Genomic DNA, 72,089 nt, shown 5'->3' with positions numbered 1-72,089 from the left:
ACATTGCTTAGATACATAAGAACCATTACAACTTTAGCTTATCATTTTAACACAAAGCAATATTCTTCAATAATTTCCAAGATCGTGAAAAAAAAAAATATCACAAGGCGCAGATTTCGCAATCTGCAGGATGACTGCTGGAGTAGCTGGTCACCTGACAAGATAAAACAGAAGTATAAACAAGGGAAGGATAAAACGGTCACATAGTCTAGAAGATGACCTTTTTCTGATATATCTGGACCTCGGTACAGAAGTAGTTGTGGATAACATCACTGACTATAGTATTAACTAACTAACGTGAACAACAAAACACATGAAATGAGTGAAGAGGAACTTTTTGATGCAATTGTTGTTGGCGCGGGAATATCTGGTTTGACGGCTGCCTATCATTTAAAACAGCGGGATCCCAATATTCGAATTCTTGTCCTAGAAGCTAAAGGTATAACCGCATGGGCTTTTCTAAACATACAAAACAGACATATAAATTACTACTGAAATAGTATATTAAAACGCTGGTAGTTTTTTCTTTCATCTAGGCCTATTTAGCCTCCGCACTGCAATCAATTAGGCCTAATCATTAATTAATGTAATTAGTACATGACATTTTCTGCCTGAATGCATGGTACCTGAGAAACATCCCTGTCCCAGCTATGATAACTTTGCTAAGTTCGGGTATTTAGAGTCAGCTTCCTTTAAACGTTGTCTTCATTCCTTGAACGAGACGTAGCCCAGTGGTAAAGCGCACGCTTGATACGCGGTCGGTTTGGGATCGATTCTCGTCAGTGGGCCCATTGGCTATTTCTCGCTCCAGTCAGTGCACCACGACTGGTACATCAAAGGCCGTGGTATGTGCTATCCTGTCGATGGGGTGGTGCATGTAAAAGATCCTTTGTTGCTAATCGAAAAGAGTAGCCCATGAAGTGGCGACAGCGGGTTTCCTCTTTCAATATCTGTGTGGTCCTTAACCATATGTCTGACGCCATATAACCGTAAATAAAATGTGTTGAGTGCGTCGTTAAATAAAATATTTCCTTCTTCTCTTTTTGTCTATGGGGTGGTGCATATAAAAGATCCTTTGCTGCTAATTGAAAATAGTAGCCCATGAAGTGGCGACAGCGGGTTTCCTCTCTCAATATCTGTGTAGTCCTTAACCATATGTCCGACGCCATATAACCGTGACTAAAATGTGTTGAGTGCGTCGTTAAATAAAAAAAAATTATTTCTTCCTTTCAACCCTTGAACCCCAGCGTGTCCAGTTTCTCATTGTGATATCTGGGTATGGTGATATCATCATTGGTTTCCGTAAGAATGGCTAATACAGTACAATCATACGCATCTACAAGATAAAGTATCTGATTAAAACAGAAACACGGAACAACGGATGACATGAGGCGGGATATAGCCTATAGTCCGTCCCACAGGGAACGCCTTTTTGGTTTTTTTCATTCTATGAGATCTACTAAATTGTACAAGTTATTTATTTCAGAGCCGATTGATTTGTAATTGCACACAAAAACAGTAGGCCTACTTTTTATGTTATTGCCAAAACATTTTACTTTTTTCTCACGTCAAACCAAACTGAAATTATTTTAAAAAAACACAAAAAAAAACCCCACAACAACAAACAAACAAAAACACCATTTTAATAGAATGATGGGGATGGACTATAGTTGTAAAACGCTCGAGGTTAGTCTAGGATCGATCTCCATCAGTGGGCTCATTGGGTTATTTCTCGTTCCAGCCAGTGCACCGCGACTGGTATATAAAAGGTTGTGGAATGTGTTTGTGGGATGGTGTATATAGAAGATCCTTTGTTACTAATGGAAAAATATAGCACGTTTCCTCTCCAAGATTTATATGTCAGAATGACCAAATGTTTGACATCCAATAGCCTATAATTAATAAAATCAATATGCTCTAGTGGTGTCGTTAAACAGAACAAACTTTAACTTTGAATAACCTTTCCCACAAACACTAAATAGTGGGTGTCATCAAAGTTCAGTTTTCAGAAACATTTTGTGATATATCAAATTTAAGCACTCATCAACCCTTTCTAGGTAACCGACAAGAGGAATGCTTCATTGTGGTCGAGAATTATGTCAGTATGTAGTAATAGGCTGACAATAAATTCAGAATTAAATAATTGCCATTAGTTATGATTAGATACTGATTATATTTATTGTAGATCGTGTAGGCGGCAGAACACACACCGTCTCCATCAAGTCGGCTAATGGCGCCGATGTGTGGGACCTGGGAGGCCAGTGGGTCAGCAAGTAAGGATTATTTTGATTTAGCATACCACACATCACACTGAAGAATTAATAGCATATACTCAAATTTTTAATTTATGTTTTATTTTTAAGAGATAGTTTAACATGACGACAATTTATATATATATATATATATATATATTTATATATATATATACATAATGGCGCAAGTAATCGCATTCAAAAGAACATATTCAGCGTTACCTACCACCATCATCTGCACCATCGCAAATGACATTGAACAATTCCACTGTTCAAAAAAAAAAAAATACTTGAACACATGTGACAGATATTGGAAACAGATATCTCGGTGGTTATTAAAGTGATCGTTAAAGCGACCACATTGATTACTAAATTACAGCAAACGTCACCAACAACGGTTAACTAAAATACGGTATAATTTTAACCGAATAATGTAAAAAGCACAGTTAACATCCAGGCGCCTGTGCAGGGGGAGGGTTTTGGGTTCGATATCGCACCTCCCCTGCTCAAGCATTTTTTTTTCAATACATTTTCCAGGGCAACATGTTTCGACCCCCTTATGAACTTCGCTAGCGACAGTGAAAACCCCACCCCTGTTCAGATTCCTGCACACGCGTCTAACATCCTTTTTAAACATAATACCCAAACGAAAACTGAACATACATTTAGCATGTAGTATTACTAGTAAGTATAGTAAAGTGTAAATTATATTTCCAGATCCCAACCACACATCATGTCCCTGTTACACGAGCTGAACCTGGAGACCTACACACAATTCACTGAGGGCATAAAGTTCATGCAACTGGGCGACCACAAGATTCGAACCTACGACGCCGACATTCCGTCTCTGTCGATGTTAGCCTTATTTGATCTCCACAGATTCATGTCACGGGTAAGAAGCTGTTGTTATGTCCCCGAGTGAGTTATTAGCCCCATTGCAATGTAAATATTTAATACAAAACTGTCACACATTGAGAAGTTTTTGTGGATGACCCGATTACCGAGGTTTTAAAGGGATACATACTGGTTTCAACCCGTGAAAATTAACACTAGTTTAGTTAATGTACAAACCTGAAACACATTTGGATAAAGTTACAGCTGAGTGAAACATGAGCCTGTGACTTTGAAATGGTGAAATACCGTCTGAAAATGCACTAAAACTCGACTCCATAACTGTTACTTCTCAGAAGCACGTGCGTTTTTAAAAATATGAGAAATGCCTTTTGTGATATTAAAAACACCAGGATGACCAAAGACATTTCGAATGTATGGACATTGATAATCTAAACCATAAAATCTAAGTAGAGTATGATTTCAGTTATCAAAAACGGCTATAATAGTCCAAAATATACCTTAGTGTTTAAAATCTAGGGTATGTCCATTTAAGGTCGCAGTCTGTCAAATGTCATGTGAATAGGCTCTTTGTGTTTTTAAATATTGTAAAAGACACTTTATATTACACAACCAGTATGGAGAAAAGAACAACTCCAAATATGTAATTTTACACTATACGCATGCATAATATTAATGGCGTAGCCAGCATGAGGCAGTCGAGTCGCTTGCCTCGTCTGGAATTTCCACAGATTTGTTTTTCCCATGACACTGATATTTATTTTACAGGTCTGGGTTTTCCTCGGCGTTTTTTCCTCTTTGGCTACGCCTCAGAATATTGTTTAACTTTTAATTAACAATAATTTGTGTATCAAGGATCATATACTAGTAATTCATTGTATGTCGTATATAAAGTATTCGAAATTCATTCATTTTAAATCATGTTCGTGTAGCACAGGTAACAGTGTTTTTAAAATGTCGTCCCTCTATAAGCGAACTACAGCTAGGTTCTTCACCTGTAATATTTTGATAATCAATGAAAATTCGCAAAGCTTCCCCTTTAATCAATTATTATGGAATATAAACTTAAATGTTCATTTACATTCTTTATATGTTAAGTTTTTATCTTTGTCCTGTTCAACTTTCAATAGAGACAATATGTCCATACTTATCTACTTTTCAATGTTTGTCCACTTTTAATTCCGAACGTAAATATAAACCCTGCCTTTTATCCCATATATCTTTCATGTGAATGGTCAACGGTGATTTTGGGGTTTTTTAATCTTCAGATTTTATAGATAACAAATTACGCATAATTGATATTAAAATGTTTAAACCAGTTATCGTAAATGCTATGTTAATTTGTGATCAGACTGTTTTTATTTCAATAACAGGTGGATAAAATGAGAAAATGTATAACTGCCGAAGATCCGTGGAAATGTAAGAATGCTAAAATATGGGATGCCATGACAGTTGAGACGTACAAAAACACTCTTTGGACTAAAGGTAAACAAGTTTGTATACTACCATTATGACTAACTTAGATTTTGTAACATTATGCTTGTTTTGTTGCGTTAATTTAATTATTATTTTTTGTTTTAATCCACTTGTTGGATAGTATAGGGACTACTATGAAGGAAGGAAATGTTTATTTACCGATGCACTCAACATATTTTATTTACGGTTATATGGCGTCGGACATATGGTTAAGGACCACACTGATATTGATAGAGGAAACCCGCTGTCGCCACTTCATGGGCTACTCTTTTCGATTTGCACCAATATATTTTTATATTCACCATCCCACAGACAGGGTAGTACATACCACTGCCTTTGATATATCAGTCGTGGTACATGGGCTGGAACGAGAAATAGCCCAATGGCCCCATCGACGGGGATCGATCCCAGACCGACTGCGCATCGAGCGAGCACTTTACCACTTGGCTACATCCCGCCCCTGGACTACTATGACTGCAATTTGTGGCTTGTCTGATTTGGTCCCGTACTTTGTACTATTAGGCACCAATATTATTCACAAGTACTACAGATGTGTTTCATCATTTTGAATAATGATATCAGTAGTTGTTGAGGGGCTTTTTAAAGGGTTTTTCTTAATACAAATTTTTTAATACATATTTATTTTAATGTTATTCTACTTTATTTTATCTACCTGTCTGTGTATTTAGGGGCGTCTGACACGATCGATGCCTGTGTGCGATGTTTGTTGGGAGCAGAGCCATCCCAAGTAAACTTCTTGTACTTTCTCACATATCTGAGCGCAGCTGGAGGTTTAAAACAGTTGGTCGAGGCAACAAAAAATACAGCACAGGAAATGAAAGTTAAGGTACAAGCAACATTATCAACGTACTAGTAAATGTTTTAAATATTAACAATCGCAGTAGCCCTTCTGCCCAACCCACCCTCTTATCTGTATATTTAGTCTAAACATATATATAAATTTAAATATGGTGCAGGTAAAAATATAATTGCTGATGGTGGATTTAAAACACTAATGGTATTTTTAATTATTAATTAAGTCTTAATTAATCAGGTTTATTAGTTAAATTATATATTATATGTATTTATCACAAAAACGTTTTTGTTTCAGGGTGGCACTCAACAAATATCACAAAAACTGGCAGCTATTATCGACGAGACTTCTGTTATCCTTAAAAGTCCAGTTGTGAATATTAAACAGGTACGAATAAAAAGCACTGTTGAAGTGTTTGTTGTCGAATTAGTGTCTCTAATACTAAATAGGTGGGGTGGGGATATTGGAGCATGAGGCTAAAAACTAAATATTTAATGTAAAATATGCACTTTACAGAGTAACAGTACTGTTATTGATTCGAAAACTGATTCATGAGTGCACGACACCACAACTCTATATATTTCATTGAGCTCTGTCATGTGCAAGTTTGGGGTTTCTAAACTAGTTTTGGGATGGCAGTCCTCCTACAGGCGGTGCAAGAGGGATGAAACATGTGACGGATCCCTAGAGTAGCGGTCCTCCCAGGGACGAGCACCTGATAGTCAACTACAGAAACAATCACGACCTTGCATAAAACATCCTTTCGACTCTGCCATGTGCAGATACGATTTTGATTATGCTATACAGTTTTGTAATTCAAAATTATATACTTTTGTTATTTAATGTTTTAAAGAGGAAAGCTCAAAGCAAAAAAAAAAGAAAAAGAAAGAAAAATCGGTTTTTTGTTTTGTTTTTTGTTTTATAACAATGCTAAGATGAAGAGAATATATATTCAAAAGGAACACCAAATGAGATCATATTTTTATTATAACAATAATTAAAGTATATAATCATTGTCGTTTTTGTACGATTCATACATATATAAATGGAAATCAATGACTGAACAAAAACTGATTGCAGGAATCTGATCGTGTGATTGTAACAACCACCGCGGGTGGAGTGTATCAGACTAAACGAGTAATCATCACAGTTCCTCCTAGCCTGCTAGGTAAGTATCGACCATGAACAAACCCCACCTCATTCACCAACAAAAATAGAGACCCCCCCCCCCCCCCAAACAAAAAAGAAAGAAAGGAAGAAAGAAAGAAAAAAGTCTTTACCAGAACAAATGAACTAAAAAAAAAGTCTTTACCAGAACATATAATTATCTGATTATTATTATGATGATGCTGATGAATTTAAACAATAGAATGTCATCCGCATTTTGTTTTAAATTTTATTGAGGCTATTTCTCGTTCCAGCCAGTGCACCACTACTGGTATATCAAAGGCCGTGGTATGTACTACCCTGTCTGTGGGATGGTGCATGTAAAAGATCCCTTGCTGCTAATTGAAAAGAGTAGCCCATGAAGTGGCGATAGCGGGTTTCCTTTCTCAATAACTGTGTGGTCCTTAACCATGTCTGACGCCATATAACCGAAAATAAAATGTGTTGAGTGCGTCGTTAAATAAAACGTTTCTTTCTTTCTTTTAAATTTAATTGAATAAACCATAGGTTTACACACTTCATGTTACAAACAAGTATATACTAGTATACTAAACTTCAAAAGAAACGCAACTTATTTTTATGGTTGGCTTGTAATTATACAGTAGCGGATCCGGGGGTGGGGGGTTTGGGGGTGGGGGTCCAGGTCCCCCCCCCCCTCTTGTAAATTCGAGCATGATGAGTTTAACTGTAAGAGGCGCGCTGTGTAAAAGGAGAGATGAGTCATCACATTTGGACGCCCCCCCCCCCCTTTTAGAAATCCTGCATCCGCGCCTGTTATAATATATTTACTTGATTACAAATGCTCAGATCTGTGAACCTGTAATTCTTCTGAATCTCGATACATGTCAATTCTTTCTTAACAAAAAAAAACCAAACTATACACATCCACTGGAAAAAACAGTGTGAGATTTGTGATATTATACAGCGATCAATTTGAATACATTTAACATATTTCTTGGTGATAACCTAGATGTCAAAGTCAAGCTGTCAGATGAAATTAATACCCGTGGTTCAAAAACGTATCCAGTTTAATTTACATACATATCATTCTAAGATAAATGGTATCTAAAAGCCACTCGTGTACTATTCCTTTATTTTCGTAAATTATATATTAATAACAATGACTTATCAAAATTCAGTTTTGATATATCCATCAATGTTTATCTTGAAAATGTATGTAATCTAATTTTGCTTATTTTACATCAGGAAAAATACAGTTTGAACCCCAGCTTCCGGTCTTTAAACAAGACTACGCACGAAGGATGCCACTTGGGAGCACCATCAAAATCATAGTAACATTTCAAACGGTATGTGGCTTAAACTAATAGCTGGGATACAAGTAAATTATATATGATCAAAATGACGATATCTTTTAAGATGTGCAAGTAATTATGTTTTCCCCATCTCTTGTCCAGAAAACGTCCCTTCTTAAAGGTTTAGTGGTGAAACAAACGTAAAATTCACACACACACACACACATACAAATAATAAAAAATAATAATTAATTTAACAAAATATGGGTGGTAAAAAAAAATGTATATCTTAAATTATAAACTATTAAGATCTTTTCATAAAAATTATTTAAGGATGGGTTTTTTTCGCATACATATTAAACGTCTATTTTTAATGCTGAGAATATTTTTTTTTCTTTAAAACAAACAATCCTATACATCCAACTTATTTCACAAAAAATGATGAAACAATTAATTCATTCCTTTCCAAAACCATTCACATCTTTTATCTAGGCATTTTGGCGGTCAAATGGTTGGTCGGGAGAAGTTGTAACAAGTGGTGGATCGAGTACAGTTGAACACTGCGACAGTGGTCCTCTCTGCATTGTCTACGACGCCACCTCTGCGAAAGAACAACCTGCACTAGTTGCCTTCATTTCAGCAAGACAAGCAGTGCAATGGTCACAATTAAACGTAAGTAAAACTCTTATCTTAAAACGTATTAAATTAAGTATAAATTATAATCAAGACACTACCTATGAAAGCAGTTTATTAATATAAAGCTGTTTTGGGGATTTTAACAATACATATATTTTTTAATGACTATCTGAGAACTTTAGCCAAATAATCATGAATATTAATGTGCATATGTAAGTTATTGTATGGTGGGGTGAGACAGTCCAGTGGTAAAAGCACTCGCTTGATGCGCACTCGGTCTGGGATCAATCCCTGTCGGTGGGCCCATTGGGCTATTTCTCGTTCTAGCCAGTGCACCACGATTGGTATATAAATGGTCACGGTATGTGCTATCCTGTCTGTGGGATGGTGCATATAAAAAGATCCCTTGCTACTAATGTAGCAGGTTTCCTCCCTAAGACTGTCAAACTTACCAAATGTTTCACATCCAATAGCCGATGGTTAATAAATCAATGTGCTCTAGTGGTGTCATTAAACAAACTTTATGTTATGGAGTTGGGGCATTTCTTAATTGTCGAGTACAATGGGGTTTTTTTTTGGGGGGGAGGTAATGAAAACCACATAAAACCTTCAATACAAACCAATTATTGTTCATTTTAATTTACAGGCTGATGAACGTAAACGAGGCGTTTTAGAGTCGCTGTCTCGTTTCTTTGGCCCGGAGGTGTTTACATATCTGGACTACATTGAAAAAGACTGGAGTCGGGAACCTTACAGCGAGGGTGGACCAGTCGGGGTGGCCACCACTGGGGCAATGCAGTATTTCTCCAGATCGCTCAGACAACCATTTGGAAAGTAAGTGAAGGAATTCTATGTTAATTTTTTTTTAAATAAAATAATGACATGCGAAACAGATAGAATGAAGAAAACATCATATATATTCCTATACGTATGTGTAAAGTGCATTGTTTGTGGATGCTTTCTGTTTTCTCAGAAATTGATGATGCGCCTATAAAGAGGTCTTTTATTCAGTCATAGTTAGTGGTCGTATCCTCCCATTTCTTTCCCAACCGTGGCACTCTTCCAGGGATCCTCTCTACTCCTGAACTATCAATTAAAATTAATGCTACATCAATGTACATGTCTCATGCTATTCAAAGGAGGAACCTCTCTGTCACTTATTACAGCCTAAGTTATAGCTAAATTATGTGGAAATTTATTGAGTCTTGTTTAGTCAACTAGTACTGTATTCTATTTGCTTCTAGGTTGCACTTCGCTGGAACCGAAACAGCAACAATGTGGTGTGGCTACATGGATGGTGCTGTGCAGTCTGGCATCAGGGCAGCAACTGAAGTTCTCAGATTGATCCGTCCAGATCTGGTCACACCAGAAGACTTGGATATTCTAAATACCCAACAAAAGGGTTGTAACAAGCCAGTGAAACACACAGGACATGGTAAAGTAGCAAAGTGTGTCCTGACCTTTAGCATTGTTGCAGCTGGGTTATTTCTTGTCACAAGGTTTAGCTGCATACACTCAAAACTGAAAAACATATCATAACCATCAGTTTATCCTAAGATTCTAAACATAGTCAAACCTGTCTTAAGCGGTCACACAAGGGAGTAGACAAAAGTGGCCGCTGAGTACAGGTTTCCACATATATAGTCTTTAAAACATTTCTTGTTGTTTCTTGTTTTACCATCTGTACTGCTAATCAACGGATGTGTGCTTCACAGTTGAATATAAATCAACTTTTGACATGTCCTCTCCTTCAGAAATAATGCAAATGGAATGTATTAAATTAACTGTTCTCAACAAGATTGTTTTTTTTCCATTTAATTATTTAATTCTTACTTCATGCAATGTATTGTCATAGTAAGTGGCCGCTTTTCTGGCGATTTGGGATCTGATTTAGGTAGCCGCTGGCCACGTTAGACAGGTGACAGCTTATTACAGGAGCATTTACATTATAAATAGTTTGGGAGGGAAAAAAGTGGCCACTTAAGGCAGCTGACCGCCGAGTACAGGTGGCTGCTAAGACAGGTTTGACTGTACTTTGTGTTGTCACAAGGTTTAGCTGCATCACTCAAAACTGAAAAACAATCAGTCTATCCTAAGGAAGGAAATGTTTTTATTTAACAACGCACTCAACACATTTTAATTACAGTTATATGGCATCGGACATATGGTCAAGGACCACACAAATATTAAGAGGAAACCTGCTGTCGCCACTTCATGGGCTACTCTTTTCAATTAGCAGCAAGGGATCTTTTATATGCACCATCCCACAGACAGGATAGTACATACCACAGCCTTTGATATACCAGTCCTGGTGCACTGGCTGGAGTGAGAATCTGTCCTAAGGATTCTTTAGAGTTTTAACATACTTTGTGCTTTCCAAGTGTGGCTTTTCTGAAGGTCACACACCACAATTACCATTTGTTTACATTTCAATGCAATTTCTAGGTCAGAATATATTCTTTGAAAAATGGGACAATGTGTAGATGGCTACATGACTCAGACTGCTATTTTTAGTAAGTACAATCATTTAATAAATACCATGCGAAAAAACAATATAGATCGACCACAAGGTTGAGATATCTACCCTTAAGCTAGAGCACTGCCTCATTTTATTGTTGTAAATGGCAGCATACCACTTTGACCATAATCAATTAGTACTGTTAAAAGTTTTGTTTTGTTTAGAGACACCACTAGAGGATATTGTTTTATTAATCATCGGCTATTCAATGTCAAACATTTGGTAATTGTAACATATAGTCTTAAAAGAGGAAACCTGCTACATTTTTTCATTGGTAGCTAGAGATCATTTATATGCATCATCCCACAAACAGGATATCACATACCATGGCCTTTGGTATACTAGTTGTGGTGCACTGGCTAGAGCGAGAAATAGCGTAACTGGCCCGCCGATGGGGATCGATCCCAGACTGACTGTGCATCAAGCGAGCACTTTACCACTGGGCTACGTCCCACCCCATTTAGTACTAAAAATAACAAGTAACTTCAACCCAATGGGTTATTTAAATATTACAGAGGTCAAGCTACTTGTAATCATAAGATATCTGAAAAGGCATTTTAATAAAAAAATTAAAATGTTTTTAATGAAGAGCTATTTTCTAAACTGGATTATGTTATCGGTAATGACATGGGGCGGGATTTAGCTCATTTGGTTGAGTGTTCGCATGAGGTGCTTTCATCACAGGATCGAATCACCTCAGTGTATCCATTCAACTGATTGGGTTTTTTCTCATTCCAACCAGTGCACTACAACTGGTTAAAGGCTGTGGTATATGCTTTCCTGTTTGTGGGAAAGTGCATATAAAAGATCCCTGGCTGTAGGAGGTTTCCTCTGATAACTACGAGTCATAATTACGATATGTTTGACATCCAATAGCCGATGATAATTAATCAATGTGCTCTAGTGGTGCAGTTAAACAAAAAACAACTTCTTCGGGAATGGTGGTTTAATGGTACCATGTAGTGGATTTCCTTTATGTCACAATTACCAAATGTCAGACACCCAGTAGCCCATTTCAATAGTTTAAAAATTTTTTTAATGAAGAGCTACATTGCGTATTTTCTAAACTGAATTACATTATTGGTAATGACATGGGGAATGGTGGTTTAATGGTACCTTAATAAATGTGAAAACAAATCATTGTGGATGAAATGTGGAAGATATTCTTTGTATATTATGTAAAAGGTTATGTTATTACAGCTTGAACTGTAGCCAACAATTTATTTACACCAGGTGGAAGAATACATGTAATCAATTTTAGTTGGAGTTTTGTTTTGAAATTTGAAGCAATAAAACCATTTACCATTTTTGAGGTAACTGAAAATTTAACTCAATATCAATAAGAGGTGATAAAATGTGCATTAAACAGTTACTTAGTGTCAGGATGCAAAAGAAGATGGAACTGCTAGATATATTCCTTTCAGTTTATACATTTAATGTTCATACAAACCTTAAAACTGATGACTCAACGTTGCTATTTATTATCCACATGGTTCAACTTCAACATAACTGAGTTAATAATAATCATACGAAACACATATGTAATAACAAGTGTAATGACGTAATTTTGTGAAGGGACGTCATAACATGATGTTGCTTCTCCAGTCTTAGCTCTGACTGTGCATGTGAAATATGTCATTTCGTAGTCTCCTAGTTGTGATTGAAACAATACATTCCTTGTTATTCTTATAAAATAACAACAATAATATGGATAATAAAGAAATTATTACACTCACTTCTGAGTAATACTTATTTTACGAAGCACACATGTAATAACAAGTGTGCATAATTGAAACGTCATAACATGACATTCCATGTGAAATTATTTCGTCCTCTCCTTCAGTTGTGGCTGAAACATTTTGAGACGGCCCTTGTTATTCATAAAACATTTACAATAATAATATGGATAATAAAGAAATTATTACACTTGCGTGTGTGAATCATACTGATTTTACGAAACTCGTGTCAGGATTAATGTATTACCCTCGCTCTTGCTCGGGCAATATAAAAACCTGACACTCGTTTTGTAAAATCAGTACCACACACAAGCTCGTATAATAATCACTACATATGTCATGAAGAAACGATGTTTTACCTAAACGTTTTAGACTTGTTATGTTTAAACTTTTGCTACTATTTAATGTAATTTCAAATCTCTGAATACAATGAAAATATTAAAACATTCTGTGCAGAACATAAACAGATACACTTCATATTAAATTGTAACTTGTTTATTACTACTTACAAACAAATATAAAAAAACAAATTTAACAATCAAATATATATTTTAAGTAAAACTTCTATATGCATATACAAAGATACATGTACAAATAAATCATTAATCAACTTTTTGTAATTATGTTTGACTATCTTACTTTTGAAAATTAGTCCCAGGTTGTGAATGGAATGTAACATAGGGAGTTTAAAAAAAAAAGCAGAATGAAATTATTTGTATGGTAAACATAATTCAAAAAAGCATGTATGTGTGTGTAGGTATTATGGTCACTAGTTTATTTTAAAATTAGCATTGAACACGTTTGGTGAACCTGTTATTTGTTTAATTTCCCTCGTCCTATCATATTCCCACAACTGGTATATCAAAGCCCATGGTATGTGTTGTCCTGTTTATGTGGAAGATGTATATAAAAGATCCCTACTCTAAGCAGATGACAGTACTAGAATATAAACTCATTACCTAACAGCCTTAAAACCAGATAACTGACAGTTACAATGTCAGGGCCATGTATAGATTTTACAGACCAATATGAAACACACTTCAAATGACAAAGAAAAAACTTGAATTGCATTTATTTCCACCTTTTTTTAAAACAAATGTGCAAGTGTCCAGATTTACCAGTTTTATAGTCTTTTAGTCTGAGAGAGAGAGTACGCTTTAACATGCCCCTTTATCACTAAGGTTTCAGGCATGTCCATCCCGGGCTCGGCCTCTGGATAGCCAGGTGTCCAGTCCGGGACTTTTAGTCTGAGCAGGGTTATTCCGTCAAGAAGGACTGGATAAGATCTATAGAAAACAAGTTCAGATCTTGTATTAAAAATTACCCCACAGTGGAATAAAGATGTATGTACCGTAGCACTAACAAATTACATAATATCTAATATTAAAATTACTAGAATAAAAAAAAACCCTGAATATTTCTGTTTTATTTCAGCAGTGATTTTAAAAGTAAGGCATTTAAACGTGAAGGTGAACTGTTTTTACATGCCCCTATACCACTGGGGTTTCAGGCATGTCCGTCACGGCTCTGGTCTCTGATTAGCCAGAGATCTGACCCAGGACAGATGGCACTTAAACAGTATCAGCAGAATTTACAATGCTTGTTTTTATCTTACATGCCTATAACTACATATATTTATTATGCTTACGCACCTGTATTTAAGAAAATCTTCAGTTGCTTTTAATAGTGGGAAATAAAAGTTTAGATGTCTCCACCAACACAACTCCCTTTCTTCTAGCAGTACACTTTTTCCCCCCCAGGACTAGTCCATTCTTCTAAAAGGAGAACCCAATTATATTATTAGGACTGTCCATTTTGTTTTATTAAGATCAGTCATTCTTTTATTAGGACCAGACCCTTTATTTTACTAGGACTTTCCTTCATAAGAAATGTCAGATTCTATCATAAGGACTGGCCAATTATTTATTAGGACTAGCTCATTCTTTTTATTAGGCCACACAAATCCTTTACAAAAAATGGCCCATTCTTTTATCAGAACCAATCGCCCATCCCTTTTTTTTTTTTTTTTTTTTTACAGTGAATACAGAGTGTGAATATTTCTGTTTCAGACAATCAAAATAAGAATACATCTAACAACATGCATATCTCTTTTTTTGTTGGTCAAGTAATGATCACAACAGACCAAACATCCAATTTGTTGTAATGAGGGTAAGGCCCCCCCCCCCCCCCCCCACCAATCCCTCAAAACAAAAAGTCGGTCTGTGGTCAGACCAAAGTTCAAACATTGATGTAGCGATGATGCTTTTTTAATTTTTTTTTTTTTTAAATGCATGGATTGCACAGAAAAGATGGGTATATTTGACACCAAACTAAGGGGCATATTTAAATTGAAATCAGAATGCACGTCCTAGTTCATGCACCATGACATTTTGGCTCTAAATGCAGTTTTAAGTCACAGCAAGAAAAGCCCAGCAAAAATCAACTTCATATTGCAGGAAATTAAAAAAAAAACTAAAATGTTGACGTGCAAAATTTATTTAGTTTGGCCTAACATCCACCAAACTATTCTTATTTGGTTATTTTGATCATCACAAACACAATCAATATCCCTAGTATCAGGGTCCGTACTTATAAAACTTTAGAGTTTAAATTCAAATCTTTAATGTCATATGCACACAGGTTTTATGGTTTTGCCATGTTGTTAAAAGTCTCAAGACTCTTATTTGAGTCTTAAGTCTAGACTTTAAAAGATTTATAAGAACCAGTCCAGGAATGTCCAATTATTTTACTTTCCACTGCTAATTTTGTTTGGTTTTTTACTAAGGTGTGCCCATTATTTTACTAGAAATTGATGAACGGGTTCTCTATTATTGGTACCAGGACTAGCTGATTCTTTTTAAATTATGATTATTATTATTATTACCAAGAGTCATATTAAAGGGAATATAAGACATTTTTTACCAACAGAGGATTTTTTATCACTAAAATTATATGTGAAATGCACTTTCTTGATAAGAATATTAGTGTTTGTATATATAGGGCGTTTCTGACTGCTTGAATGTTTCTAGAAATCAAGACTAGATTTTATCTCCCAATAAATTCATATGTACAAAATATATACATGTATATCGTCGGCGAAATGACAAAACCTTGTAACTAAACTTTTAAAATTTTTACAAGAGAGCAAAAAAACTGAATATTTTTCGAAAAATACATTATTTTGTTATAGTCGTTGTTATGCGAACATATTAACAGTTAATAGTGATAACTACTTAATAGTGGGTGTACCATAGTTATGGCTACATCTGAAATTAGGACGTTTTACCCTATGTGTCAGGTCTACAAATGTACTTACAACATTTTACACCTGAAATTTGTTGAAAATGTCAGTTACGACATTTTGATCTAGAATTTAACACAGGTTCAAGGAATGTGGCAAGATCTATACATGGATTAAATACACATACAATCAGGTGTAATTAACTGGTTTTATTTACATGTAATCCATGTAATGTGTGAACATAATGTAATGCTGAGCGTCACGTCCACACTCTAGCTTCCCGCTTTGTAGATCCGACGTTTTGTCATTTTGGACCGGTTATAATACGACTATTTGTCATTTGACAGTCAACCACTTTCTAATAGGCCAATAGTTACGATCTTTTGACAAAAGCAGAATATGAACATTCTAACTCTGGAAATTCCAAAAAGTAATTTCTCGCCAAAAGCGTAGTTACGACCTTTTGTCATTTCGCCGACAATATCTGAGGAGGTAAAATAAACTTTTAGATAATACAAATACTTGGACAATCGGAAACACGTTATTTTAAACAAGAAAATGTATTTAATGTATAATTTTAGTTGTTAAAAAGGCTTTGTTAGTCGGAAATATGCTATAATGACAGCAAACTCAGGACAATCACTTTAAATGCATTACTGAATCGGCTACTGTTGATCACAGTTATTCATAGCAGCTTCTGTTTGTCAGTTATTAAGGAGTCTATCTCTTCAACGTCTATCCGAGTCTTATCTCTTCCACATCTATCTCTTCAACCTTATGAGTTTCACTGACACAGAGACAACCAGGGAAGCAGCAGCAACAAGAGATAGAATCTTCCACCAGGGATACTCGTAATGAGAGTCAAATCTGTTTGGTACAGACATCTTGCACAGCTTCAGGTCATCTGCTGTGATCGTCTGTGGCCTGAGGTCCATCAGAACCTCCGTGGCTGCCCGCAGTCCAGACTGGATAGCTCCATTAAGAAAACCAAACCAAACAGTGGCACTTTCCGTCCCCGCAAAATGGATCCTGGAATTAGTGAACAATTATTTTAATAATTAATAAATTATGTTTCTTACACACCCGTTGGTGAGAACACCATGCTTCATGTACATGTGTTAACAATTTCAAGACATATGACTGGCTGCTCCTAGGTGATGACCAGGTTGCCAGTGTCATACGTCCAATAAAAAACCATTGCAATGGAAATTGATTAGACTGTGACGTACTGTTAACCTGACAATCGTGTGTCTGTGACGCGTAAGTCAGCTACAAGTGCAATGGCTGTAAATAAATTTTAGTCAAAAAAGACGTTAAAATTTGCTTAAAACCTGGTTTTTGAGGATATGTAAGAAACAGAATAATACGTTCGTGTCTGTTAGATACCATTTATCTCAAAACTTGCTGTTTAAAAAAGTATCAAACTTGCTTTTGCTCGTTAGATACATTTTAAAACAACTTGTTGTGAGATAAGTGGTATCTAACAGCCACTTGTGTATTATTCTTTATTTATTGAGACCTTGCCTCAAATTTAATTAACAATTATTATAATAATTAATAAATTACACTTATTGGCACCTTACTCCAAGCTAATAAAATATTAAGTTTGGAATTTGGGTTCTATACAGTCCAGACATATTAAACTTTTGCAAATGCCAGACACATTGTATGCAGCATTTTAGTGACTTGACTTTATTTTGCATTTTATGAGCATGGAGCCTTATGTATGCATTAAGTACTAATATAAAATATAATAGCTTAAATATTAGAATATAACAGTATTAAACCTTAACCTGTACTTAACAGTGTTCGAGATTAAACTTTTTGGCCAGTATCCCAGTTGGATACTAACATTTCAAAATCTGGTATCCCACCTGAGAATTTAGTATTATATGGAATCCCGGTGGGATACTGGGTTCTTGAAGTCTGGTATCCAAAATTAAATTCTGGTATCCCCGGGATATCGGGATACCGTTAATCTCGAACACTGCTTAACCAAAACAATTTGCAAATACAGTGAAACCCCTCTAAATCAGACACCCTTGGGACCAAGACAAAAGTCAGGTTGTAAGAGGGATCCGGTTTAAAGAGGTTAAGTTCTGTACTGTTTTTTAAAACGTCTGGTATTGAGGGAATTCTGGTTTACAGAGGGTCTGATCTTGAGAGGTTTCACTGTATATTTTGTAATACATGTACATTGGCCAAATAGCAATATTGTACTTTGAAATATGGTAAGACCCCCAACTTTCTGCTAGGATGCACCACCTTCTTAGATAAATCATGCATCAGCCCCAACACTGTCAATGGAAAAATACTATACAGTTCCTGGTATACCGACATTACAGAGAAAGTGGGTTATAAAAAACAAATGCTAAAATGTTAACATTGGTGGTCTGATACTGAGAATGTTAAAAACAAATCCTGAAATGTTAACATCGGTGGTCTGATACTGAGATTGTTAAAAACAAATCCTGAAATGTTAACATCGGTGGTCTGATACTGAGATTGTTAAAAACAAATCCTGAAATGTTAACATTGGTGGTCTGATACTGAGATTGTTAAAAACAAATGCTGAAATCTTAACATTTTGGGTCTGATACTGAGAATGTTAAAAACAAATGATAATATCTTAACATTGGTGGTCTGATACTGAGATTGTTAACAACAAATGCTGAAATGTTAACATTGGTGGTCTGATACTGAGATTGTTAAAAACAAATGCTGAAATCTTAACATTGGTGGTCTGATACTGAGATTGTTAACAACAAATGCTGAAATTTTAACATTGGTGGTCTGATACTGAGATTGTTAAAAACAAATGCTGAAATTTTAACATTGGTGGTCTGATACTGATATTGTTAGGGTTGTAAAATGGCCTAAAATGGTAGCACCCATTCAGAATGTGGGGCGGGATGTAGCCCAGTGGTACAGCGCTAGCTTGATCCGCGGTCAGTGTGGGATCGATCCCCATTGGTGGGCCCATTGGGCTATTTCTTCATTCCAGCCAGTGCACCACATGACTGGTATATCAAAGGCCATGGTATGTGTTATCCTGTCTGTGGGATATTGCATATAAAAGATTCCCTTGCTGCTAATCAAAAAAGAGTAGGCCATAAGTGGCGACAGAGGGTTTCCTCTCAATATCTGTGTCCGACACCATATAACCGTAAATAAAATGTTTTGAGTATGTCGTTAAGTAAAACATTAAAATAAACTTTAAAATAAATAACCATTCAGAATGTATACCAAAACCATATTATAAGTTTTCTATGAACAATAAAAAATATAAAAATTTAAATACCAGAAAATCCAGAAGCACTGTACAGAAGATAAAAAATCCGGAATTCCAGAAAACTTTTCATCTTTGACATCACTACAATAATACATACCTATCAATGGGCTCCCGTAACCCTCTGGAGAAATACTGCATACTCCCTGGCGCCATTGCACACACAGGTCCCCCCTCGCTGTACGGTTCAGTGCTCCAGTCCTTCTCAATGTACTGTAGTGGTTCAAAGACCTCATCTCCCAGGAAGGTAGACAACTGTACCAGCACACACTGTTTCCGCTCTGTCGCCTTGTGAGAAAACAAATATTCATTTATAGGGACAATCCTGAGTTTGCTACATGTTTATGACTAACAGATCCTTTTTGATGACAAAAATTACATATTAAAGATATTTTCTTGTTTAGAATATCAGTATCTGAATAAACAAGGTGTTTGTTGCCATCCTAATGTGTAGAGCTTAAAGGGACATTTCTGAGTTTGCTGCAATTTTTAACATACTTTTTAACGATTGTAATTACATATCAAATATATTTTACTGCATACAATGTTAGTGTCTCTATATTAAACGTGTTTCTGATCGTTCTAATATTTGTACTAGGTTAAATTTCATTTTATTTCCTAAAATAGTGTTTTTTGGTACATATGAAATTATTTGAAGACAAAATCCAGTTTGTGCTTCTTAGAAATATTAAGACGACCAGAAATACATTGAATAGACAGACACTTATATTCTAAACAAAAAAATATATTTAATATGTAAGTTTAATCATAGAAATATTTTATTAGTCAGAAACATCTTACAATGGAGCAAACTCAAGAATGTCCCTTTAAATTGGATTTTACCTGGAAATAATTTCGTATGCACAAACAATTATAAAATACTAAAACACTTTAACAGTAATTGCTACACACATCAGCACATGACCACAAACACATTGGATATACAGACACTGATATTCTAAACAAGAAAATGTATTTATTTAATAGCCATCAGAAAGACTCTTGTTAGTCATAAACATCTTACAATGGCTGCAAACTTGGGATAGTCAATTTTAAAAACACAATTTTACAAAATTCAAGTAAAATATTTCAGAATTAAAATGCTGATAACATTATTAACTGTTATTACTAGTACATTGTTAGACTCATACAAATGATGTCCCCAAAAATATTGAGCTACTTTTCAGATGATTGTTCAGAGGAGGGGTACAATTGATGCATATGTTTCATTTCTTATTCTCAATCCGTGTCACAATTACTGTAATATGTCTGACATGTAATCAGACTGATTAAACAATGGGCTGCAGTGTTACAATTGTATAACTTTATGAAATAAAAATGCATGGAAAACAATTTATTCTGTAGATATTACAGGGTTCATAATCTTAAAGTCCAAACAAATTTCAAAGACTTTCACCAACCATTTTCAATGATTTTTTCATTACACAACAGTCAAAGATAATACAATAGATAAAAAGGGATCTTTTACTGCACCATCCCACTGACAAGATAGCACATACCATGTGCACTGGCTGGAACGAGAAATAGCCCAATGGAAAGACACATCAATGGGGATCAATCCCAGACTGACCAATGCATCAGACGAGCACTTTACCACTGGGCTACGTCCCGCTCCTTAATGTATCTTAAATACATACTGTTCTCTGCATCCACTCCACTGCCTGGTATCCTCCAATGAAGGCCACAAGAGCTGGGTTATCATTGGCTGAGGTGGAATCATATACAACACAGAGGGGGCTACTGGAACAGCCAGACGTTGGTGATGGGCCACCGTTTGTTAGGATCTCTCCAGAAAAACCTTCATGTCGCCAAAAAGCCTATAAATACATTATAATCAAACATGTCACTCTGTCAACCACCAGTCTATAATGGACATTAATAATCTGTTCCATCCTCCTACAAAAAATATTTTTTTGTTTGTAATTTAAAAAACAATCAGCTCAGAAATAAATGTAGTAAACTCCATAGTATGAAAAAAGGCATTCCCTGTGATGACTATAAGACTTGCTTTTATATGTACAAATTTACATATGTCTGTGTGTATTCAAATTTAGATATTTCTCTGCATACAAATTTACATATTTTATAAGCAACAGCCACCTGAATATAATAGATACCTGTTAAAGAGACCAGTAAAGCTTGTGACAATTAAAAATTATTTTACTCGGAAAATAAACGTTATAAAATGGAAGCTCGTTTAATATCCTATATGTACAATATTCTCAATGAAGGAAATGTTTTATTTAACAACACATGCAACACATTTTATTTACGGTTATATGGCGTCAGACATATGGTAAAAGACCACACAGATATTGAGAGGAAACCCGCTGTTGCCACTTCATGGGCTACTCTTTTCGATTAGCAACAAGGATCTTTTATATGCACCATCTCACGGACAGGACAGTACATACCATGGCCTGTTACACCAGATGTGGAGCACTGGCTGGAACGAGAAATAGCTCAATGGGCCCACTGACAGGGATCGATCTACTTGCGCACCACTGAGCTACGTCCCAACCCTATTCTCAATGAGTTACTTCACATGAAAATATCTGTCCGAGTCTCACATGTTTAATATTGTAATACCTTCTGATATGTGATGATCACTTTGACTACGCTACCAGGCTGCATATGTCTGATCACTTCACGTTTGAATGCTGGCAGATCGGGGCGGAATGATATTTTACCTGGAATATAAGCACTTTCAGCAGTAATATAAAATAAATTCTGTTTACATTACAACAGAGAGAGAGAGAAAGAGACAAAATGTGAGAGAGAGAGAGAGAGAGAGAGAGAGAGAGAGAGAGAGAGAGAGAGAGAGAGAGACAGAGACAGAGAGACAGAGAGAGAGAGAGATTGAGAAAGATTGAGAGAGATTAAGGAGCATATAGGGTTAGAGTATGGGGAGAGGGATGGAAGGAGAAACTCTGAAAAAGATAGAAAAAGAAATAAATTCTGTTTACATTACGAGAGAGAGAGAGAGAGAGAGAGAGAGAGAGAGAGAGAGAGAGAGAGAGAGAGAGAGAGAGAGAGAGATTGAGAAAGATTGAGAGAGATTAAGGAGCATATAGGGTTAGAGTATGGGGAGAGGGATGGAAGGAGAAACTCTGAAAAAGACAGAAAAAGAAATAAATTCTGTTTACATTACGAGAGAGAGAGAGAGAGAGAGAGAGACAGAGAGACAGACAGACAGAGACAGAGAGATAAAGGAGCATATAGGGTTAGAGTATGGGGAGAGGGATGGAAGAAGAAATTAAGAAAATGATAGAAAAAGGGAAAAGAAATAGGGAAGAGAGAGAGACAAGAGAGAGAGCGAGAGAGAGAGAGAGAGAGAGAGAGAGGAGAGGAGAGAGAGAGAGAGAGAGAGAGAGAGAGAGAGATAAGGAGCATATAGGGTTAGAGTATGGGGGAGGGATGGAAGGAGAAACTCTGAAAAAGATAGAAAAATAAATAAATTCTGTTTACATTACGAGAGAGAGAGAGAGAGAGAGAGAGAGAGAGAGAGAGAGAGAGAGAGAGAGAGAGACAAAATGAGCATATAGGGTTAGAGTATGGGGAGAGGGATGGAAGGAGAAATTAAGAAAAAGATAGAAAAAGAAATAAATTCTGTTTACATTACAATAGAGAGAGAGAGAGAGAGAGAGAGAGAGAGAGAGAGAGAGAGAGAGAGAGAGAGAGAGAGGATAGAGATATATAGAGATATATATATATATATATATAGATATATATATATATATATAGGAGCATATAGGGTTAGAGTATGGGGAGAGGGATGGAAGGAGAAACAAAGAAAAAGATAAAAAAAAGTAGAGAGGTGGATTGAGAAGAAATAAATGGACAATTAATAAAAATAGATTAAAACCAACAAAATCATGTACCAATAACAGTCGGAGGAACTGCCATGATCAGCTTCTGACAGTGATACTTGACTCCCGATACAGTTGTCACCGATACATTATCACCGGTCTGAAATAAAACCTCAAGTTTAGTCGGTTTGTTATGTCACCTGTTAGTATAAATCATTCATCTACCCATAAAAGTTTGTTCTTTTGTATATATTAACAAGTAACCTTCGTAGGCAGATGTTAATTTGAAATTAATTTTTAGTACAAAAATAATGAAAACTTTTGGATTAAAAAAAAAAAATCTTATTTTTAAATTATGTACTTCAAATGTTTCTTTATGATACAATCAAACCTAATTACATGAACACATTTTTAAAACAAACACTTATCCTACTATTTAACAAAACAAATTTTCAACTGTACTTCACCATTTAGCCTAGACAGATTCACAAAAGAATGATCAAAGATAGTTTTTTTTTATGAAAACCAATCAACAAAATATAATTTCATTCTCCATGGGGCAAACAACATTTTTTACTCTGAATAAATGTTGCTGTTTTATTTATAAAGCTCTTAACTAAAAACTAAAAATTATTATTAAACAAAACAAATTTTCCTCTGTCGTATTGCTCTTAACTAAAAATTATTATTGCACATAAAAATAGAACATGTTTTTGATATTTCAAAACCATTTTCAAAAACATCGACAAAATATAATTTTATTCTCCATGGAGCAAACAACAGTTTTTACTCTGAATAAATGTTGCCGTTTTATTTATAAAGCTCTTAACTAATTTTTTTTTTATTATTGCACATAAAAATAGAACATTTCAAAAACATTTTTTATTTTAATTCAAGCCAAATTGTTTTGAAAACACAATCAGTGGAAGGAAATGTTTTGTTTAACGACACACTCGTCACATTTTATTTACGGTTGTGTGGCGTCAGACATATGGTTAAGGACCACACAGATATTGAGAGAGGAAACCCACTGTCACCACTTCATGGGCTACTCTTTTCGATTAGCAGCAAGGGATCTCTTACATGCACCATCCCACAGACAGGATAGTACATACCACAGTTGTGGAGCACTGGCTGGAACGAGAAATAGCCCAATGGGCCAACCGACGGGAATCGATCCTAGATTGATCACGCATCAGGCGCGCGCTGTACCACTGAGCTACATCCCGCCCCTCACAATCAGTGGATTCTGGGATTCAAGTGTTAAATACCTGAGCAACTGACAACACGGGTTCACCTAGCCTGATGTTCTCACCACCAATGTTGACAACTAGTTTTCTGGAAACTTGCTGCAAACCACCCTTAAAAACAAAACAAAATCACCAAAATATTTATGTGCTTAAAATGAGTGAAAACATAAAAAGAGTAACAATAATGGCATGATAATAATATGATAACAGAAATGTAAACGAAGATGTTTTCAGGATATATGTAATAAAAATATTTGCTGAAATAATTAATAATAACTATAGTTTGACTACACATGGAGCTCTAAATATACAGTAAGGTCTTCTATGAAATTAGTAAACAAAATATATAAAAATTGTGTTATGATATGAGTAAATTTGTACCTTTATTTTCATCTCTTGCCCAGTGTAGTCGCCAGCTTCTGTGAGGTTTTTTAATCCGCCAGCACCACTGACATAGGTCAAGTAAAACAGGAGTGATATCTGTGAACTCTCCATTCCCAGTATGGTTCTGCCAGCAGCATCAATGAGATCTGACACAGCTGAAACAGAGAACAAAACAAAGATTCTTTCTAAAATAATATCATAAAAAACCCCACAAATTAAATCGCAATCAACGAACCATTAATTCATGAAACATGAATCTGGACTCTTCTAATAAAACTTTAAATATAAAATTTATTTTGCTTTATGATCATACCACAGACACTTGAGCACATTGATTAATTAATCATTGGTTACTGATTGTCATTTTGACATGAAATCTTCAGAGAAAATATTTTTCCATTAGCAGCAAGTTTTTTTTTAATATATATACTTTCCTTGCCCTAGGGAACATTTTATTTTTATAATTTTGATTAGCAACAATGCTAATAAATGTGAAAATGTATTACCCACTACTATTTCACTGGCGTAGGAAGTTGGGGGGTGCAGGGGCAGGGAGGCATGTGCACCCCCATTTCTTGATCCAGTTGCAGCAGCAATGGTTTATTTATGTATTTATATTTATATTTTTATGTGTGTGTGTGTCATGTCATGTCATAGGGTTTTACGTGCACATTCAGAACAAGCTGTTGTAGCACACGCCTGTCGTGGGCACAACTCCGTCCATAACAGGAAAGCTGGGGGAGGGGAGAGGAGGGACCGCCTGCACTGGCAGGTGCAAGGGAGCACCAGCAGCCCGATCAAATCGGTAGCAGGCGGGTGGGGATGGTGGTGGTGCTATGGAATTTGAATGGAGCAGTTAAATGCCAAAGAGAAAAGGGTGCGCAATTTTGATCGAGGGAATTTGGTGCAATTTTTAACGGTCGGTCGAAAGGTAAATGGCCGAGCTAATATAGGTTTTGATATTAGTGAATCGAGAGTAGCTCGTTAATTTTAGACCTCCCCACACCACTGTATTTAATGTTTTAGAATTGTGTAATGATCTCCAAAATTTACATATTGAATGACAATACAATACTGGACAAAATGTCCCCTGTAAGTACATTGCTCAGTGACAGTAAACATTTTAACAGCAATAATAGTGATTAAATTAATTAATTACCTTTTGTCCAGATTGTTTTCTTCTTATAAGTTTCTAATGTCATGGCATCCCACTCTGCTGCATGTGGACAGCTCCATGGATCCTCCACAGACACCAAGGAAGCCATTTTGTTTATCTGAAAACCACATCGTGTATATATATATATATATATATATGTTTATAAAAGTAAATAAATATGAACAACATTCTTAGTGTCTTTTCTATAGTTACTTTTGTTATTATGTTTGCAATCGTGAAGAATTGGTCATGAGTTATCTCCCTTGAGGAAAAAACACTGTTAAATTGGTATTTGTTGAGGATATGTCGAGACAAATACCGATTAACTAGACTAAGTCCTTTTGGCTTGTAAACAAAAGACCCATTAATTGACAGCAATATGTATATTCAGGCACGAATCAAAAATATTACATGGTAGTCGGTCTTAAGGCAGAGATGAATGTTACTTGTATAATGCAGGAAATTGCATTTCAGGATATTTAGTTTTCAAAATTTTATGGGGAGCATAGGTCTCAACCCCCTACAAACTTTGCATTGCGCCCTCAATCTCAGTCAGCCCCCCCCCCCCCCCACCAATGTCTACTTGCTTCCACCGTGTTTGATATTAACTGGGTCAATATACCAAAATATCAAATGGGTTTATAACATCGATATTATGGATAAGTTAAATGATAAATATTTATTACCTTGTTGGCAAAATTAAAGAGGTCCAGAAGACCACACAGAGAAAACGTCGGAATGTTGGAAATGTAAGTACGGATCTTCTCATCTCCAAGCTGCATGAACTTTTTCCCCTCGGTATACTGCAGGTACGTGTTCAGCTGTAATTCCTCCAGTAGCCACATGATGTGAGGCTGCGACCTATTCAAATATAATTTATGGGAAAATTAAAGTTCTAGCTTTAGATTATTTAAGGAAGGAAGGAAGATAATGTTTTATTTAAAGATGCACTCAAAACATTTCATTTACGGTTAGATGGCGTCAGATATATGGTTACGGACCACACAGATATTGAGAGGAAACCCACTGTCACCACTTTATGGGCTATTCTTTTCGATTAGCAGCAAGGGATCTTTTATATGCACCATCCCACGGCCTTTGTTACACCAGTTGTGGAACACTGACTGGAAGGAGAAATAGCCCAATGGGTCTACCGACAGGGATCGATCCTAGACCAACCGCGCATCAAGCGAATGCTGTACCACTGGGCTACGTCCCGCCCCTTAGATTATTTAAAGACAATTACTCGTACAGCTGTTGATGGGATTAAATACTATACAAATGAGAGCTTAAAAATCAATCACTTCTGTATCTGCACAACTTTTTGTTGAAATTATTTTCTTGTTCTTCAAGCCTATGAGGATTAAAAATTATGCAAAAATAAGGAAGGAACGAATGAAATATTTTATTTAATGATGTACTGAATACATTTTTATTTTATATGCAAAAATATATTGAGGTAACCCATTTCCTTCTGTCTAATGTTTATAGCGATGGTATCCTACATTTTAAAAAAAATTCTGCAATTTTTTAAATGACAGTGAATAAACAGATAAAACGTTACCAAAGAAATAAGATTATTACTTTTCCAGGTTATGCCATACTGTACTTTTAATTCCTGATCACAGAACTGATTGAAATGTTTCAAGTGAAAGTCAGGCATAAATATCTGTAATTTTGGTTTATGACTCATATATAACAAAACAAAATGCAATGTCATAAATCTATAACAATTTCATAATACAATTTAGAGTTTAGAAAATAAATATAATGCTCTTATTAAAGTTATGGTGGTGTTTTCTCAGTCGTACATAGTTACGCTCGCTGGATTGTTATCGACCTGCTAATTATTAGTATATCTCCAAACTGTATCCTTATCACACTTCAATATTTCACTCTAAAACTGTACAATGTAGGGGTGCAGAAAGTACTCGCCCACTCACCAAATGTGAGTAAAATTCCTGACAGACAAGTTAAAAAATGTAACTACCAGTCCAACTGGCAAGTCTATTTTTTTTTAACCGACTAATAGACAACAGAAACAGAGCCGGTCAAAGGTCAATACTTCCTAAAAACGTCTTGTTTACATTGAACATATGATGCTGGTGTTTTTTTAATAGCCTGTTCTGTTAAAATACTTGTGGGATGTCACTTGAAATTTGTAAATCTATATGAAAGAAATGTAAAACATTTTTTATTAGAATATGTTTGGGTTTTTTTATAGATTTTTCAATCAAGGTATGGGGCTTGATTTCGTTTGCCATGTGATGTTCAGGACTAGCTCTGCCACTCTTCAAATTCACCAACTGCGAATGTTAAGCACAACTGGCGAATTTAATTTTAATTTTGTGAAATAATTTTATATAATGGTTGAAAGTTTTTTTTAAATAATGGTAGGTTTCAGCAATTTTTTTTAACTAGCCCTGGATGTTGATAATTACCATGAGTCTTAATGATATATCATTTGACGTGTAAACAGTGTATATTATAATATTGTTCTATTATTTATAGGCTGGCATATATACTAGTAGAAATTCTAGCGGGCTAGTAAATTTTAATTGGTTCTGGTCCAGCATGCTAGTGAAATATTTGTTTATCCTGCAACCACTGTTTCCATTGACAGAATATGATATCGGATAAAGCAAAGGCAATCCTGCTACTAGGCTAACAGGATATGTCACACACATAGCCTACATTACAAAATCACTCATTTCACCTCTAGGCCATCATCCAATGTAACTGAAATAACAGCAATAACAGCTTTTCCCTTTAATTTTTATGGTTTGCAGAATAAAGATAATAACTAGTTAATGATGTCGGATATATCGGCTTTATCCTGTTCAGGCCGAATGAGAAATTTCCCATTCTTACATTCAAAGAATAAAGCAGATATCCAACATCATTAACTAATTATTCTCAATCTATTTCTGCACCCCTGCCATGCACAGCCTTTGATATACCAGTTGTGGGTCACTAAACAGAGTGGGATCCTATAGCCAATGTACCTCAGGTGAGTGTAGGTTTCATACTTAACGATGGCATCGACGGCAATTACCATAACTCTGATATGAATTGCTATAGGTTAGAGCTTTTACTGATGGTAGTTCTTTGCCACTGGATAAAAATTATTGTTGTTGGTTTAAGGGATAATTTTTGGTTTTTAATTTTGTGTTTATTTAAAATTGCTTTTGGAAGGCTCAAAATTGCTAGTCCTGGGCATAGGTTCTGGCCACCAATAGCTCCTCTGTCTAGGACAGAAAAAACTATTGGGTGTGGGAGAAGGTAGCAGTCCGAACAGACATAGAACGTAATTTGTGTTTTGCACTAACATTGGCAGGTGCAAGGGAGCACAGGCAGCCCAACCAAGGGTCGTAAGCATGGGAAAAGGAAGTAAAATAATACACATTTAATTTCTTACGGAGACTGTATGCTTAATTTGGAATGGTTTGATCGACCTAGTCCGAACGGACGTAGAAAGTGGGAAATGTGGCATGCTCCTGTAATCCAGCTACTTGGAGGCTAAGAAAAGTATTGACTTAATGTGTATCCTGCATTACGATCGACCTAAATCCTATGTCTTTTATGTTTTAGGTATCTACATTATAGTGTTCTATAACTTTCTTATCTACCAACCCACTCCCCATCCCCTTTATCCCAGTAGTCCATTCCATCAACCGACTTATCACTAGCAAAGCCAGTTGGGGAGGGGGAAAGGAAGAGGAGGACTTTGACCTCTTCCAATAACACCTCTTTTTTCTTTTCAACCATCTTTTATATTTGCCTGTCACTCCATAATTAACGTGTAAACCAGTGTGGATGCCCCCCCTCCCCACTCAATATAAAAGACTGGCTAAGCCTATGCCAAATGACTTACCTACCAACCCACTGACCCCCCAGATCCCAGTAGTCTGTTCCATCAGCTGACTTGAGTGGAACTGTCACTGTCCTACCTCCAACTCGATCTACAAATTACAACAAAAAAAAGATTGGTTTTTGAAGAAAAAAAGTGTATGTTCATAAAAACTAATTTTTAAACACTGATATATTTTCGAACTCATTTCTTATGCCCACCGAAGCTGATATCAATGTGATTTTTACCAATATAGTAGCGTGTTCAGAAGGCCCAGCGCTCGCAAATAATTTGACTAGCACCACCGTCATCTTCTATCACTTAACATGTATTTAATGGCAGGTGCAAAAACCAGTCTGCCCCTTCTGAACATGCCTCAAGTAGTAGACTAGCATTATTAATATGAACCTTTCGCCTCTAATACTAGCAAATGTAAATTAGGATCCTTCTTCTTCAGATGATAGGCGGCGGTGAGTCCAGAAAGTCCAGCCCCTATAACTATTACGTCACATTCATTACTGGTCATTCTGTTTGATATATGCCGCTTTTCCAATTTCGTAAGTTTTATATTTCTTGCGCCGACCTAGTAGCAAGGGAGATAATTAGCATGGTCCTCTGGAATACCATGTGTTCAGGAAGGAGACGCTCGCGGACGTTCGCAATAGGTAAAACGCGTTATCAGTGTCTAGTTTCGTAATTATAATAAATTAAAATAATAATTCAGAGGCGCTGGGTGTGTGGTGATGGGGGGGGGGGTGGTCGTGGGTTTTTTTACATTGGGGGTGGGGATAGACAAAACAGAAGGCACGAAGTACACTGTGCACGAGTGCGCAATATGTGCTATATTTGTGTAATTTTTTCTATTATTATAGTACAACAAATATAGTTTGAAATAGACATATTAAATTTTCTTTTGTCCTTACAATACGCCAACTTCCGTAATGATGTAATTTTCTGCGTGAAATAGACACCAAACACGTAAATGCACGACCGGTAAAAGTTATACCATAACTGCTAGTAGCAGACGTAAACTTACGATGTTTAGTAAAATGGGCCCCAGTTTAATAAGTTTAATTAAGTTATTGGTTGGGTCTGGCGATGGTATCACGAGATGTTTCCTGGGCCGGTTAACGAGTTGAAGTGGGACCCGAGTCTGCGGTTAGCATTTTGCCTGCGCAAAATGATAGCCCGTGCATATTTCATACAAGAATGTTCTATCAAACATAGGTTTAAAACGCTATACATTTCTTCGTACCTCAAACATTTATTTATTTCGGGGCGGGGCGTAGCCCAGTGGTAAAAGCGCTTGCCTGATGCGTAGTCGGTCTATGATCTACCCCCGTCGGTTGTCCCATTGGGCCGTTTCTCGTTCCAGCCAGTGCACCACGACTGGTATATCAAAGGCCGTTTTTCAATTTTACTTTTTCCAACCTTTTTTTCTTTACCAATTATTTTCGGCAAAACTAAAGAAGGTGCTTGTTGTTTTGTTTTTCTTTTCACATTCTGAGGTGCATATAGGCAATATTGTACAAAAATAGGCTACTGACGGGTTGAAATAAACACTTTGTTGTAGCTGTCACGGAATGCATGCATTTGCATGCATTTCTCCAGACAGTGGTACCGTACATATTATTGTTTGATGCAATGGGTATCAAGGTTACCGCCCCTTTCAAGAATATCGACAGATACCAGTAAAGGGCTAAGAACAATAGCAAAAATAGTTACCATGCTATAAAGCTAAAATGTTGCTCTAAAAGGACCAGAAGGAACGTAACACCACCTTAATTGCTCCAAGTAGTTTGCGGCCTTTTCGTGTGGTGGGTAAACCGTAAAATAAACATTTTCATATATCGAATATACATTCTAGATTATGCATGTGACGGGATGGGTGACGGGGACTTTCCTTTGGCACTGTCACTAAATCGATATAACTATTTATATATACTGACACACAATAAAAACGCAAAAACAACTTTTCATTGCAAATAACGACAAACTATTAATGAATTGATGGATAATGTAATATGACTATAATGACTGGTATTCATGAGATACATTCACATGGAAACATGGCCAGTTATCATCAGTAATCGAGTTGCATTCGTAATCGAAAAGTTCAACCACCATCCCCCCCCCCCCCCCCCCCACCCCCCATATTAAAGTCAGTATCTGGTGTGTCCACCATTGGCCAGTGAGCATGCGTGAAGACGACCGGGAACGGACTGGCACAAACATCTCAACGTTACGCGGTGGTGGCTGGCGGTGACGTACACGACGTCCTAACTCATCCCACATGTGTTCAATTGGGTTCAAATCCAGTGAAACGGCGGGCCAGTTCACAACGGTGATACCGGCTTGTTGCAGGAATGCCTGGGTAATTATTGCAGTATGTGGACGGGCATCGTCTTGTTGAAACAGAAGGGGACCTCCTGGTCTTCAGTGACGGCGCAAAAGTGGCTGGAGAACTGGTCTTAGAATAACGTCAACATAACGCTGGGCTGTAAGGGCATCGTGGACAATGATGAGATCACTCCTGAAATCACAGCTGATTGCCCCCCATACCACCAGACAACCGCCGCCAAATCGATCACGTTCTCTCATACATCCGTCATCGTACCGTTCATGGAGTCTCCTGTACACACGTGCTCTTCCATCGGCAAAGGAGACAGAGAAACGGGACTCATCTTAGAACACAATGCTCCGGTAAAAGGCTGGTGGATGATTACCATTCTGGAGAGCAAACTGTAGTCTCGCAGCACGATGTCGCGGTGTCATGATGTTACCGTTGTACGGGCGTCTGCATCTGAGTCCAGCCGTTCTGAGTCGACGGATGACCGTCATTGGATGAATATGCCTTCCATGACGTCCTATCGTGTTGCTTGCTGTCATCGTCGCAGTTCTGAACCGGTCACGGAGGTGGTGTCGTCGAATCTGTCGATCTTGGCGTGGGGTCGTAACGGGACGTTGACCAGGTCGAGGTCAATCACGGACACTCCCGGTCTGTTGATGACGTTCAACAAGTCGTCTAATAGTTGATGGATGGACTCTGAAGGTCCTAGTAACTTGGCTTTGCGAAGTGCCCCCTTGAACCATGCCCAACGCTCACTCCCTTTGTTCTTCTCCGAGTCGTGGCATTCTTAATGTGACGAGGAATATGACACCGTTACGTGACTTTTATGTGTCCACATACTGGCATTTCACGTGCATTGCATGCAGCATGATTGATCATGTAGTGAACGCATTTCACACCATTTTGTGTGTTTCTGCTATTGCATGTGTAACGAGAACAAAACCAGGATTAAAATCCAGACAAAAGTAGGCCCTACCAATCAATGGCTTCCTCGCATAAATTGTTATTTTAAGTCCAATAAATATATTTAAAAATATCTGTTTTGCGTTTTCATTGTGTGACAGTATAAGTATGGAAAGACTTAAGTATAATGTTCTTTAATCTTTGATTGGACATACAGACGCGGATCCAGGGGGGTGGGGGTGGGGGTCGAGGGGGTCTGGACCCCCACCCCCCCCCCCTGCTCGTGACCAACGATTTTTCTATTATGAGTTTTGATGCGCGACTGGCGTGGCGATGTACTGGCAGGGTAAGCCAGCTGTAATCTTGTTAAGTAACAGATACCCCAATAATACTCAGTAACTATAATTATATTATTTTTAGTGGTTTAAAATACATTTTGGGCGTTTTCTATAAGCAAGGGAGATAACGCTTACTGCTATGAAATATCAAAGTTAATAGAGGAGAAATGGAACTGGGATGACGACACAAAATCACGTGCTCAAGGCATCTTGGCAAATTTCGGTAATTTCGAGATTATCGTGTCTCTAGTCGTCCTGCGAAACGTCCTGCACCCGCTCCATGAAATCACCATAAGATTGCAAAAGAGAGACATTGACATCAGGTCTGCCTATACATCACTGACAGACGTCAAAAACAATATTGCAGCACTCAGAACTCACATTGATGCCAGGTTCCGCCTTTGGTACCAAGATGTCCTGGATCTAGCCAAGGAACTTGATACGGACGAGCGTGTGCCCCGTGCGAAAAGTAGGAATTATTACCGTGCCACGCACCCGGCAGAATCCCCAATCGATTACTTCAAGCGGTCTATTGCAATTCCTTTCACTGATGATGTCAACTCACAGATGCAAGAACGCTTTTCCCCTTCCGCAAGCATAATGTCGGCATTGTTCAACCTCATCCCGGCAATAATCGTAAAGATGGATGTATCAGAACTTCCAAAGCTTGTAGAAGATCTAGGGACATACAGAGATGATTTGCCCCGGTTTAAAAGCCTCCGCACAGAATTAGAAGTATGGCAGGCCAAATGCATGAATATGCAAGCTCCACCCGATTCGCTATTACAAGCGCTAAACTTATGTAGCAAAGACCTCTTCCCGAACTTGGTCGTACTCTTACAGATTGCATGCATCATTCCAGTGACAAGCTGTGAAGCAGAGAGGTCATTTTCTGCAGTGAGGAGACACAAAACTTCACTTCGATCAACATTGAGCGAGGAGCGTCTCACTTCACTAGTGCTCATGAACATGTACTATGACACTCCGATTGAGACTGACAAAGTGGTCCGAATGTTCATACAGAAACATCCGCGGCGTTTGTTTGCTCCTATATATGAAACATAAGACCCGAAGACTGAAAATGGCTTAAGGTACATGTATCCAGGTGTAATAGGAATAGAAGTCCGTAGGAATATAGGTCCGACACACTGTAAAATGCTATATGACTTACATACCTAGGAATCCTTGTCCAAACCAGACTTTTATAAAACACATGGTTTTATTGCACTTTTTCTTACCTTAACTATAGGACTTGGAGGTAATATCTAGTTTTATGGATCAGACTATTTGTTTCATTCCGTAAAGATTTATTTTATAATTAATCCAGTTTGTTGTGATATAACCGTACTTGCATTCCGGTCGGACTTGGGTTCCTTTTACACCTGTAGACACAAAATCAATTTCATTAAAAAGAATAAAGAAAATAAACAGTTATGTTCGATCCTGAGACATTTCAGACACTGGGTGTTTGAACAAGCAGGATTTTGATAACGGGAATATACTTCAAATCCATCTAAAGCTATCTTCAAATATGAAAATTTCCTATCGGGGGGGGGGGGACCTTCAAAGGCTTAAGACTGGACCCCCCCCCCCGCTAAAATTCCTGGATCCACCCCTGAGTCATAACATTGAAATTTCATAAATTTATAATAATTAAAAAAAACCAAAAAACACAAGAGGAATAATTCTTGTTAAAAAATAGCTCTTTAGTTAAAACAAGAGTTCTTCCCCGTATGCCATAAAATGTACGTCCTCCGATTGGCTTCATGCGTTATAACCACGTGATTCATCTCAGACACGCAAAGACAGGAGTGGTTCCATGTGGTAGCGGACTGGTGGACTCGGTGGGTCAGTATAAGCATGGAGGCGTTCGAAGTGGATGTCGTGGTTGTTGGAGGCGGCTTGTCTGGTCTTGCTTCCGCTTACTACTTGCTGAAAAAAGACCGGGGGTTGCGTGTACTCGTGCTTGAAGCGAAAGGTCAGATTTTTAATTTTTAACATGTAACACATTCAACATTATTACATTGTCATGCGTTGCATCACGTAGATACGATAACGTAGCACTGACATGGACAAGGTCTTCTGTTTAGCGCTACGAGATGAGGCATATACCCCATGACAGATATTAGAGCATGCAGGGGCAGGTGTATGATTTTTTTTAGCGAGGGAGTGCAACAACAACAACAAAATATTCCTGGTTGTAGCGTGTATCTTGAAAGGGCCTCAGGGGGGTCGGATTTTTGCAAGTGGAGAGAGGAAATGGGGGGGGGGGGGGGGGGGGTAGAATAGTGGGTATTTTCGCGCCCAAAACTTGTTATCAGTAACCCCAGTTCAGACTTTATAAATAATAGTGTAATGCATCAACTAGATCAAGTCATTGTGATTTTTAAGTTAATAAATATTTTGGGTGAGGGGGATTATCAGTAAACATAAATAGGCTACACACAGTAGCAAGCAGGGCTTCTAGATTATGGTAGCCCCACTCCCATGGCTAGTGATATTTAATGTTGGGCTAGTGAAAAACATTTGTAAAATGTTGCAGTTAAGTCTATTTTGTAATTATGAATATCTTGCCCACATCCCAACCCCTAAATGTTTGTGTTTTTAAGCTCTCTATCTACCTCTTAAAGCCGCACACCCTAGTTCCATCCAGCGAAAATAAATTATAATTTAGTTAATCTACAAACCTGTAACACACTTAGATCACGTTTTTATCAAATGGAGTGAAAAGGCATGTTTTATATCGATAAATACCATGAGAATCCCCATGTCCCAATTGCTTGAAATAATTTTGAAAGTTAGTATTCTGATGTCACCGGTAGAAGCACAACAATGCCTACATCATGACAAATTTCACAGACTTGGGGTGCGTTCTTTTCACCTCTCCTGGACATGTTCCAACTGTTCTGTCCTGGTTGTATCCCCTCTCCAGATATCGTAAGACTTAGCAAAATTATTGGTTTTAAGGGTTTGTAACCTTTTGTATTGAGACACTTACTTGTCTGAACTTTATTGTTACTGAAAATGTTCACGAACTGTGAAGAAAAATCTCACAAATGAACAACAACAAATCGGATGTTTATTGCGCGAACCGTGCATGAGAAAACAAACCGAACCAAAATGATAACGGTCACGTGATATACCAACGTCTGTGACATTAAAAATAGATTGGACCTCGCTTGCTTAACGGTTTTTTCTCGACAACACGTTTTGTGAAAAAATGCAAAAAATGCATTTCGTGGTTTTACAAACAGGATTACCAAAAAGCACTTCAGGTGAATGGAAATGTGTATTCTAAATAATAAAATGTAAGTAAAGTGCAATTTTATTTGTGTAAAATGGGGTTTAATAGCGAAAAACAACCGTAATGGTTAACAAATAAACGTAACTAGGGTGTGTCCCTTTAAGGTGACACATCTGATTATTATTGGGCAATTCCGTGGTCAAGTAAACCAATAGGTCATTTTTAGAAACTCATTCAAGTGACACAAGTTCGTTATCATTTGAAAGGTTATTATCTCTAGTGTCAAATGTTACATTAATCCTTTTTCAGTAGATGTGTTTTAGTCATTGATAATGCAACCAATGTATCAACCATGAATGCAGCAATATTTTACGAAATATTCTATTAACACATTTATCAGCATATTTTTTATACATAAGTGAGTAGAAGTAAAACAAATTATACAGAAATAATCCCCGATGTGTCCTTTGTTAATTGACATAATATATAAAAGACAAATTTATATTTCAAGGAGACTTTTATCCATAATATTTATATATATGTTACTCGTGTGTACTTCTGACACCAAAATATAACATTTTTTAATCTCCACTTCTGCTAACTGGTTGTAAAATGTTACTGAGATGCAATGTTAATTTTATATGGTTGATTAAAAAATATAAAAACAATTGCTGAATATGTAACAACTGCCATGCTACTGTGGTGCTGTTATAGTGTACGTCCGACACCATGTATGTCCAACGCCATAAAGCATGTTTATTTTTTCCAATTTTGAAGCAAAGTATTGATATTTGTGCAATGCCAGTGTGATTTTAGGAGACATTTTTTATAACCTGAGCCAATTATGAATATCGGTATTCGATTGTTATCCATATAAGTGGATTAAAAGAATTTATCAAAGTATGCAAAAGTGTTGATTATGTTTTAAAAGGTAAAAATTATACTTGCAGCTAGTAACTGTTCATCTCCATAACAAAATAACAAAGCCAGTAATTGCATTTAGTACCAGAATTATACAAATTGGAACATTCGTAGAGGATCACAACTAACATGGTAAATATGACGTCACATTTGAGGAAACCACTTTACATTCATTGGCAGCACTTTACTATTTTGAAAATTTCTAGTTAATTTTACAGAGATTATGTGTGGAATCAATAAATATAGTTACTTATCACAAATAAATGCAAAAATATTAAAATATGTCTCTTGCACCTTGTTCAGGTCCCTAGTCACTGGGGGCTGCCACAGCTACAGTTACCCCCATCTTATATGCCTTTAATTTTAGAATAATGAAATTTGTTTGCGGTGCTGTTATCTCATACTCGTACATGTAGATAGTGGCAATTTGTCTTGTCACCCCACCCCATGTAGTCATAGGTGTTACCTTGAATTTTTTAATGGTGTTTATCTTAATTTGCACTGAACTAGTTACGGTTATGGCTAAGGGCCATCCATAATTTTCAATATTTTCACAAGTGTACAAAGAGTACACTTTTGACCCTCTATCCCCCCCCCCCCCCCAAAAAAAAAGTGTACATCCCCAAATGAAAAATGTTAATCAACATTTTTAATTTTTAAAGAAAGTGTACGCTGGCCCCTTAACATAACCATGTGTGGGTGAAAAATTGCAGTTTGTGTGCACATGTCTGACACCATGCATATTTCCCCCTGTACACCTAAAGCCACATACGGGTGAAATAAAGTTTATATGTAACAATGGTGCCCTAGTTGGTTCTTACAATGTATAACAATAAAAAGTTGTCAGACTTTTTGTACATTTATGTAATGCTTGGCAGAAGTGTCTGAAATATATGTCCGACACCACGGAATTGCCCTACTATTATTTAGTAAAATTGTATTAACTTGGAAGTAAAGTAGGGCTAGTGAATTTTTAATCATGGCTAGTACATTTTTTTAAAATCACTGATCCCATGGCTAGTGGATTTTATAAAAATTCTAGAAGCCCTGAGCAAGGCAAAAAAAAAAGTAGATATATATATCTAAATATTAATTTTTATGGGGTGATTTTTCTTTGAAAAGACACAGCAAGCATAACTGAATTTAAAAAAAAATGTAAATAAAAATTTATAAAATTAATCAAAATGATGTAGGGCCTACCTCAGTACCTGTCATATCTCCCATGCAATCAATTTTTTTTTTAAAATAGTATTTTTCTGCATCTCGTGACGACTTCATTTTAAACCTTTTAGACATCATATTAATATCAAACATATATAATTTGTGAGCATTTTGCTTGCAAATTCAGTGGGTGCTATTCACCAGTAATTTAAAATGTATATTATAAATGCAAGAATGGACCTTTAAATTAATGGCAAGAAAGAAAGTGGCCACAATATATACTCTTCAAAAAAAGAAACGCAAAAGGGTACAAATGGGTTATAACTCCGATTTTATGTTTCCTACCGGTTCATGCTTTGTGAATATAAGGTCATTGCATGTCCCAAACACATTCCCACGGTTACATTCGATAAAACGCAGCTACTGTACAATAAAGTTCCAAAATGTGAATATTCGCAAAAACGCAGCCACGTGCAAACCATATCACCACTGCACGTGCGTTGTCTGCACGTGCAACATGAACACCGACAGTATAAAAGTGCAGGGTGTTCGCTTGCCTGGCCTCTGTATCTGGCCGACAGTTGACAATCCAGGACATGCCACGTCTCAGTGAACCGCAGAGAAACAATGCCATCGGCCGACTAGACGCAGGCGAATCCAGAACGGCCGTTGCCAGTGCATTCCATGTGTCCCCAAGCACCACTCCAGACTGTGGGGACCGTTACAGCAACATGGATCAACACGTGACCTCCCTAGATCCGGTCGACCACGGGTCACTACCCCCGGGCAGGACCGCTACATCCGGGTACGCCACCTTCGGGAACGATTGACTACTGCCACCTTCACAGCCGCAGCAATACCAGGTTTGCGCAGGATATCCGACCAGACCGTACGGAACCGCCTACGTGAGGTAGGAATTCGTGCCAGACGTCCAGTTCGAGGTGTCATCTTAACACCACAGCACCGTCGACTCCGACTGCAGTGGTGCCAGATTCATCGACAATGGGCTCAACTGCGATGGAGACAGGTGTGGTTCAGTGACGAGTCCCGATTTCTGCTCCGACGTCATGATGGAAGATGTCGCGTGTATAGGCGTCGTGGTGAACGTTATGCGGCAAACTGCGTGCAGGAATGGACAGATTCGGCGGGGGGGTATGTCATGGTGTGGGCAGCCATCTCACACACTGGCAGAACTGACCTGGTCCACGTGCAGGGCAACCTGAATGCACAGGGCTACATTGACCAGATCCTCCGGCCACACATCGTTCCAGTTATGGGTGCATGACAACGCCAGGCCTCACAACGGCTTTCCTACAGAACAACAACATTAATGTCCTTCCTTGCCATCGATATCACCGGATTTGAACCCAATTGAGCATCTATGGGACGAGTTGGACCGACGCCTCCGACAGCGACAACCACAGCCCCAGACCCTGCCCGAGCTGGCAGCAGCCTTGCAGGCCGAGTGGGTCACCATCCCCCGGGACGTCATCCGTACTCTGGTTGCTTCAATGGGCAGGCGGTGCCAGGCAGTTGTCAACACAGGCGGAGGCCACACCCGGTATTGACTCCAGATGACCTTGACCTTGGTGGTGTGTCCTATCACTTACTCACAATGGACTAGAGTGAATTGTGAACAATCCTGCAACATTTGGTAATTATCGGACTCACCATTCAATAATTAAATCAATTCTCCAAATGTTACGACAATGTGGTTTTGCGTTTCTTCTTTTGAAGAGTATATTATTTGATTGTTTGTAATTCAGGGTTTCTGCCAGAGGGTAAAATGGATATGGTGACATACCCAAATATTTTAGCAATTTTTTTTTTAAAGTTAACTTTTTGACAAAATTAATTATTCTTATTACTGTATGCTTTTTTTTAACCCTAACCCCAAAGTTAACCCATTTTATTTCTGCGGGAGGCCCCATGCTCCCTGTTCACTGTGGTTGTATTCAATTCCATAGCGCCATACCTAAAATCTTCTTTCTGGCAGAAACACTAATTATAACTACATTTTTCGATTGTGTACATAGTGATCTCTGAAACTTGCATAGCAATTTGCGACAGTACTGAGCAAGATGTTCCCTACAGCATTATATCTAGCTGGGGGGGGGGGGGGGGGGCAGGCAGTCAAAAAGGGAATTGGCAGGGTGAGCTGTAAATTAATTGGAGCATAGTAATATCAATAGGATCTTCTCTAGATAAAATTTACAGGCTACTTTGGCAAAAATATTTCACCCACCCACAAGGTACAGCCTTAGTTGTATAAATTGTTGCAGCCAAATCTGGATATGAAGAATTTGTCCAGATTTGTCTTAGTAGTGTGATTTTCCTTCAACTTAAGTTAGACTGGTCATTATTTTTACTTGCACCAAGAAATATCACCAATCCACTGATCGTGTGCCATTGCAATTTTGCAGTAGACACTGTAAGTCTTGCTAAAGATAAGAAATCTTTCATTCTGCTAACACCATATTGCTTTCCATACATAATAATTGTCTTTTTTTTTCTTTCTTTTTATTCCATTGTCTTGTATGGTAACAAGGCCAGGCATGAGTTCGACCTGTATCCCCTTTCAATGTTTAGGGTTAGTTTTAAGGTTAGGCTTAGTCTTAGAGACTTTGATATAGGGGGGTACGGGTTGAACTCTTTCCGGAGCCTTGCCATTTCGAGTAATACACATAAGGTAGTGGGCACTTATAGACAGAGTTCGACAAATCCGCTAGCCCGACGCCCGTGGCTAGTGGTTTTTAAGTTCGGGCTAGTGAGAACCGCAAAACCACTAGCCCGCAGGGCTAGTGATTTCCACCCCCCTCCTTATCGCTCGATGGTGGGTTTTTTGTGGGTTTTTGTTTTTCTCTCGGTTGAAATTTCATTTAATAAATTTGATTGTGACGTTTGTCATCGAATAATATCAACAACGCAATCAGTATATAATGATAATCCACTTGAACTAGGTCTGCAAACTGCAGTAACATGCTATCTCTACATCGCCACAGTTACAGAATGCATTCTTTACTTTTCCCTTTCAAGTTAATGACATGCGTGTTTTGATTGGTTGGACACGTCACGTGGTAGTTAATCTCGCACTTAAGAACTTGGAAATCACCAATTGCGACGACAGGTTAATCTCAATCAAGTAAACTCCGGTCATGCTTTGAATTTCAGTGTTTGTTTTATTTACCTGTTGTTTTCTAATTTTACACTTCGCTGACATGTGGTTATCGGCAATCAGGAAAACAATTTACTTTAATGGTAACGCACATGCAATGACTCTGCTTGACCTATTTGTGTATCGGTCTGGATAATGCGTCACAGCTGCCGATACAAGATGATACCTTTTTTGTTCATCAATTAACAAGGGATTAGATGTCGCCGTTATATTCTTTTGATATCGGTCTTGACACGGGATAATGCCCTGTATTTGAGCAATTGGCATCACCGTTCCTGGCGACATAAATAGTAGGGTCCTAAATGTATAACCCACTACCGAATACACTGAACCATCTATTACTGTGTGTCACACTGTCGTACCCTCATTTAAATCTAATTATTTGATAGTTTGCTCAATTATTTTTACCCTGGGGGAGGGCAAACGCGAAAATGCGAATGACGATGGATCACACTTGACAAAAAAACAAACGTATAACACAACAAAAAAATGAAAGTTACAACATGATTTAAGTGTTTGTTTTATTTTACTGTTATACTCGTAAATGTGTAATGTTAAATTTTTTTTTATAAAAATCCAGTTATAATTGATCAGGAATTTGGGCTAGTGCTTTATCTTGGTGGGCTAGTGGTTTTCACAAACCCACTAGCCCTGTGGCTAGTGACTTTTCAAAATATTTGTCATACTCTGTTATAGAGCTATTTTGCTACATGGCATTTAGTGTTTTCCCGAGCTTGTTTTAGCATGGTGCAGCACCATGCTGCCCTGAGATTAAACAAGCTTTTTTCAGTAATTAATTCTAAAATTGCCTTTATAAAACACCAAAAAAGGTATTATTAATGAATAAAATATGCATTTTATATTTTTTGCCATTCATTTATTAAAGCAAGTACATAAATTACATTAATATGTGCTTGTATCTTTTGTTACCTTTCATTTTCATTTCAACTTAGTTTCGTGCTTATATCCAATTATGGTTCAAGCACACTGTCCTGGGCACAAACACTTTGGCCATCTGGGTTGTCTGTCCAGGACAGTGGGTTAGTGGTTAGTGGTCTTACACCTGCCCATTGAGTCGTTAAAATCGCTCTGGGTGGAAGTCTGTACCGAGCTGCGAATCCTGTACCTACCAGCCTTATGTCCGATGACTTTTTCCACGACACCACCGAGGCTGGGTTTTTTGTTACCCATATTCAGTAATGATTGATTTAAATTGTGTAACTCCATTGTATACTTAACAATGTTTGAGGTTTTATTTGGTGGTTAAAGATTTGGTTCATGTTAAAATTCCAAGTGAAAAGAATAATATTGGGGTTATATTGAGCTGCTGGCATGATTTCCTTTTGAAAGTTTTCAATCCATACACTTTAACTTTGAATTAACGTCTGTATAGTAAACGAAAGAGTATAAAAGACTTCTTGTGGGCAGGCTTGGATTTCAAACCACATGGTTTCTATAGTACTAATTTTAAATTCTGTTCTTTCAAGAGGTAAAGTTCCATTGATATAAATAATCCATTCACCCCATTGTCAGTTATTCGGTCCTTCTGTAATGTATATTCAGGGATTTCTATATTTTTATGAAGTACATGCACTTCATTTGTAAAAGTTTCGCAACATCCAATAAAGTCTGGGGAATTCTTTGTAGTCTATTGAGAACCTGTTTTTAATCATTTTGATTCAGATTTGTATACATTAAAATTTAAATAGACTACCAGTCTGTGGATTTAACAGATATATATACTTGTCAGTATTAGCATGCATACAGAAGCTAAATGTAATTATTTATCATTGATTATATATATCATGTTTTCCATAGAAATTTATCACGGCATAGCAGAATAAACAATTTTGAAGCATTTTCAGCATTTTAAGGGATTTTTTAAATAAAAATAAATGTAATTAATGTACTTTAATAAATCAATGGCAAAATATATAGCATGGTTATTTTGTTAATTAAAATGCTGGGTGTTTTATAAAGGCAATTTTAGAATTATTAAAAAAGGCTTGCAGCTTTTATCTCTGGTAGCATGCATGGCTCTGATTAATTATGGCAAGGTGCCACTAGACTATTGAGGCATGGTGGCACGCCATTCTAAAACAAGAGCTAGGAAAACACTATTGGTACTATTTACAAAGGAGATGAATGATACTATTTACATATGAGATGTCTACACATATGAGATGTATGTAGACATTTCATTTCAACTTATTTCATGCTTATATTCAATTAATGTTCAAGCACGCTGTCCTGGGCACACACACCTCAGCTATCTGGGCTGTCTAACTAGGTTAGTGGTTAGTGAAAGAGAAGTCGGTGTAGTGGCCTTGCACCTACCCACTGAGTTGTTTTATCTTGGTTTTGCTCTCTGCACTTTGTACATGCCTTAATTTGTCTTACAGATTTAAGAATTTCTGTTACATTGTTAACATTTCTCAGGTATCTGGATGTCCCTTTTCTTTTGTTCATATAAAGAATGAGAGATCTGTGGTAGCTAAAGTGAAGCATACTGTGGGTAAACATTAATCCAAAAAAATTGCATACATTTTCAAGCATAATACTTGCATTCGGTAAACATGCAACTAGTCTCGGAAAAAGTTCTGAAATCGGCCTCGGTGGTGTTGTGTTTAAGCCACAGGGTTCACAGTCAGGTACCTGCTCCCTCTTAGAGCTAGTTTGAACGACTTGATGGGTAGGTGTAAGACCACTACACCCTCTTCTCTCTCACTAACCACTAACAACTAAACCCACTGTCCTGGAGACAACTCAGGTTGCTGAGGTGTGTGCCCAGGACAGTGTGCTGGAATCTTAAAGGGACATTCCTGAGTTGGCTGCATTGTAAGATGTTTTCGACTAATAAAATATTTCTACGATTAAACATATATATTTATTTTCTTGTTTACAATATCAGTGTCTGTATATTCAATGTGTTTCTGGTCGTCTTAATATTTGTAAGAAGCCCAAACTGGATTTTGTCTTCAAATAATTTCATACATATGAGAAAAAAATTAATTAACCTAGTACAAATATTAGAATGATCAGAAATATGTTTAATATACAGCTACTAATATTTTATGCAGGAAAAAAAATTGATATGTAATAGACCTCTTTCACATTCCCATTGCACATGTGCGCGAAGAGTACCCCTAAAAAAACAACAAAACCCCTAACTCACATAGACCTTTATCACAGCTCTGTTTTTCCCTTATCGTTTCATTAAAAAAAGACAGTCATATAACTAATCAATGTTACTTGTCTATCCACAAATTATTTATTTATGTATTTGTTTATTTACTTATTTATTTTATTTTATAAACATATGTCTGTATGTACAATAGTGTTTGGTTACTATTTTGTATTTTGTACCTGAGAACATTGGTCGAGATCGTTAGCGATACCATCAGCACTTTGATACACATTTACAAGTATAGGGAGAAGTCCTATATATCGATATGGTATGCAAGTATCACACGTTTTTATAACATACATGATTATACATAACATAAAGTGCAGCAATTTTTCCAGAGTGGCAGACCCATGCAACCCGATAACTTATGAATAGTGTATATAACTTCAGGCCTGTAGCCAGCATAATTGGGGGGGGGTGTCAACATTTCATGTAAACGGAACTCATCGTATGCGAGCGCCAAATGCGCGGAGCCGTAGACAGGGGTAGGGGGGGGGTCCCCCAGATATATATAGATATAGAACCCCTTGCCAAACAATGAGATGACGCCGGTTACACTCGCGAATAATACACGAACTTTTGTTGCGAAATATTGTGGTATGCGTGTAAAATGGCCTGGTCACAGAGCCACGACAAGAAACCATTTGTTTTCAGTCGTACCAGTGTATTTATAATAAATGATACATGGCATACTTCTCACATCCCACAAACAGGATAGCATACACGACGTTCTTTGATAGATCATTGGTTGGGATGGGAAATAATCAAACGGCCCCACTGAGGAGGATCGAACTTTCAGCAAATGGAACCCTCAGACAGACTTTCTTGTTACGTTATCCCGGTCATTTAGGGACAAGGACTTTCATATGTAAAATCAGATTTTGTTTTTCATTTAAGCAGAACTCTCAATCCTGCATGGGGGGGATTGACCAATCACCCCACCCCACCCCTCCCCCGATCCCACCTGGCTACGGGCCTGACATGGTACTTGATATGTTTGAAGCAAACATTCAAACGAAGTACATTATGACTGTGCATAATAAACCCTCATGAGTTTATAAGAAAGAGACCATCCTGAGTTTGTAGCTATACAAGGTTCGCACAGGCTTGAAAAGGCCTTGAATTTGAGGTGCAGTTTTGAAAAGGTCTTGAAACTGAAAATAGCCATGAAAAGGCCTTGAATATTGTAGTTTGGTCTTGAAAAGCCCTTGAATTTAGTAGATAATCATATGTAGTGAATTATATATTTTAATAAACTTATTATTAGTATTTGATATATTTAAAAATAATAATCCACAAATAAACATTACTTTAACCTTTAGACTACTGGATTAATTTTTAACAAAAACCACGTTGAGTGGGTACAAGTTTATAATTTTTACTCACATATATTCACTTAAATGTTTTATAAATACATGAAATAAAGTTCATATATGAATCGGTAAGTATTATTTTCGTGTCTTTTATTGTAATTTTTATTATTTTAGATTGGCTAATGGTGATTAAAATTAGGCAAAAAATCGAAAAAGTTGCGTTTACTTACGGGCATTTGTGGCCAGCTGTCCAGTATTTATGTCCTTTATTCCCGATAACAGTGGTTTTCTGACCAGAATTTTTTTTTAAACCCGAACTAAGATTCATATTGCAATATTTGGTAATTTTCGTTGTTGGTAAAACGATCAAATTTATTATCAAATTAGCTGTCACAATCAGCTATCGATCCCTGAAAATGACCGCGACGTGCCGCCATTGTTGTTAAGTGAAAATACTTGCCGAAAACCACTTTTTGAACTCAAAATTTCAAGGTATTTTCAATTGAAAAAATCAAAACAAAAGCCACCATTTTGAAAAAAAAATTCTTTAATTATATTTCCATTTCCGGTGAGTGTCGTGCGCAAAACGGCGGGAAATATGAATTGGGGAATGCACTGTATACAGTGTACAGTTTATCGACTGATGTGACGTCGGGCGAGATATCTCGCCTGCAGTAGTCAGAAGTCGATGACGAAATTGTTTTGCACGGTATGAAATAGAGTTATTTCCCTTTGACAGTCGGTAATTTCCGTGCCGTAACATGCCGAAAGCATGTATGCAAATGGAGACAACAGAAGCCAGTTTTTCCTGTTTTAAAAAATAGGTATTACTTGTAAATGATGGGGAAAACTATTTTTAACCGCAAATGGTTATCCGAATATGACTTGCTGACTTGAAAAAGCCTTTAAAAGGCCTTGAATTTTAGTGGTGAGTGGCTGTATGAACCATGCAAGTATATTATCAAGTTATCGGCTAGTCTAATCTGTTATAAATAAAACTTACACCTTTCTTAGGTTAAATAATCTTGCTTCGAATTTAAATAGCTGTTTATGCAATACAGTTACATTTCTGACCATTCTCAGGTCGGTAGCAACCAAAAAGTCGGAGGGGGGGGGGGGGCTATAGCCCCACTTTTATAAACCCAGTTTAAAATATGGCTTTTGCCCCCCCTCCCCCCACCACCACCAACTAGACTATGTCCCTCCACTACAGATTGTGCCCCCTGCCCTCCCCCAACACCAGATATCATTCCGTATACGGGCCTGATTCTAATGTTTTATATACCATGGCTCAAATTTCATATGTATCATTTAATTTTATTCCAAATCCCAAACAAAATTTTAAATAACTTGGTGAAAAGAAATCCTGACAAGAATCCTGAATGTATCTGTATAATGCTTTATAAATATTTTAATTATGTTAAATACAATAAATATCTGCATACATACTCGCGCGCACACATTAATATTATTTCAGCCCATATCCGATATTTATTGCATACGAATCCGAACCGATGGTTTGTCGGGCATTAACAACAAAATATTTTTTATTTCGTGATAAGCAATAATTCACAAATGTCTCCAATAAGTCTTGTTGGATGTCGACAGAATTTTTGGGTTCCCTACTGATAGAATAATTAATCATGGAGATATTCACATTCCTATTGCATGGCCTCCCTTTGTTTATGCTCCCCAACTTGTCCACAGATCTATTTTTGCGTGAGTTCGCGGTTTACGTCCTCGAGTTACCCCGCAATGGGCACATGCGCAGTGGAATGTGAAAGAGGTCTATTACAATCGTTAAAAAGTCTGTTAGTCAATAACATCTTAAAAATCTCAGCAAACTCAGGAATGTCCCTTTAATTGGATATAAGCACAAAAATAAGTTGAGATGAGATGAAACAATATGGTCTGAACATCAGTCTCATGTAGCCCTTTGTTTTGATTAATGATCAAACACTTTTCCCTTTTTGAGAATGAGAGTGAACTGTATCCACATCCTCAGGATGTACCGTATCAATTTCAACAACAGTTCGAATGTTTTGGTATTATGATTACTGGACTGGACTGTTTCAAAGCATTTGCATAGGAAATGGGTAATTTGCTGATGTGTTTGGGGTTTTGGGGCTGTTTTGTTGGGTAGAACTTTCTTTTGGCACTTGTCACATATAAAGAACATTATAAATATTTACAATAGTTAGGATTAGGGTTAGTGAAAGTGCCAAAGGAAAGTCCTTCCTGTTGTTGTTGTTGTGCTGGGGTGTTCATTTCATTGTTTTAGTTAAGTTTTATTTCTTTTCAGACAGAATTGGTGGCCGCACTGAAACCAATCAGTTGTTAGCTGCAGATGGAACAAAAGATTTCTGGGATTTGGGAGGGGAATGGGTCGGACGGTAAGTGTTAGAAATAATTACTAACAGAAGTAAATTAAAATTATAGTACATGTGTATAAACTATGTATAAACTACTTGCTACCTAGGTGTTGATAAACAAGATTGAGATGAAAGTTTTCTGAATTTTTAATCATAGATGTTCCGCTGTTTGTCAAACCAATTTTCACATTTTCCATTTATTTTTATTAAAATTTTTACGATTGTTTTAACCCAAATTTATTTGTGAAAGATAAGTTAATTTTAGATTTTTTGAATAAATTGATCTTTTTTAATTAGAAGTAGAACAAGCATTTGGATATATTCTAAAAAAATTAAAGATTTAAACATTACAGACGTCATTGTTTACGGGGAGCGATCAATTAATCACTCCCCTCAGTGTTTTTGCACATTGATGTCTGAGTGTATGTGGTTTGAATCCCATCAGTGGAGGTTGATTTGTGTATTGCAGGCCACAGATCCATCTGCAGTTCTTGCTGAGGAAGTTTCACATGGACACGTTTAACCCAGTGGCCCCTCACACCAAGGCCCGCACACTGACCGGCCCTAAAATAGCCTGGAGGACTCGACTCGACATCCTCCAGTTCTCTTGGAAGGTACAGTGTACGGGTTACGCATTGTTTTTCACATGATACTTTTTTGTTTTTGATTTTTCAGTGTTTTGACAAATATCTGAGAAAATCACTTAGTGACTAGCTTTCTCGGAAGCTGTGGTTAGTGTCCTATGTATTATAATAATACAGTTGATAAATTCCAGAAGGCCGTATTAAAAAAAACCTCGCTAGCCAGGACCAAGGGTTAGAGGATTTGTCGAACCATGGTTTTTGTTCTTTTATAAGCAGGGCTTTAGATCACACTAATTTGAGCACACACGGCTTCTAGAGTTTTTGTAAAATCCACTAGCCATGGGATCAGTTATTTTAAAAATGTACTAACCCAGAGCCCTCAAAAGTACCCGGTCTCCGGCGGCAAATCGCCGCCTGAAACAGCTGTTGCCGCCGCCTACTTTTCGTTGATGGTAAAAAAAAAGTGCTTTCTCTTCTTTAATTTCTTCGATTTTTCAAATGTTTCTCAGGGAGGGCACCCTAGACCCCCCCCGCTTTGCCCCCTGCTATCATCACTGTTGTAGCCTGCTACTTCTTAAACTATTGAGGGCGCTGCTAACCATGATTAAAAATTCACTAGCCCTACTTTACTTTAAGTTAATACAATTTTACTAAATAATAGTAATAATCAGATATGTCACCTAAAGGGGAAACAAAGCTTATAAACACTAACATTGGGGGTTGGGGTGGGGACAGGATAATCATATTTACAAAATAGACTTAACTGCAACATTTGACTTCTTTTGTTTTCACTAGCCGTCGGGCATGACAATAGTAGTTATTTGCTAGCCCAACATTGAATATCACTAGCCATGGGAGTGGGGCTACCATAATCTAGAAGCTCTGTCTGGCATGACAATAGTAGTTATTTGCTAGCCCAACATTGAATATCACTAGCCATGGGAGTGGGGCTACCATAATCTAGAAGCTCTGTCTGGCATGGCAATAGTAGTTATTTACTAGCCCAACATTGAATATCACTAGCCATGGGAGTGGGGCTACCATAATCTAGAAGCCCTGTCTGGCATGGCAATAGTAGTTATTTACTAGCCCAACATTGAATATCACTAGCCATGGGAGTGGGGCTACCATAATCTAGAAGCCCTGTCTGGTATGGCAATAGTAGTTATTTACTAGCCCAACATTGAATATCACTAGCCATGGGAGTGGGGCTACCATAATCTAGAAGCCCTGTCTGGCATGGCAATAGTAGTTATTTACTAGCCCAACATTGAATATCACTAGCCATGGGAGTGGGGCTACCATAATCTAGAAGCCCTGTCTGGCATGGCAATAGTAGTTATTTACTAGCCCAACATTGAATATCACTAGCCATGGGAGTGGGGCTACCATAATCTAGAAGCCCTGTCTGGCATGGCAATAGTAGTTATTTACTAGCCCAACGTTGAATATCACTAGCCATGGGAGTGGGGCTACCATAATCTAGAAGCCCTGTCTGGCATGGCAATAGTAGTTATTTACTAGCCCAACGTTGAATATCACTAGCCATGGGAGTGGGGCTACCATAATCTAGAAGCCCTGTCTGGCATGGCAATAGTAGTTATTTACTAGCCCAACGTTGAATATCACTAGCCATGGGAGTGGGGCTACCATAATCTAGAAGCCCTGTCTGGCATGGCAATAGTAGTTATTTACTAGCCCAACGTTGAATATCACTAGCCATGGGAGTGGGGCTACCATAATCTAGAAGCCCTGTCTGGCATGGCAATAGTAGTTATTTACTAGCCCAACGTTGAATATCACTAGCCATGGGAGTGGGGCTACCATAATCTAGAAGCCCTGTCTGGCATGGCAATAGTAGTTATTTACTAGCCCAACGTTGAATATCACTAGCCATGGGAGTGGGGCTACCATAATCTAGAAGCCCTGTCTGGCATGGCAATAGTAGTTATTTACTAGCCCAACGTTGAATATCACTAGCCATGGGAGTGGGGCTACCATAATCTAGAAGCCCTGTCTGGCATGGCAATAGTAGTTATTTACTAGCCCAACGTTGAATATCACTAGCCATGGGAGTGGGGCTACCATAATCTAGAAGCCCTGTCTGGCATGGCAATAGTAGTTATTTACTAGCCCAACGTTGAATATCACTAGCCATGGGAGTGGGGCTACCATAATCTAGAAGCCCTGTCTGGCATGGCAATAGTAGTTATTTACTAGCCCAACGTTGAATATCACTAGCCATGGGAGTGGGGCTACCATAATCTAGAAGCCCTGTCTGGCATGGCAATAGTAGTTATTTACTAGCCCAACGTTGAATATCACTAGCCATGGGAGTGGGGCTACCATAATCTAGAAGCCCTGTCTGGCATGGCAATAGTAGTTATTTACTAGCCCAACGTTGAATATCACTAGCCATGGGAGTGGGGCTACCATAATCTAGAAGCCCTGTCTGGCATGGCAATAGTAGTTATTTACTAGCCCAACGTTGAATATCACTAGCCATGGGAGTGGGGCTACCATAATCTAGAAGCCCTGTCTGGCATGGCAATAGTAGTTATTTACTAGCCCAACGTTGAATATCACTAGCCATGGGAGTGGGGATACCATAATCTAGAAGCCCTGTCTGGCATGGCAATAGTAGTTATTTACTAGCCCAACATTGAATATCACTAGCCATGGGAGTGGGGCTACCATAATCTAGAAGCTCTGTCTGGCATGGCAATAGTAGTTATTTACTAGCCCAACATTGAATATCACTAGCCATGGGAGTGGGGCTACCATAATCTAGAAGCTCTGTCTGGCATGGCAATAGTAGTTATTTACTAGCCCAACATTGAATATCACTAGCCATGGGAGTGGGGCTACCATAATCTAGAAGCTCTGTCTGGCATGACAATAGTAGTTATTTACTAGCCCAACGTTGAATATCACTAGCCATGGGAGTGGGGCTACCATAATCTAGAAGCCCTGTCTGGCATGGCAATAGTAGTTATTTACTTGCCCAACGTTGAATATCACTAGCCATGGGAGTGGGGCTACCATAATCTAGAAGCCCTGTCTGGCATGGCAATAGTAGTTATTTACTAGCCCAACGTTGAATATCACTAGCCATGGGAGTGGGGCTACCATAATCTAGAATCCCTGTCTGGCATGGCAATAGTAGTTATTTACTAGCCCAACATTGAATATCACTAGCCATGGGAGTGGGGCTACCATAATCTAGAAGCCCTGTCTGGCATGGCAATAGTAGTTATTTGCTAGCCCAACGTTGAATATCACTAGCCATGGGAGTGGGGATACCATAATCTAGAAGCCCTGTCTGGCATGACAATAGTAGTTATTTGCTAGCCCAACATTGAATATCACTAGCCATGGGAGTGGGGCTACCATAATCTAGAAGCCCTGTCTGGCATGACAATAGTAGTTATTTACTAGCCCAACATTGAATATCACTAGCCATGGGAGTGGGGCTACCATAATCTAGAAGCCCTGTCTGGCATGGCAATAGTAGTTATTTACTAGCCCAACATTGAATATCACTAGCCATGGGAGTGGGGCTACCATAATCTAGAAGCTCTGTCAGGCATGGCAATAGTAGTTATTTACTAGCCCAACATTGAATATCACTAGCCATGGGAGTGGGGCTACCATAATCTAGAAGCCCTGTCTGGCATGGCAATAGTAGTTATTTACTAGCCCAACATTGAATATTGAATATCATCTAGAAGCCATGGGAGTAGGGGCTACCATAATCTAGAAGCCCTGTCTGGCATGGCAATAGTAGTTATTTACTAGCCCAACGTTGAATATCACTAGCCATGGGAGTGGGGCTACCATAATCTAGAAGCCTGTCTGTCTGGCACGGCAATAGTAGTTAGAATTTGGCACGGCTAGCCCAACATTGAATATCACTAGCCATGGGAGTGGGGATACCATAATCTAGAAGCTCTGTCTGGCATGGCAATAGTAGTTATTTACTAGCCCAACATTGAATATCACTAGCCACGGGAGTGGGGATACCATAATCTAGAAGCTCTGTCTGGCATGGCAATAGTAGTTATTTACTAGCCCAACATTGAATATCACTAGCCACGGGAGTGGGGCTACCATAATCTAGAAGCCCTGTCTGGCATGGCAATAGTAGTTATTTACTAGCCCAACATTGAATATCACTAGCCACGGGAGTGGGGATACCATAATCTAGAAGCTCTGTCTGGCATGGCAATAGTAGTTATTTACTAGCCCAACATTGAATATCACTAGCCATGGGAGTGGGGATACCATAATCTAGAAGCTCTGTCTGGCATGGCAATAGTAGTTATTTACTAGCCCAACATTGAATATCACTAGCCACGGGAGTGGGGCTACCATAATCTAGAAGCCCTGTCTGGCATGGCAATAGTAGTTATTTACTAGCCCAACATTGAATATCACTAGCCACGGGAGTGGGGCTACCATAATCTAGAAGCTCTGTCAGGCATGGCAATAGTAGTTATTTACTAGCCCAACATTGAATATCACTAGCCACGGGAGTGGGGCTACCATAATGTAGAAGCCCTGTCTGGCATGGCAATAGTAGTTATTTACTAGCCCAACATTGAATATCACTAGCCACGGGAGTGGGGCTACCATAATCTAGAAGCTCTGTCAGGCATGGCAATAGTAGTTATTTACTAGCCCAACATTGAATATCACTAGCCACGGGAGTGGGGCTACCATAATCTAGAAGCTCTGTCAGGCATGGCAATAGTAGTTATTTACTAGCCCAACGTTGAATATCACTAGCCATGGGAGTGGGGCTACCCTGATCTAGAAGCCCTGTCTGGCATGGCAATAGTAGTTATTTACTAGCCCAACATTGAATATCACTAGCCATGGGAGCGGGGCTACCATAATCTAGAAGCTCTGTCAGGCATGGCAATAGTAGTTATTTACTAGCCCAACATTGAATATCACTAGCCATGGGAGTGGGGCTACCATAATCTAGAAGCTCTGTCAGGCATGGCAATAGTAGTTATTTACTAGCCCAACATTGAATATCACTAGCCATGGGAGTGGGGCTACCCTGATCTAGAAGCCCTGTCTGGCATGGCAATAGTAGTTATTTACTAGCCCAACATTGAATATCACTAGCCACGGGAGTGGGGCTACCATAATCTAGAAGCTCTGTCTGACATGGCAATAGTAGTTATTTACTAGCCCAACATTGAATATCACTAGCCACGGGAGCGGGGCTACCATAATCTAGAAGCCCTGGCACAATAGGTTCTTTTTGTCTACAGGAGTTCATTTTAGTGCAGTATTAATGTTATTGATGGCTTGTAAAAAGAGTTAGATATTCAGAAATGCGTTTTAAGATATTTTAATCCAATTACAGCTGAGCATTGCACTGGTTTTGAGGTGAAATGTTTTGAAATTATCAAACTAATTTGGGCTTAATTATTGTGGACGTAATGTCCATTTAAACACAGCATTTATCGCCTTGAGGTTGATGCAATCTAAAGCCCTGACATGATTTAATTTTTGCAAATTGAGTATCAGAATGGTGCAAGAATGTTTGGGGACCCAGGTTTTACCCCCTGGTTTTCACCTGGAAAAAAGGTTTGGAAATGGCATTCATATGTAGGGAAAGTCCCTTGAAAAATACATATACAGTCAAACCTGTATATAACGTCCACCAAAGGAACCTGACAAAAGTGGCCGTTATAGACAGGTGACCCTTATATACAGGTTCAAAAAATTTAGAACCCATATATTAAAACGCTGACATTGACTTGCAGAAGATATTTAGTTTAATTGAAGGTTATTACCCATGTGGCATGTTTAACTCGTTTGTTTCATGTCACGGCTAATTGTTCAGTGGAACATGACCATTGATTACAGCTGAATAAGATCATGAGTCATTAAATAATCCTAACATGGGGTATCTTTAATGACTGCCAACTTCAGCAATTCATGTTAATTACCAATCATGTTTGGCTAGAAACCATCAGACACCTGACATCACACCTCAATAGTGACCATACATACAGCCAGTGGGAGGTCGTCTACTGTTCTGTGAGGACGCTGAGAACCAATTGAATTACACCACCAGTGACGGACGTTATTGAGTGCCTGTTTGTTTTTCAATTACAACCGGCGAATCACCATGGAACTTTACTTTGACGGGAAATAAACCCAAAGCTACAGACATGGCCATATAAACACATTTAATTTATACTTTTTAAGATGATTGAAAAAGTAAAGACATAACCAGGGAGAAAAAATAAACCAAAAAATGTCTTCTTGTGATCGTTACAGCAGGTTCAACCTGTGATTTTGGGTGAAAAATAGTGACCGCTGGCCGTTATGGACAGGTGACCGTTATGTACAGGTCAAATAAGGAAGGAAATGCATTGGGGGATTTATAGTGGTCGTTATAGACAGGTGACCGTTAGACCAGGTTTGACTATATATTTTTTAAAGTATGCCATTTTCTTTCAGTATTACTTGTATTGTAAATCTCTCCCATTGGTTCAATGAGGACTATCAAAATATAGCACTTATTTTGTTGTCTGTAGCCAAATCTGTAGTTCACACCAACAGAGATGTGGGGGGTGTTTTCAAATTTGATTCATTGCATTTCTTTTTTGAGTAGTACCATACCATACAGAAACGGCTCTGATGTGTTTTGGGCCTAACGTAGCATAAAATAAGAACGATGACCCCTAACACTGTTTATGACTGACAATTATATATTCAGTAACTGTTTTCTTATATTGTATTTACAGCTGGAAAAGTTCAAGAAGACACTTGTTGGAATTGATATTTCAGGCTCAGTGGAAGCGCTCAAGTGGGACGGCATAACTTTTGAGAAGTACCGGGACGAGAACCTTTGGACTGTAGGTATGATTAAAGCTCAGGATTTAAGCTGTCGCTTGTCAAACGCGAAATATGAATTAAAGTTAATTTAGCAAATATTTTTTATTATTAATTCACCAAAAAGCTAAGTAATAAATAGTTTGTAGTTCATGGATCTATCTCCATTTTTGCTTTGGCTAAATGAAACTTAAATTATGCGACATATTTTCTTAGCAAATTTGCCAAATTGCTAATGTTTTATGGGCCTAAACCTTGAATGCTCATCAGATATTTAATGACCGATGTGTTTTGGTATTGTTAATATAAAGCTTTGTCATGAGAATTTTTTAATATGGAAAAAAATAGCTGTCTGTATTATCAATTAACTAGTCGAAGTTGATATTTTACAAAATAAAAAACACAAGTAGAAAATCATATTTATTCTGCGGCACTTCTAAATTAATATTAAGTAAAACAAAAGTTGCTTTGGGCATGATGTAGCCCAGTGGTAAATCCCTGTCAGTGAGCCTTTTGGGCAATTTGTTGTACCAGCTAGTGCTTCACAACTGGTAGGCCATGGTATGTGCTGTCCTCTTTATGGGATGGTGCATATAAAAGATTCATTTCTACTTATGGGTTTCTTCTCTAAAACTGTCAGAATTGGCAAATGTATGATTTTCTTAACCCTAACCCTAAACCTAACCAATTTTCTTTCTGTGGGAGGCTGCCCATACCTCCTATTAAGTGCGGTTGTATTGAGCACAGTCATTGTAAATATTCAATTTCATAGCACCATACCCAAACATTTCTTTCTGTGGGAGGCTGCCCATACCTCCTATTGAGTGCGGTTGCATTGAGCACAGTCATTGTAAATATTCAGTTTCATAGCACCATACCCAAACATTTCTTTCTGTGGGAGGCTGCCCATACCTCCTATTGAGTGCGGTTGTATTGAGCACAGTCATTGTAAATATTCAATTTCATAGCACCATACCCAAACATTTCTTTCTGTGGAAGGCTGCCCATACCTCCTATTGAGTGCGGTTGTATTGAGCACAGTCGTTTTAAATATTCAGTTTCATAGCACCATACCCAAACATTTCTTTCTGTGGGAGGCTGCCCATACCTCCTATTGAGTGCGTTTGTATTGAGCACAGTCATTGTAAATATTCAATTTCATCGCACCATACCCAAACATTTCTTTCTGTGGGAGGCTGCCCATACCTCCTATTGAGTGCGGTTGCATTGAGCACAGTCATTTTAAATATTCAGTTTCATCGCACCATACCCAAACATTTCTTTCTGTGGGAGGCTGCCCATACCTCCTATTGAGTGTGGTTGCATTGAGCACAGTCATTGTAAATATTCAATTTCATCGCACCATACCCAAACATTTCTTTCTGTGGGAGGCTGCCCATACCTCCTATTGAGTGCGGTTGCATTGAGCACAGTCATTTTAAATATTCAGTTTCATCGCACCATACCCAAACATTTCTTTCTGTGGGAGGCTGCCCATACCTCCTATTGAGTGCGGTTGTAATATTCAGTTTCATAGCACCATACCCAAACATTTCTTTCTGTGGGGACAAATGATTGTGCTCTAGTGGTATCATTAAACGAAAAGAACCAATCATCAGTACCATATTTTACATACTTTTTCTTTCAAAATACAGGTTAAAAATGGAGGTGAACATCATACATAACAATTTTTTTAATTATTATTCTATCTCTCCAGATGGAATGTCAAGTTACCTGTAGTTGGAAATCTGAAAACAATGTGCTGGGTGTCATTATATGAACATTCCTTTCTTTGCCTTCCGTTACAGATGGTAAAGATCTTGTGGATGCTGCGTGTCGCTGTATGTTTGGTCTGTCGCCGTCGGAAATGACCCTGCTGTACTTCCTCAAGTACATCAACTCTGCAGGGGGTCTGAACATTTTCTTTCAACCAGCAGAATACACCGGTCGAGAGTGTCGCGTAAAGGTACACTGAGCTTGTAAACATTTATTGCCAAATTCTCAACTTAAAAGAATACAGAATAAACAGTCAAAATTGGCTGAAATTCCTGGCAGACATTCGGTTCGGCTGGGTATAGATTATTCCGGGGTGAATTGAAACTTGCCGGATAAAATTTGATCATAAAGTATAATCGCAAAATAATTGCCGGTCTCCCAGCACACGGTGATGTTGACCGGCAAAACCCAGTCTGGACCACTGATAAAGATTTCTGTGTTTTCTATAATCTGATCTTCTCATAAACCTTTATCTCGAGTTACTTTTCTAAGCAATAATTTATTTTCTACTTTTTCATCCTTTTTTTAAAAATTTAAATAAAAGAAAATTAAATCCTATTTGTTCAATTTTTATTAATATCTGCTTATGATATAAAATGCACTCCATATATTAATATTAATACCTTCTCTATCATGTCATGCACACATCATGCCACAAGGGAGTACATTTTAGGCTCGATAAAAAATGTAACAAAATAGATAACATTTCCACATTAGTGAAACATTCAGTTATGTAGTACACACACTACAGCTATTGTTTTTGTTGGGTGTTTTGGGGTTTATATTTTTTTGTTTGGGTCGTGCAGGGGTGGGGGGGCTCCAACAAAATCAGGGCAAACAAAGGTTTTTGGGCAATCTCTAAAATTCTTTAAATTATCTTTAGGCTATTAAAATATATAAGCGAATCTTTTCATATGATTTTATCATTGTTTTAATTATTGTTGTTGTTGTTTTGTTTTTCCTTAAGGGAGGTGTACAGCAGCTAGCAACTCATCTAATGAATAAAATAGGAAAGAGGAATGTCAGAATGAACCAGCCAGTCACACACATAGTTCAGGTGGGTATATATGATTGTCTCCCCTTGCCTTTCACATGTGTAGGCTGGTATATATGATTGTCTTCCCTTGCCTTTCCCATGTGTAGGCTGGTATATATGATAGTCTCCCCTTGCCTTTCCCATGTGTAGGCAGTTATATATGATTGTCTCCCCTTGTCTTTCCCATGTGTAGGCTGGTATATATGATAGTCTCCCCTTGCCTTTACCATGTGTAGGCTGGTATATATGATAGTCTCCCCTTGCCTTTCCCATGTGTAGGCGGGTATATGTGATTCTCTCATTTTCTTTACCATAAACAAAAATTTCAAGCAAACAGTAATTCAGTCAGACCTGTTAAACCTTGGACCCCAGTATGAAAGGAGCATTGGACCATGTGTTAAAAACAAAAGTTAAGATTTAAGAGAATTCTGTGCTATGAAAATATGCTTTTATATTTTTTTTAAATTCATAAGATAAAATAGGACTTACACCTTGTATTGAATCAAATACAAACATTTATTATTATGTTACATATTACAAAATACAAATTTAATATAACCTTTCACATAAATTTTCCAATTGTCTGTTCACTATTTACACAGCCGTGTTGACTAAATTTACACTGGTGGTTCTTCTATGACCTTATTATGATTTGGTTGCTGTTTTAGCACAGGCCAGTACTTGTGAATATTGTCTTTCTGTTTTTTTCTTTCTTTTTTTATTCCACTGCCTCCTTTCCTTTCTCTCCTTTGAATTCCATCTCATTTCTTCCCGATCTGGCAAATCCTATCTTTCAATTTCTTTCACTATCCACCTCCACATCCCAGTCCTTGTTTCCAACTGCGACAGGTGCTTGTCTCTGGTGGCTATCTGTACCACACACCTGCCATTCCCCATTAGCTTTGAGCTGTGGGCTTAGTGTGACCACTTCGGGGAGTGTTCAGTAGTTACTTCTGGCATTGTTAATGTTGAATTCACGTGCTCTAACGGAAAATTGTCTTGTTTGTGTTCACTACACATAGTTCAGCAGAGAGTTGAATTATCCAATTCTGACCATACTTCTGTTTTAATTTTCATGAAAGTTGAAAAATATTTGTTTGATATACTGCATTGAATTCAGTATTATGACCAACATGACTGCCAGAGTTGATACCTATTGAAATCATACTGAGCCATCCATCAGTGTCATTTTACCCTCGGTACAACCAGTACTGATATTACCGCGGAGAGTTCAATGACAATTCCTCAGTTGGTGATGGAGATGTCTCAAAACTCATCTCTTAATTTGGGCAGGATGTAGCCCAGTGGTAAAGCGTCCGCTTGATGCACGGTCTGTCTAGGATCGATCCCCATCGGTGGACCGATTCAGCCAGTGCTCCACAACTGGTGTAACAAAGGCTGTGGTATGTACTATCCTGTCTGTGGGATGGTGCATATAAACGATCCCTTGCTGCTAATCGAAAAGAGTAGCCCATCAAGTTTTGACGGCAGGTTTCTTCTCAATATCTGTGTGGTCCTTACCCATATGTCCGACAACATATAACCGTAAATAAAATGTGTTGAGTGTGTCGTTAAATAAAACATTTCCTTCCTTCATCTTTTAATTAGAGTGGGACTGATGTGTCATTGGAAAGAGGTCTTGCACTGTGTTATACTTGTTTGTTGTAGACTGGCAGTACTGTGACGGTGATCACAGATAACAGACTACAGGTCCAGTGTCAGAGAGTTGTAATGGCTATACCACCTCACCATGCTGGTAAGTTGAAGCTATAACATAAAATTGTATATATTTGTTCATCTCTAAAAATAATGTTTCATTTTTTATTTAAAAAAAAATTAATTTCATTTTAGATGTCTTTAAAAATTCACCATAACCTGTTTTCAAGAGTCATTTTGGTTTCAAATGGCTCAGGAAGTTCGGTTTTAGTACTCTTTGTAGTCCTGTCTTTTTGTATATTCGTCTGAAAACTTTTCATTTCCGGAGCATATTTTTCTTATCAGTTCAAATAGGATAATCAAATCATGCATGCAAGTACAACTTGGGATGGTGTTGTGTACCATAACTAGGACACTGCAACCAACTTTTGACGAGCATATCATGTTCCTCGCTAAAAAAAAAAAAAATTGGTTGTAGTTGTGTTTAGCTACATTGTTAGATATTTTTTTTAAATGTTCCAGATGGTAAATGGGGATTATTACTGGATGGTAATTGGTGATTATCACTGGATGGTAAATGGTGATTATCACTGGATGGTAAATGGTGATTATCACTGGATGGTAAATGGTGATTATTACTGGAACATACACTGAGTAGCTGACTAAATAAAGTGAATCGAGATAACTAATCTTACAAATAAAAGAAAAAAGCATAATAATGTTTCGTTTTTCTTATTTGTAGCGGCAATTAAATATACTCCACCTCTCCCATCCACAAAGCTGAATCTTTTACGGTCGGTGCCCATTGCATTTCTTGTCAAGTTCGCGATTACGTTTGACGAGGCATTTTGGATGAACAATGGCCCAAACTGGAGAACGTTTGGATTTCAGTCTGTGTTAGACGACGTTGAACTAGGACCTGTGGGCATTGTGTATGATGCTACGTCTGCTCGCGGAAATCCTGCTCTGGCTGGATTTCTTTCTTCAGCTGTTTGTCTTGAGGAAGATGTGAGTATCGTCTAGTTATATATTCAGAATCAAAGTGGAACTGACGCATTGAAAGTGGGCAATAGTGATGCAGGCCTCTAAGAATTGAAAATCTGCGTGACTCATTTATCAGTTACGTAGAAATAAATCCAGGTAACTCATTTCATTTTTCCATAACCAGTTATATCTAAATAAATGGTTCTCGTGAACAAAAAAATAGATTACACAAATTTAGATTTGTGTGAACAGGGTGGGAACGAAACAAGCATTCTTGCAATTTTCAGAGGCCTGTGGTGGGAGCTTTGTCCATTCGAAGACCATCATATTAACATTTTTGTCCGACAATATGTATACATAAAATATGTAAAATGGCAGGCAATTGTCGTCCAAAACATTGCTTTTTTTACCTTCTTATTTTTATTTATTTTGACAAAAGCAAGTTTAAGTAGTACAAGTTAATCACTTTTGTTAATATATTTTGACATACAGTTACTAAATTCTTAAAACAATATAGGTGTATGCTTTAGTAGGGAATTGGGTTGAAAGCAGCAACTCTAAATGACAGATGAAAAATTATCTTACTTGAAACATAAACTTAATATAAATGGAGGTTTGTTTAACATCCTTATATTATGAATCCATGGTACATTTTCTTTTGTAACAGTTAACGAGGAGGCAGAACAGTATTTTAGATTTACTGGAGAGTGTGTTAGGACCGAATGTTCGAAAGTTCATAGACTTCTCGCAGAAAGATTGGAGTAAGGAGCCCTTCAATGGAGGATGTTTTCTGAAATCTCTGATTCCCGGGACAACGAAGTACTTCAACCAAGACCTCAGAGAACCATTTGAAAGGTTTGCTTCAATCTCATTTAATCAACCAGGGCCCCGTTCCACGAAGCGATCTTAGCACTAAGATCACATTATCGTATTTTTCAGCATATAAGCCGCTACATTTTTTACTGTGAATTGCAAAGTGCTGTTTATAAAACGGTGCGTCTTATTTATGAATTTTATGGTAACCGCTGTGCATATAAACCAGAACGCTTTTTTTTTCATTCTCCATGGTTCACACGGTCTTGAAAAGTGCTTGAATTTAGGAGTTTGAAATGAAAAGTGCTTATTTTCACTTTTTTGGGAAAAAGTGCTTGAAAAGTGCTTGAATTTCATGTCAGTGTGACTAGCGCGTCATTTTAACCAGAAATTACGGAACAATCTCGAAAGAAATTTAGCATTTTTACTTCCGTGTTCGCAGTTTCATTCCAGCACTTGCGACGTTCCGCGACCCGAATGTACTGGGCCCATTCCGGGACAAATGCTATGTTCCGAATGCCTCAGCTGAGATTTACTGATTATTGACGAGCGTACTAGCCTCGTTTTGAGAACTGCAAACAATAGTCGGGCGAGACAACATGGAATCACGTAGATTTTGAAGTTTTTGCAAGCACATGTTCAAATTTAAACATGCCTAGTGGAAAGTGTGTTTTTAACAAAACGTGGTGTCGAAAATATGCGTGGATCAGAGAGAGTAAGGACATGTCAAAGGCCGGTTGTTCCTGTTGTCGCAAGGATATTAACATTGGCACCATGGGCGAGAGCGCACTCAAATCAGATGTTCTGAAATGAAGTAGCTTTCCTCATATTATACAAAGTAGTAGTGTTATACTTTGTAGTAAACACACCCAACTTGCATGTTCGATATTGCAGATAAAAAGCCAGTGGCAGCCTAAACAATGTCATGTGATACAATTACAATGTCATGGCCATGCAAAAGCCGGACCTTAACAAGGACATCAAAACAGTTTCTTGATATCTTTAATGCCACTGTTTCTAACTTGTTTGTAATGTTTTTAATTAATATATCAGTGTTCTCGCTGAGTGAAAATTAAAGGAGGGCGGCCGCTCGGCACCACACCCTTCAAAAAACCCAAACCCACATCAATAAATGAAAAGCAAAAAAAAAAAAAAAAAAGGGAGGGTGGGGGGAGTAGTTTGGTTACCATATTGTTGTGTGTTGGTAGACTGAGAAAAGACATACTTCTTTATTTGCCTATAAAAAAAGTGCAAAGGGGTTTATAAAAAAAACTCGTCTTTTAATAGAACCGAAGATGATAACCGTCTGACATTCATGGGCAGTTCCGGTTTTGCTGGACCGATCAAAGTTTTAATATTATTATTTTTAATAAAGATTTCAAGATATATGAAAAACAATAAAGATGTTTGTAAAGTGATCTCCTAATGTCAGATACATTTTTGTTATTTCCATCTTCATCGAAGGAATCAATCGTTGTGATAAAATATTATCGCCAGCTGATAAAAAGTAGTTTCGTTTTTGTAAATATATTATTTGGCACTCAAGATAAATGATTTTAATGGTAAACACTACCACTTCCGTTGTTTTTATAAGCGTTCATGTCCCCTCAAAATATTTTATAAAGAACTGCTGAATAAACAGAATAACAGAAAGTAAAAATCATCAGTTTCAACCAATTATATCTGCAACTGAGGACAAAATATCAAACGATAGTTAGTGGAAACAAAAGACAGAATGACCGTTCTGATCACGTGACAAATTTGGCGCCAAATAAGAGGGGTTTTTTCAATCGGAGATTGCTGAATCCGTAAAAAATAAAATGTTTTCATTGCTTACATAAAATATAACTTTTATTGTGTCTATCAAACATACAAATGAATACAGATATTGGACAAAATAGAGGCTGTTAAAAATACTGTTAAATTACGTTACGGTAACTGTCGTAAATGTTTCGTCAATTGCTTTTTCGTACACAACGCAGCTTGTTTCCTTTGATGTCCAGTGTGCAGACTGATCGTTGTTTTTTGTGTGGAAAAAAGTGCATTTGGAAATAGCAGAGATAGGTGTTGGAAAATAAAGAGGGGCTCTCAAAAATAAAGGAGGGCGGGGAACGTGAAAGGAGGGCGGCAAAATGGAATAGCGGGGTGGGGCGCCCCGCTTAAATGGAGCAGCGAGAACACTGTATATCAAAATTTAAGTTTAGTATGAAACTTGCGAATTAAAATCACATAATCAGAGTACCTGTAATGTTTGTATTAAATGTCGACATTTCCAATCTAATTAGCCTGCTAATTTATACAGAGCATAACATTGTTATAATGTATTTTGTTATATTACATGTAATTATACATATATAATTCTCGGCAACTAAATATATATTTTAAAGGCCGTCATTTAAAAGTTATATAACAATGTTGAAACTAAACGATCGATAGGACTGTGCTTAGTTTCGGTTCACTGCCACATATCCAGCTTGACCCGACCTTGTTTGAATATGTAATTTTTGCACATGGCACGCTAGTTGGGTTACAGAGAAACGCGTGTTTTGCAATCGAGTGAGTAGATCTACTAGTAATTTTCACTTGTGCCCCTTTTTTTTGGTTCACGCTTTGTAATCATACTGGGACAAATAAAATATTATCATGGATTTTTTTTTTCTTTGCAACTAATGCAAGATTACGAAATTAGCATTATCAAGTTCTTGTTCATATTTTCGTAAAAATAGCGGGGTTTGTCAACAGTGTTTTGTTTACGAAACTTTCCCATTAGGTGAAATGAAACTGAAAGCAACACAATCAACAATTATTTAAAGGTGCGGTTTATGTACGAACAAAGGTCGGAACTTGGTCTAAAAACAAGGGGTGCGGTTTATACACCAGTGCGTGTAATAAGCCGGAAAATACGGTAAGTGCATAGCTACCTTATGTACTAAGGTGATCTTAGTGCTAAGATCGCTTCGTGGAACGGGGCCCAGGACTTTAGATCTCAATAATTTGGGCACAACAGGAACTTTTCTCTTTTCTGAACACAGGAAGGTTGCTTTATTAGTTTAGTACTGTCATTAACAGTTGCTGTGGAGTTGTCAATATTAAGAAGTGAATTTCTAGTTATTTTAATCTAATTAAACTTAATATTTCAGTGGTTTTGAGGTGAAATATATTTAGGTCAGCATGTTTGTACTTAATTTAGGCTGATTATTATTTAGGCACAATGTTTATTGCCTGGACTTTGATGCAATCTAAAGCCCTGACAGATTTGTTGTTTGTCCAAATTCAGTCAGTGGTGTATTGTTCATTTTCATACTGATCTTGTTAACATTGGCCCCGTGTTCAACAACAGTGACCAACGCTAACATTCACAAACTATTGATTGGTTGTCATTTGGTTTAATGTAAAGCATGTGACTCAGTCTGACAGATTTATATTTCTGGCTGAACTCAATTTCTGGTTTTACTTGTAATTGATTCTGTTCTAAGAGTTAACTGGAGATTAAATAAAATGTTAATTCATAACCAGACAATCATACTTTTACTGCATTCTTCAAAAAAGAATTTTAGTCAGGATGGCAACACCCCTATATTTTTCACTCTAGATGATCCAATAAATAAACTAATACAGGATATAGAATATTTATTTTTATATTATTTATGAAGAAATGATGGGGTTTTTTTTTGGTTTTTCTAACATCCCAAATTAAGTCACGGTTCTGAAGTCTGATCCTTTTAAACAAACAAAATATTATTTGCAGAATAAAAGTTAATCTACTTGTTCACAAGATTTTTCTTTTTAGCATTTTATAGATATATTGGTGCATCAGCCATAATCACAGTTGAAATGTCCATGATTTAGTAAGCAGAGTATTTGCCGTATAATGTATTTTTGGTTACATTTTAAGGATTCATTTTGCTGGTACAGAGATGGCGACTATTTGGTGTGGGTTTATGAATGGTGCAATACAGTCGGGATTCCGAGCCGCAACGGAAGTAAGTAATCACATAGCACAACTGACAAAGGCTTAATACACATAGTGCTCAACTCAGTTCTACTATTAATTCAGGGGCGGTTCCAGGTTTTTGTAAAGGGTGGGATCACAGACTTCTAAAAAGGGCAAGATAAAATTTGCTGACGGCATACGAGCCCAGGTCGCAAAAAGTCTGTGTTGAAATAAAGATGCTAAGGGATGCATTTCCAGGGCAATTTAGTTATTTAAATCCAAAGCGAAGTTTAAACATTTTGAGCAAAGGTTTAGCACCTGTTATGTTTATGTTGCACACCCAGAAAATGGGCGTGGCCGAAATATATAAAAACAAGTTAAGTTGGTGATATCGGATTTATTCCGCTGTAATGACAATATGGCGTCGAGACAAGCGACGCATGTGCTATGACATCATTACTTCTTGTGGTTACGTTTGCCACCGACACATTGAAACATTTAAAGTAGTCTACTCTGTTGGTTCACTTATAAAAAAATTATATAGGGGTAACCTAAAACTTTAATAAAAAATACAAACAACTATTGGTCAGTTTGACCAGTTCAACACTTACAAAAATCATAATAAATAATACCCCTTTTAATGAAACCTGCAACTGCATAACATCTTACGGTTCAGCTAATGCAGCACAGCTGGATTATCAAAGGCCATGGTATGTGCTGTCTTATGTGGGATGGTGCATATAAAAGATCCCTTGCTACTTTTAAGATTGTAAAAATTACCAAATGTTTGACATCCAATAACCTATGATTCAAGGCTTCTAGATTATGGTAGCCCCACTCCCATGGCTAGTGATATTCAATGTTGGGCTAGTAAATAATTATTACTGCATTGCCTGACAGCTAGTGAAAAAAATTGTCAAATGTTACAGTAATCTTCCACTTTAGGTGATATATCTGATTATTACTATTCTTTAGTAAAATTGTATTAACTTAAAGTAGGGCTAGTGAATTTTTAATCATGGCTAGTACATTTTTTAAATCACTGATCCTATGGCTAGTGGATTTTTATTAAAATTCTAGAAGCCCTGTGATTAATAAATCAATATACTCTGGCAGTGTCGTTAAACAAAACAACCCTTTAACATCCTAAGGTATGTGTTGTATATTATTCAATTATTTGACACTTGTTTTTCAGGTCCTTTCTCATGTCCGACCGCAGATAATTACCTCCCCTGATCCTGGAATGCAACATTTTGATAGTGACAGTCAGTCAAGTGTTTCCAGCTATCTCCGATGGGGTTTACTTTTCACAGCAGGGGTCGGTGCAGTGTCTGTCGCCTATTTGTTGTGGACATCGGAGAAATCGACAGCAAGAAGTTTGGCAAATTCTATACGACTTGTGTTAGAGTCAAAATAACCATTTTCGTTTGATTATCTGTGGTAAATGATAAACTATTTAAGTGGTTTATTATCAGAAGTATACACATTGTTTTTATACTTCATGATACAATAGATAGGGCATTTGTTTTTAGCTATAACATCTGCTGGAAGTAGGACAAAATAGGTAATTGAATTTCAAAAGGTAACATTATGTAAGGATAGATATTTTATAGATGAAATATTTATGGCAATATTTTTTTCATCACCTTGAAGTCAAAAGGGGGAGGTAATAGTGTTACTTTTTTTGACAGTTGCAGGGATTTGCATTTATCTCATTTTTCTCTTTCTCACAAACTACAAGTCCTAGATCAGTCAAACATAGGTTATGGTTTCACATACGATTGCAGCTGATTATATATTTTGTAAATAAAATTGTTCATTAATTAAAGAATTTAAAAAAAAAAGAGATTAGTGAATTATAATTCACAAATTATTTTTGTAATGAAATGTAATCCATTAAAAAAAAATGTTTTAACATGGTTTTAGATAATGTCATAAGTGCAGCTATGAATGAATGAATGAATGAATGTTTAACGACACCCCAGCACGAAAAATACATCGGCTATTGGGTGTCAAACTGTGGTAATGCAAACAAATAAAGTGATGATCAACATCAATATAAGAATTCAAAATTTAAATAAAAGCAGTGTAAAGAACTGTGCAAAAATACAAATATCACAGATAGATACTGACTTTTACTCAAAATTTCAATTATATCTTGGAAAAAAAACAAGGGGATTTGTGCAGTATTGGCCATTCTCAAAGAGAATGTTACACCCCTGCACCACGGTGAGGTTACAGCAAGCACAGGGGAAGTGCAGCTATGAGTGGGACTTGCCGAGTCGTGATGTAGAATACTCGGTGTATATTGAGTTATGGTAGTTAAGTCATCTGAAATACAGTTTCTAGGTAGTGGGTTCACATCCCAACACTGGCTCACACCCATAGTAAATTTTTTAACAGCTCCGTGGGTGGGGAATCTAGGGTCACTGCACCGTTTTTTCTCGCTCAAACTGCTGCCTACTAACCATCAATATGTCCTCGACAGACGGCCCAGATAGCTGGTATGTGTGTGTGCCCAGGATAGCATTCTTGAACCTCATTGGATATAGGCACAGAATCAAAACTGATTGAAAGCAGATCCTACTGTCCAAGCATTTTGGATCTGACATAAATTGGTGCCATTTTAGGTCCAGATGACTCTTATTGGGAACAATTTCCAAAATGGCTGCATGTTTACAGGGAACATTTTGTTTAGTATCATGTCAATCAGATCACTGAACAATTTTAAAAGATTAAACAGTAGTTGCTAATCTATTTTCAACTGACTTAGACAAGGCTTTAGATTACACTTAAGTTGAGGTGATAGACGTTGTGCCCAAAATAACATATTCCCAAAATAATTATACCCAAATTAAGTACAAATACGCTGATCTCAAAACATTTCACCTCAAAACAACAGAGATATTAAAGGGATAGATCCTAGTTTTTAAACACTAAGGCATGTTTTTCACTATTAGAGCTGTTTATGATCACTGAAATCAAACTTATATTTTATTGTTTAGATTATCCATTTCCGTACAAACAAAGTGTTTCTGGTTAACCTGGTGTTCCTAATATTTTTAAAAACACACCTAGTCTGAGAAGTAACTGTTATGGAGTCGCGTTTTAGTCTATTTTTAATGGTATTTCAACGTCACAGACTCTTGTTTCACTCTGTTGTATCCAAATTTGTTACAGGTTTGTAAATTAACCAAACTTGGTATCCATTTTTACAGGTTGAAACTAGAGTCTAGGTGAAAATTATGCTTTAGTGTTTAAAAACTAGGATCTGTCCCTTTAAGCTTTAATTAGATTAAAGTAACTCAAAATGCTTTTGTAAACATTCACAACTCTTCTGCAGCTAATGACACCACTGCATTGGAAGAGATAAAAAAAAAAATGTGCCCATATTAGTGAGATCTAAAGGGCGGTTAGAAATGTCTCTAATAAAGATTTTGAAAACAAAATGTTCCCTGGTTTATCTATGTACAGTAACGGGGTGGGACGTAGCCCAGTGGTAAAGCGTTCGCTTGATGCGTGGTCAGTCTAGGATCGATCCCCGTCGGTGGACCCATTGGGCTATTTCTCTTTCCAGCCAGTGCTCCACAACTGGTGTAACAAAGGCCGTAGTATGTACTATCCTGTCTGTGGGATGATGCATATAACAGATCCCTTGCTGCTAATCGAAAAGAGTAGCCCATGAAGTGGCGACAACAGGTTTCCTCTCTCAATATCTGTGTGGTCCTTTACGATATGTCTGACGTCATATAACCATAAATAAAATGTGTTGAGTGCGTCGTTAAATAAAACATTTCTTTCTTTCTATGTACAGTAAATTAAATGACAGTACTGAATTTGATGTGAATTTGTGCAGGGGTGTAACATTCTCTTTGAGAATGGCCAATACAGCACAAATTGAAGTTTAGAGTAAAATTCGGTGTCCGTAAAAGTCTGTGATATTTGTATTTGTATTTTTGCACAGTTCTTTACACTGTTTTTGTTTAAACCTTGAATTTTTATATTGATGTTGATCATCACTTTATTTATTTGCATTACCATAGTTTGACACCCAATAGCCGATGTATTTTTTGTGCTGGGGTGTCGTTAAACATTCATTCATTCATTCATTCATTGATGTGAATTTTGTTGGTTGAATTTGCTCTTTTACAAGTCTTCCTGTTGTGTATATATATTAGAAACAATTTTAATCTAAAAAATAGTAATATATTTTTGTTGAATCTAAATTTACTGGTTATTTTTACCTTAATGTTGTGTGAAATTATTGATATTTAAAATGGTGAGAAAATGAAAATTGTGATTATGTACCAAGTTGAGGATCTCAGCAAATGAATAATATGCTTAAATTTAAATTTATTTTTAATATACTCATTCAGATATCGGACTTCTTAGCACATATTATGTATAAAACTGTACATATCAAGATCTCATATCAGAGTACAAATGGTGTTGCTTCACCAGTACAGATCATAGCAATAAACCTTCATGCTAGGCTTCTATCAACTGTCATGACGAAGTTGGCCAACTCAATAGTTGAATTGGAATTTCCCCAACTCCGGACACACTCGGATTAACTAATTGGTCATAGTTGTATATTACTAGAATCAAGTTGTAAGAGCACTAATCCTAGCAACTGGACAGTCTTAGAAGTCATGAGAGCACAAAGTTGACCAACTTTGTCATGGCAGTTGGTAGTCTTGACACTTAGTTTAGTTTGAGAATTTAACCATTATATTTGTTGTACAGTCGAACCTGATGTTACCTATCGGTCTAATTTTAATGAATATTTTTTTCGGCTGTCTTGATACCTGTGTTTTATGTAAAAGTCAGCTACTCGGTAATCTATACTGATAGAAAGAAATAAGGGAACACATCAAATTTAATTCACAACTAGCGTAGTAATGGCTGTATTTCATACCAAGTTGTAATGTGGGATTGAATGTCTTGAGTGTATAATGTGCTGCCTATATGTTCCCAGTCAACTTTTGACAATATGAACTGATTTTTGTGCAGGCAGTGATCCTTTATTTCTTTCCATAAGTATATTATCGATCTCTTTAATCTAAAAGTTTATTATGTAAGAAAAAATGTCAGAACTTGCCAGTGAGTGAAAATTGTCACATATTTATTATAAAATGTATAGTTATTGTTAACAATTTTGATAGGTTAGTGGGTTGGGTTTTATTGGGGGGTAGATGTTGCGAAAACATCAGACTAATAAACGATGCGTTTCCTTGTGAAAGGTGAATCTTTTGTATGGTTGCCAAACCTTGTCTTCATTTTCTGAACTTCGTTTTAAACTGTCATAGTATATATGTATATATATAATTTATTAATTTTTAAAAATGTTATTAACTAGATTAATCCTAATACATCACAGATTATTTATTTATTTATTCACTGAATCAGTTTATGGTAGCCGAGACAATTAATTTTGAGAATTTCTTCTTAAATTAAAATATTTAATGTAGTCTTGTGAGTAGCGTAGTAAAACAAAAATGTTATCACTCTGTCCCAAAGGCTCATAGTATATAATAAGAAATTCTGCTTGTAATACATTGTATAGGTACACTTCACCACACATATAAAAGTTACACAACAGAAAATGCTTCGCCTTCAGTAATTTCATCTGGTTTGAATTGATACCACGTAAATATAATTGTGAAGAGTGTAAAACACATCTAGATATAACAAGTTATAAGCATTCACATATTTTATTACAATTTGAAATCATTGCAAAATTACTGGTCCAGTTCATCCAGACCAGTGAACATCCA

The 72,089-nt window shown here is 37.2% G+C and overlaps 4 protein-coding genes across 4 annotated transcripts; 3 read left to right on the top strand and 1 right to left on the bottom strand.

Moving 5' to 3' along the window:
• Positions 1–318: 318 nt before the first annotated feature.
• Positions 319–9,995, top strand: LOC121379713 (probable flavin-containing monoamine oxidase A). The gene is made up of 11 exons (XM_041508363.1): positions 319–439; positions 2,186–2,273; positions 2,970–3,144; positions 4,478–4,589; positions 5,270–5,427; positions 5,692–5,781; positions 6,475–6,562; positions 7,768–7,868; positions 8,307–8,486; positions 9,097–9,284; positions 9,695–9,995. Exons 1-11 carry the CDS (start codon positions 319–321, stop codon positions 9,987–9,989), a joined length of 1,596 nt encoding a protein of 531 aa, XP_041364297.1. The 3' UTR covers positions 9,990–9,995.
• Positions 9,996–13,183: 3,188 nt separating this feature from the next.
• Positions 13,184–30,281, bottom strand: LOC121379335 (probable flavin-containing monoamine oxidase A). The gene is made up of 11 exons (XM_041507908.1): positions 30,113–30,281; positions 29,729–29,816; positions 26,541–26,715; positions 25,858–25,972; positions 24,696–24,853; positions 24,336–24,425; positions 23,137–23,224; positions 21,845–21,945; positions 20,893–21,072; positions 19,335–19,522; positions 13,184–16,974 (listed from the first exon to the last, which is right to left on the bottom strand). The coding sequence occupies exons 1-11, from the start codon at positions 30,228–30,230 to the stop codon at positions 16,707–16,709; spliced, it is 1,569 nt and encodes a 522-aa protein (XP_041363842.1). The 5' UTR covers positions 30,231–30,281; the 3' UTR covers positions 13,184–16,706.
• A 534-nt stretch (positions 30,282–30,815) lies between these two features.
• Positions 30,816–34,360, top strand: LOC121379712 (52 kDa repressor of the inhibitor of the protein kinase-like). The gene is made up of 2 exons (XM_041508362.1): positions 30,816–30,862; positions 33,412–34,360. Exons 1-2 carry the CDS (start codon positions 30,816–30,818, stop codon positions 34,358–34,360), a joined length of 996 nt encoding a protein of 331 aa, XP_041364296.1.
• Positions 34,361–35,051: 691 nt separating this feature from the next.
• On the top strand, positions 35,052–68,299 carry LOC121379892 (probable flavin-containing monoamine oxidase A). The gene is made up of 11 exons (XM_041508563.1): positions 35,052–35,273; positions 48,599–48,689; positions 49,138–49,282; positions 56,026–56,140; positions 57,922–58,079; positions 58,857–58,946; positions 60,594–60,681; positions 61,324–61,589; positions 62,233–62,420; positions 66,274–66,361; positions 67,508–68,299. The coding sequence occupies exons 1-11, from the start codon at positions 35,156–35,158 to the stop codon at positions 67,727–67,729; spliced, it is 1,569 nt and encodes a 522-aa protein (XP_041364497.1). The 5' UTR covers positions 35,052–35,155; the 3' UTR covers positions 67,730–68,299.
• The last annotated feature ends 3,790 nt before the right edge of the window (positions 68,300–72,089 follow it).

This window comes from Gigantopelta aegis, chromosome 8, assembly GCF_016097555.1.
Source record: "Gigantopelta aegis isolate Gae_Host chromosome 8, Gae_host_genome, whole genome shotgun sequence".
NCBI classification, from domain to species: domain Eukaryota; kingdom Metazoa; phylum Mollusca; class Gastropoda; order Neomphalida; family Peltospiridae; genus Gigantopelta; species Gigantopelta aegis.
The sequence above is the reverse complement of the archived record's forward strand: the minus strand, read 5'-3'. Positions and strand labels throughout refer to the sequence as shown.

Excerpts from the sequence above, each read along its gene's own strand:
- LOC121379713 (XM_041508363.1), top strand. The coding sequence starts at position 319 with ATGAGTGAAGAGGAACTTTTTGATGCAATTGTTGTTGGCGCGGGAATA. Across the intron at positions 5,428-5,691 it reads CACAGGAAATGAAAGTTAAG|GGTGGCACTCAACAAATATC; the intron begins GTACAAGCAACA and ends TTTTTGTTTCAG. Across the intron at positions 8,487-9,096 it reads TGCAATGGTCACAATTAAAC|GCTGATGAACGTAAACGAGG; the intron begins GTAAGTAAAACT and ends TTTAATTTACAG.
- LOC121379335 (XM_041507908.1), bottom strand. The coding sequence starts at position 30,230 with ATGACCAGTAATGAATGTGACGTAATAGTTATAGGGGCTGGACTTTCT. Across the intron at positions 25,973-26,540 it reads TCTTTAATTTTGCCAACAAG|ATAAACAAAATGGCTTCCTT; the intron begins GTAATAAATATT and ends TGTGGTTTTCAG. Across the intron at positions 21,946-23,136 it reads AGTTCCTCCGACTGTTATTG|GTAAAATATCATTCCGCCCC; the intron begins GTACATGATTTT and ends CTTATATTCCAG.
- LOC121379712 (XM_041508362.1), top strand. The coding sequence starts at position 30,816 with ATGTTTCCTGGGCCGGTTAACGAGTTGAAGTGGGACCCGAGTCTGCG. Across the intron at positions 30,863-33,411 it reads AAGTGGGACCCGAGTCTGCG|CAAGGGAGATAACGCTTACT; the intron begins GTTAGCATTTTG and ends GTTTTCTATAAG.
- LOC121379892 (XM_041508563.1), top strand. The coding sequence starts at position 35,156 with ATGGAGGCGTTCGAAGTGGATGTCGTGGTTGTTGGAGGCGGCTTGTCT. Across the intron at positions 35,274-48,598 it reads ACTCGTGCTTGAAGCGAAAG|ACAGAATTGGTGGCCGCACT; the intron begins GTCAGATTTTTA and ends ATTTCTTTTCAG. Across the intron at positions 49,283-56,025 it reads TCCTCCAGTTCTCTTGGAAG|CTGGAAAAGTTCAAGAAGAC; the intron begins GTACAGTGTACG and ends TTGTATTTACAG.